The sequence below is a fragment of the Lepisma saccharinum genome, chromosome 12 (genome assembly GCF_977018435.1).
Source record: "Lepisma saccharinum chromosome 12, izLepSacc3.1, whole genome shotgun sequence".
In the NCBI taxonomy this organism is placed as follows: domain Eukaryota; kingdom Metazoa; phylum Arthropoda; class Insecta; order Zygentoma; family Lepismatidae; genus Lepisma; species Lepisma saccharinum.
In genome coordinates this window covers 66940450-67012538 of record NC_139240.1, presented here as the reverse complement: position 1 = coordinate 67012538, position 72089 = coordinate 66940450, and the positions used below count along the sequence as shown (strand labels likewise).

At 37.0% G+C, this 72089-nt stretch overlaps 1 protein-coding gene and 1 non-coding gene across 3 annotated transcripts; one reads left to right on the top strand and one right to left on the bottom strand.

Moving 5' to 3' along the window:
- Window positions 1–4005: 4005 nt before the first annotated feature.
- On the bottom strand, window positions 4006–4078 carry TRNAA-AGC (transfer RNA alanine (anticodon AGC)). Its single transcript has one exon. It is a non-coding gene; the product is annotated as a tRNA-Ala (tRNA).
- Window positions 4079–24645: 20567 nt separating this feature from the next.
- Window positions 24646–63270, top strand: eEF5 (eukaryotic translation elongation factor 5). 2 transcript variants are annotated; one of them, XM_083132556.1, is made up of 5 exons: window positions 24646–24741; window positions 52893–53026; window positions 54375–54542; window positions 57869–58003; window positions 59785–63270. In XM_083132556.1, the coding sequence occupies exons 2-5, from the start codon at window positions 52919–52921 to the stop codon at window positions 59854–59856; spliced, it is 483 nt and encodes a 160-aa protein (XP_082988682.1). In that variant the 5' UTR covers window positions 24646–24741; window positions 52893–52918; the 3' UTR covers window positions 59857–63270. The 2 variants fall into 2 exon arrangements, with proteins under 2 accessions (XP_082988682.1, XP_082988683.1); XM_083132557.1 differs by lacking the exon at window positions 24646–24741 and adding an exon at window positions 24767–24906.
- The last annotated feature ends 8819 nt before the right edge of the window (window positions 63271–72089 follow it).

The window sequence follows — 72089 nt, the reverse complement described above, 5'->3', positions numbered from 1 at the left end:
TTTCCTGCCCAAGCTTTGCAATACAGGTGAATTGCTTTATTTTCAAATCATTTCTGAGAGCCTGAGTTAGGCAGTTACAACTGAGGTGCAGTGCAGATGAAACAGCACTGCTTTGAAGAACCAGTGCGTATACTTTAGTTTGGTCTGCGTTTTCAGTGTTATTTTTATTATCATAATTAAATGCTTCGTTCTCAGCACAGCTTCACCTTCGTTATAGTTCCTAGAATTCACATCGCATTCGCAATATTTAAATATAACGCGTAATTTAAACGTTTCTTCCATACCAGCAATGACAACACGCTGCTATTACGTACTACTACTGAATCTAAACAAAGATCTATCCTACGTAGAGCGGCCATATTGGAAGCGACACTAGCGCTCAGGTGGTAATTTTAATCGCGAATTGCCCGTGAATACTCCTTACTTCTTCGACATTTCATTCTTTCATTCAGTTTTTCGTGTCTCCTGAAAACTTTTATAATTTGGAGCTGTCTGGTTCTTGCACCGCGGTCTTCAATTACAAAACTACCAACTTGACAACGCATGCTCAAACTGAAAAATATTTCCAAAAAAGGATACCACATTCCAACTCGCCAATGTGTTTTAGTTTCATTGATTGCTAGATTTAGTTTATTTTACTTCACTTTTCTGCCACTTTTGGCTAATTGCGAAGATGGGGATGAGTGATGATATGATGAAACTGATGAATGGACACTCATAAACACCCATGCCCAGGCTGGGATTCCAACCCGGGACCCTTGGCGTCGTAGCACAATGTGCTAACCACTCCGCCACGAGTACCGACCCGTGTGTTTTAATTCAGTGATGTTGAAAGATAATGTATGTGTAACATCACTAGATACATCAAGCCATGCAGTGTAATTTTTCATTTGTTAAATTTTTCACAGGCAACGAACAATCAAAAGGAACTTTAATACTCCTGCCTTCTTGTGTACTACATCCACTTGCAAATTTTCAGAACCCATCCTTTGATCAACACAGCCTTCACCGCCGCCACCACCAGATTTTAGCCAGATTCCTAAAATTGCAGTCTGAAACTCGTACCGGCAATGCTCACTTTTCCACTAACATTCCAGCTTCACAAATAAATCTAGTTCATTGTTCTAAAAAAGAGCACACTTGTTCTTTAAAAAATGACTTCGTAAAGGGCTATCGCGCTCACGTCAAAAATTCCATGTAGGCTATCTTCGTGCACTATTGCTACAAATACAGACGTTCTGTGGTGACGAGTTCGAGTCACGTGACAATTCATTTGTAACTTTCACATTGATTGCGGTGGCATTTTCTTGCCAAATTCCGTGGACAAAGAAAAGGGAAGAAGGGGGACACAAGTATCCAGAGGGGAGAATCCCCCCCATCCCCCTACAAATTGAAATGCGATCATACGTAGAAGGAAAAACTGAAAAGCATGTTCTTGTCTCTTACCCTTCTCTCCCTTCGTATGTGTGAGTGTGCGTGTCACAAACTTACCCTCCAAAGGGTTGAAAAGTTGCCTGCCTATTACATAGAGTGCTGCAGCGAGAGGATTTCGCTCGAGCCCCAATTAGTTCGCAAGGACGTCGCTAGATAGCGTACGGAATCAAGAGTTCCTTCGCTGGAGCGAATAACACTCGAACAGGTAAAACGAGCAGTATACACTCGAAGTGCAGTAGTACACAGTAATTTGTCTGTGAGATGAAAGTCTTAGGTAGATTAGTCTGTGGTGTATGAAAATGAAACAGATGATTGTGGGCTGAAACTGCCAAGGCGGATATTTTACATATACGTGCCTGCGATTACTGTCACAATAAAATGATAGTCCATTGTATACGCTCGCGCGTAACACGCACACATAATAAATTATCCAAATTTAGAGAAAATTGAATTCGACTTTTTATGACCTTTTTCTGGTATAAATCGGAATTTCCGTATCTATGGATATTGTTGAAACAATTCTCTATTTGGTTTCTCTCTTACCCGTTTCCATGGAAACTTATATGTAAATAAGTCCAACGAATATTCTCCCCGTGAAATTTTGCAGTGAACATTCTGTGCACAAGTATGCCTTTGCTGAAACAGAAATTATGAGTCAGCAAAGGAATATTTGTTCACTATCAATGAAATTAATTACTACAATACTGTAATCGGAGCTATAGAATACTTATTTTCTATGTTGTAACTTAGTAAGTATGAAGTCCTGTCTATTTTTCAAATTAACTTAATGCAGTAAATATTATTTATTTATTATAAGCTAGGTAAACCAAGAGGTGACCATTGGTAAGCCTTTAGGACAATTTACAAACCTCTAATGAGAAATAAATTTCTGAGACTTAAAAAAAAATTCATATAACTAACTAACATATATAATAATAATATATATAATATTAAAAAAATACAAAACCGTTGGGAACAGGGGTCCCAAATGTGGCCCACTGCTTATAGTTTCTTAGAAGTTGCTGCGTGTACTCAGGAAAACATATTTATTCACGTTTCTACAATTTATTAGAGAAACTGGTCTCAAAGTTATTGCCCTTACGCAGGGCAACCTTATTCATTTCTGCGGGGGGAGAGATGGGGAAACAAAACTGATATCGCTGCAACTGGTTTTGCTTGTGTGTATTAACGTTATTCGTTTATAAACATTATCGATCTGTAATCAAGATGTCTCGGATTCGGTTTTCATGTGTGGCAGATTTCAATGTAAAGTGGATCCAGTAGCGAGTGTTGAACTTTCTCTTTGTATTCTTTGCCAGTTTGGAAAGGATACCATTTAAGAATTTTATTTTATGTTGGACGAACCTTTCTTGTTCGTTTGTGTTTAACTATATCATCCTTTTCATAATGCTTAGTCATGGCTGGGGGGGGGGGGGCACGTGCCTCGGTGCCCCCCTCAAAATCCGCCAATGACCTCCAGCTTACGTAGGACTAAAGGCTAGAATTGTGAAGGTGGAGATTACATTAGCTGCGTTGCAGAGGGGTGGGCATGGACATCCGCAGGATTTTTTCCAGGGAGGGGCAAGGAAGGTATATTTTTTCCAGGGGGGGCAAACAAGCCACATTTTTTTCCCAATAATAGTGTTCTGCCCTCAAAAAACATTGCTTAAATTTGAATTTATCATATTCAAGCAATAATTAACACATATTATTATGGCTGTCCTCCTCCGTAGTCGAGCGGGTTAAGGCGTTCACTCGTCTTGAGATCGTTCGCTGCGGGACGGCGTAGGTTCGAATCCGGAATTTATTCGGCCTACGTATAGGGCCGGTGGCTACCCACCATCGTGAGGAAATTGGGAAGCTCCGAGTGAGTGAGCGTAATCCGGTCGAGACGACCTACTATAACGGCTGGGGATACTTCGGGCCGACCCCCCGACTATTCCAATACTGGTTGAAGATCTCCACGCTTAGAGGTGACGAAGGAAAGTGTGGGAGGGAGACCGGCAGTCGGTAGGTAAGCCAAGGCCCTTCATGGGCTGTCGCGCTAAGGATTATTATTGTGGCTGGAATGAAATTATATGTGAAAAATATATATTTTTTCGTTGACTTTCATTTTCCAGGTGGGTGGGGCACGACCCCTCCTTGTCCCCCCTTCCGGACGCCCATGAGGGTGGGATATACAATGGATTTTTTCGTAAATACCATTTTTTACTTTCGTTTTAAAAATTGTTCAGAGAACATATTGTCACCGGGGGTTATTTAAGGCAGTGTTGCATTTTTCACTTTGATTTTCCATAATTATTCACTGCCTTCATTTCAAGATTTTCTCAAGATTTCCGGGTTGTGTGTTGTGTAGCCTCATCAGCTCCCCCCTGCGTACGCCAGTGAAAATTAGTAAGAAAATACACATAATCAGCCATGGCCCATAAAGAGATGAAAGCACACGAGTCAAGTGTGTATGCTCCCACTTCTCAATTACGACCATGCCTTGCATAAGTAAGAACTAAGAAGTGAAGGTAAAATTAATGTATTTAAGAAATGAAATAAATCTGTAAAAGAAAAAAAAATATTTGGAGGTGCGGGGCATCGATCCCCGTACCTCTCGCATGCTAAGCGAGCGCTCTACCATCTGAGCTACACCCCCAAGGTTGCTACAGAAGCCTCTACATTGAGTATTTAAAGTACAATGTTAATGTAGGTCGCGAGCACGTGGTTGGGAGTTACCTTTGTGAACTATTTGCTGTGTGGCGAATACATCAACATTTTCATTCGTTCTAAAACTAAAGTACAGTAATCTTTTGTGTGTGTCATGTGACGCTGTTCCCACAAAATAGATCGCAATGGAAAGCTACTAAGGAAATAGGATGAAGCAATCTTACTCGTTTTATGCCTACGTGCTCAGAAAATAAACTGAACATGCGCGCCATCTGTTAGCAATGTTCAGAATTTCTTTCATTCTGACACGAGCAGCAACTTAGAAATACATGCTGCTAACAGCACTAAACCTGACCTGTCTAACCTATCCATGTATGTATATTTGGTGTTGCTTTTAAGTCCACAGGCTTTTTCGAAAACTGTTAGGAAGAGGCCCAATGTTCACGAAGAAATTTTACAGTTCATTGTTGGTGATAGTGCGGCAGAAGGGAATTTAACGAAAACGAAGTTGCTTGCACTTTGAGTTTTGCCCTGAAGTGGCAGATGGAAGGTACACATTATGTACTATGTAGAAGTACTGTGTATTTTGTAACTCCACTGGTTACATTGAAAAGGTTCAAAAATTGTGTTCTTAAAGGGAAGGATAATTTATTGTAATGTGCATCTGAATGTTTACACTGTATTGCCACTTTCTTGGAGTTTAACACCTAATGCATATCATCATGGACGTCCAGGAGGGGGAGGGCAAGGGGGGGGCACAGGCTCCCTGGAAATGAATGTCAGTCTAAAGTTATATATTTCACACGTATAACTTAATTTCTGTCAGTAATTTATGTTAATCAATCAGTGTCGGCGATTAGGGGTGTTGTTACCCCCCTCTATTTGCTATTTTGGCCCAGCACTATGGTAAACCTTATCTACCAAGGGAAAGTAAACTGTTCTCCCCCCCCCCAAGATTTGAAAGGTTGCATGCCTGTTTCATGTTTTCCTTATTTTCAGCATCGCACCCCCTAAATTTCTTTCCGCGCCCCCTCAGCACCCCTAGATAATTAATCCTGGCGCCGCCGCTGGCATTAAGTGGACTTAAAGAAAAACAATTTCAACAACTCAATTCATACACACCCTTCATCAAATCTGTTCTAGCTGGTATCTGAATTATACTCAGTGCCGGATCTACAAGCCGCAAAACCCCGCAGAGCCCGGGGGGGGGGGGGGGAGCGGGGGGCGGAGACAAGTAAGCCTTTCAGGGGCCCTCAGCCATTGGCATAGTAGAGGGTTCGTATATGTGTTTGTAAAAAATAAACGCAGTTACTCAGGGCAAGGACGTATTTAGGGAGGTAAAGGTGGTCCGGATCGCCCCCGAAAGACTTATCAAGTACTAAAATCAAATAATGAATAAATAATATTCGTTTAGTCTTTGTTGTATAATATCCTCTGAACTTATTGGAAGACAAGGATTATATTTGGATCATACGGCTTTGAATGAAATTACAAAGAAGATTTATTACACTACTACTCAAAATAATATGCATAAAATATTAATCAGAAATTTACTTTTCTCCAACTACAGGTCCCGAGTTCGAATCCTGGTCTGGGCATGGGTGTTTGAGAATGTCCATTCATCAATTTCATCATGTCATCACCCATCCCCATCTTCACAAATTAGTCAAAAGTGGCACAAAAAGCGAAGTAAAATAAACACAATCAATCAATCCTCCAACTACATGTAACATCATTTCTGTTAATCGATAAATATTCAAATATTCGTCTATCTGACATTAATTTCATTGCCAGGGCATTTGTTTTTATGCAAATTATTCCGATCTTAACTACAGGTAAGCTACGTAATGAAGATGCGCTGTTATATCTCCATTCTTATACAGTATTTTTAACTAATCGTGTAATAATAATATATTAATTTATGTATTGTAATTAGTATTAATTTGATTTAATTATTTTAAATTATACATTATTATTATTATTATTACTATTGAGACACTTGGTTCGCCCCCTACCGATACATATTTCTAGATACGTGTCTGACTCTGGGATACAGAAACTAATACAGTAAAACCTCGTTAATACGGAACCCAATAAGCCGGACAGGCAAAAGACAAGGGGGGGGGGCGGGGAAGGCAGAATGCAAGGTTTTAAATGTGGCTAGAAGTCAACAAGAGAACTTCCCAAAGAAAAGGCAGTTAACCACTGATGAAATTCTGTTTCCCGCAGACTTTGTACTGTAATGTATTATGCCTATGCCCTTTAAATACGCTATAATAAACGTGTTTTGTTGCTATAAACGTAGTTTTAATTCACTTTCTACTGTTCAGTTAATACGGACTTGCGTTAAACCGGTCAAATTAGTTCGGATTAACGAGATTTTACTGTAAAATATATACAGATAAAGGTAAAGTTAATGTTCACTCTGTATACAGCACCGTTCCATGAAGGCACATTTAGGTTATGTGAGGGCAGGGCCCCACATACTTTCGATGTCGGCCTTCTTGGAGGTGATGTGATAAGCACCACGCTGCGGCCACCTTTACCACCCACCCCGGGGTAACATTTTATTTGAGGCTGGGTGGGTCATAGAGCCGCTTTATGCAGGGACAAAGCCGGAAGAAATCCGGCCTTAGATCATCTACCCCCGGTTTCTAGCTTGGCAGTCAGACTAGAATCAAATCAGGCTAGAACTTCACGAGAAAGGTTTTTTCAACCTAACTTTAATCAGGAAAAAGTTACGACTCAAAGATTGTAACAAATGTGTAATTTTCCAAGTGTGAGAAAACAGTGTCATATACGTAAAAAAAACAGCCTATGGAAACAGCTGGAAAAGAATGGCTACGAGAAGGAGGATAGACTGGACATACACAGAAGAAGGAAGAAAAGTGACAGGGGAGAAGAGGAAGAGAAAGAAAGAGAGAGGTGGTTTGGAATAAGGAGTATGGCGAAGACCACAGAAAAGATATGCAAAGTGCTTAAAAAAACAGGCATTACAACTTACAGGAAGGGAGGGAGAAGCATCTTAGGAATAGCGAAGAATGCAAACAAGAAAAAGGAAACCAGAGAAGAAGAAGAGGAAGGGATTATCTACGAAGTGAAATATAAAGAATGTCAGAGTTGTCACGTACACAAACTGCATTGTTGTTCTTTGAAATAAAGGATCATAGATGGCAGCATGCAGAAGGAACAACGGTTATATGAGGTGATGCATAAAGCAGTTTAGAAAGTGGGTAAGAGATGGCACCACCCAGGAGAACTTATACGATTGTAAATAGAGACAACGGAAAGAGCAGATATAATGAAATAGTGATTGTATATATTAATACTAATTATGAGGAAGTAAATAAATAAATTCAACATAATAAAAGGATATAAATAAGGAGAAAAGGGGAATTATCATTCAGTAATGGCATAAGTGATTAATATACAAAAGTAAAGAAGTCGAATGGTAATTTCGATTTTGTTTGTGTCTTTTACGGTTCATACGAACTGAGAGCTTCGTGTGGCTTTTGGGTTATTTTCCCCAGGTGTAGCGCCATTTCACGGCAGCACCCAAGCACTTCCGTTGCGGCGCATATATTGCAGACCCGGATCAAGGTCGAGCGCGGGACTGGCGGCGCCCCTTGATTAACCCCTTTTTCTGCTTGTATTAGGCGGTGGCGCAGCAAGGCAGCGACCCGAAATATTATTATCTTACATTCGAAGCATAGTAGCCAAAAGAAAAAGAGGCTGGCAGTTCAATGAAGAAAGTTGGATAGATGAAGGAATTTGTATATAGAAATTTGTAAATAAGAAATATATCCATTAGAAGAATAAGTATTTATATATGAAAAAAGCCTATGAGTCCATAGAAGAAGAAGCCTGTGGAATCTCATGTACGAAAGAATAAATATATTATATATATACATATTTAGAAGAAGAAGTCTATTAGCCAATAGAAGAAAAAGTCTAATAGAAGCCCATTCGTACATAGAAGAGGAAGTTTATTAGCCAATAAAAGAAGAAGTCTAATAGAAGCCCATTAGTCCATAGAAGAAGAAGCCTGTGGATTTCCAATATGAAGAAATACATATATATTTAGCCTTCACATATCGATAACCAGATGTCAAGAAGAAGAAGAAGCCATTCACATCTTCATAGCGATTATAAGAAGAAGAAGCCTTATTAATTGCATGAAGAAGGCACTTTAATCATTATAAGAAGAAGATGCCAAATTAATTATAAGAAGAAGATGCCATAAGAAGAAGAGGCCATATTGATTACAAGAAGAAGAAGAAGCTCAAAGAAGATTAGCCACAATAGAAGAATAATATTGTATAAAAGGACTTACAAAGATATTAATATTTGTATATAATTATTCAAGAATATAGTACGAATTGTACCCTCAGTAGTGGGTTAAATCTGTTGTTTCTTTTCATATATTCTTAGCGTTAGTAACCTTGGTCTGTGCCCAGAGGTATCTCATTGTTTTTCCCCTGTGCTAAGCTGGCAGATGCTCACGTGAGAGGACGTGGCAGAGTGTGTACATAGGAAAACGAAAAAGAGGCTGAAGGACAGGTTGAAACAACAAAGTGATGATGTACGACTTAAGAGAGAGAGAGAGAAATGCGATATTTAAACACACGAGAGAAACAGGACATGACATAGAGTGTGATGAGGCTAAGCAGATAGGAAGGGAGAAGAGAATGCTAGTGAGAAAATGGAAGGAGGCCAAGGAAATAGAGAAGAAAGGTGAAGAAGACGCAATAAACTGGAATGGTGGACTGAAGATAAACAAGGAATGGAAAAATGCGTTAGAAAGAGGGGAAAGGACAAGAGCGAAGGAGGAGAAAAGAAGGAAGAGGAATGAAGAAAGAAAGGATAAGAGAAAAGAGCGTGAGATAAAGAGTCCAACCACTTTCCAGATGAAAGGAAAGGTTTATCCAAATCGCCTGTCAGGTGAAAGTACAGTTGACAAGGGAAGGCCACCTGCTTGAATGTTCCAGAAACAACTTTCTAATAATCTTGTGTCTGGAGGGGAGTGATTTTTGTGTACATATATCTTCCTGTTTTGTAGTCTGAAGACCTTGCTAGAAGGTTGAAACGTTATGTTCAGTTTATTTTTTAAAATAAAATAAATGTCTGCCTTAGTCAGCATTTTGAAGTTTTTCATATCATGGAAACAAGGCTTAATGGTGTTATAATGTCATATACTAGATCACATCACCCCTTCCCATTTAAAAATTTTGAGTTGAATTCAATATGGCGGACGTTAGCATGGAACACGCCAATGTGGTTCCCCTAAGCCTAACCTATTTCTGTCATGACTAATTGCACCCAGTCTAACTCCTTTACTTTTTATAGGGGGTGTTAAGGGAGTTTTGATCATCCTTGAGGTCCTTATATGTGACTTTTGTCTACATGAGATCAAGTATATGAACACACACCTACATCATGTGTGTGTGTGTGTGTGTGTGTGTGTGTGTGTATGGGTGTGGGTGGGTGGATTGGTGTGTGAAAAGTAGCTAGGTGGGAGGCCCAAGATTTGTAGATCCGGCTACTGATTATACTGGCTTTTCTTTCTGTTATCGGCGCTAAACGTTGCAGCACACCCTGTCGGAGAAAATCTAAACTACCGTTATGACGTTAGATAATCGTCCATCTGTGATTTTCACTCTGTTCCCCGTCTCTTCGCATTTTCCTGGTGATCATTGTGTGGAAATGAGACGGTGACTGACCGGAAAAGTTGGCGTGTCAGTCAATGCGTCAGCTCCACGAGCTATTTAGCAAGAAATGGTTGAGCAAGCGGCAGTGGTGGTTGCTGTTGCATATGTAAGATTGCCAGACTGTCACAGAATATAAACTTTGTGAGTAAAATTTACCACTAAATATAAAAACCTTTTTTGAGCGATTGTGTAAAAGTTAATAACACGATACAATAACTATGATTTTCAGTACAATAGCTACAAAATACAAGAAAAAATAAAGGACAACAACTGTGTTAGATATTTACTAATATCGAGTATGAAATTCTCTCCATTTATGTAATAACAATAATAAATTTGGATTGAAATTGAAATATTATTAATAACTTATAATAGTTATTATTGTAAAATAACAATAATTATTATTGTCATTATTATTATTACTAATCAAGTTTTATCAATGGCGACGCCCGTGCTGATAAAGGATGACCCCTCCTTCTGGCTACGGGCCTGTCATGAACCTATATTTGTGATTGAAATATTTCAACATGGATTTTATGTAGTGCTTGTGCAGAACATAATTCCAGTGATTTCAGGGAAAATGAAATTAGTTGCTTAAGGCGAAGAGTGACAGTTGATGTTGAATATTAAGCCAGATACGATGTTTGAAAAACATGATGAATAAGAATTTTCAGAATCCCATGTATTCCTTATGTAGAAAATAAACGCAACAACTTCAACTTAAAGTTACGGCTAATCAAATGGAGGTTTCGACATTTCCACCTTCCAAAAAAAATCTTTAACCTGTCCTCTTTCAGTTTATGTGATATCCTAGGCCATCCGAAGTTCTATATTCCCAAGATAAGAAGAAAAATAATAAGCCCACAAGTGTAATGCTAAGTTTTCTCCTTTTCCTACGACCATCCAGCGCTTCGACGGGAGCACTTTTGTCTTTATGACTAGTGCTACGCCCCTTGTGGGTACGTACTTAAATGTTATTTACCACGGCTACAGATATCTTAATCTCAGGGGGATAGGTTCCTTATTTGAGAATTCCAAATAAGAAAGCGTTTTATAGCCAAGAGGATATAGTTAAATGCGGATCTATATTCTGAGAACTATACAAAATACAGAGAAAATATATATATATATGTATAATCGAAAAGGCTTCTTCTTCTTTGATTATCGAAAAGGCTTCTTCTTTTTTGACTATCAACAAGGCTTCTTCTTCTTTTATTATCAAAAAGGCTTCTTCTTCTTTTAATATGGAAAAGGCTTCTTCTTCTTTTACTATCAAAGAGGCTTCTTCTTCTTTAAATATGGAAAAAGCTTCTTCTTCTTTTATTATCAGAAAGGCTTCTTCTTCTTTTAATATGGAAAAGGCTTCTTCTTCTTTTATTATCAAAGAGGCTTCTTCTTCTTTTAATATAGAAAAAGCTTCTTCTTCTTTTATTATCAAAAAGGTTTCTTCTTCTTTTCTTCTTTTAATTTATTATCTTTCTTTTTTAAAGCGTAATCTTATTTGTGCGCTCGCTTTCCCCGCTTCTTTGGCAAACAATACAAGCTATACTTGTAGAAAGAGTAGGGTGGACTAAACTGACAATAGCGCCACCTCCTATTTAACGACCAAAGGGGAATAACCAGGATCGCTAATAACAAGCGCTACCAATGGCCCAGTGCGACTAATAAAGAGCGCAACCGAAAAGTGCTTCGGGGCGTCTAATTTCACACAGCGCCACCGGGGACAAACAACCAAAACACTGACGATGTTCTCCTCGTCAGAGAAACCAAAAGAGATAGATTTCTTTTTTTTTTTTTTTTTTGCTAGTGTTAACCCGTTGAGAGGGTTATGCCCTCACTTCGGTAAGTGATTTCATTGTAAGTTATGTGTCTTTCATCATTTTGGATGGTCTAAGTGCTTTTTTATATTGCTGAATCTTTTTCTTATCAAGATTGATGATTCGTATGTGTTAACTTACTTTTGGGCGTGGTTGAGAAGATTGTAAATATGGATTTCGATATTTGGAGTCTGAGTATTGTTGGTACTGTTTAGGCTGTAGTGGTGGGATAAATATGGCGTGATAACTGCGATGGATGATATATATCGTATTCGTGTTTCTGTGGGTCTAGATCATCTAGATAACATGAATACATGGTGAGCAGGTGTTGTAATGGCGTATAAATATGTGTAGGTGCTGCATCATGTCGGATATCAAGATGAATGGTATTCCAGAATACCGGGTTTTCGGATATCATGGCTTTGTTTATGTATCGTTGGCGAAGGCTCTCGACGTGATACAAAATGGTCGGGAAGGAAATTCTGTCATACAGTAGTGCTGTGGGATAAGGTAATTTAATCCGGAAAGCCAATCTAAATGCGTGCCGTTCAAAGATTTCCAGTTGGTCGTAGAAGGAGGCAGAAGCGTCAATCCAAGCAATATGCCCGTGAGTGATGGCTGGGCGCAAGAACATTTTGTAGGTGGTTAGGACTGTTGTCGGGTGTAATCCCCAAGATGTACCCACCAGTTTCCATAATAGGTTTAGGCGGTTCTTTACCTTCTTCTTTATCCTTTCTAAGTGTGGGCGCCAGGTCAGTTTTTCATCTATGGTAACCCCAAGGTATGTTACGTGATTTGAAGGTAAGATGCGTCTCCCCTCTATTTTAATCTCCAAGAGTTTGGGGTTTCGGTGTACTTTGGAGCGACAGTGGGGAGGTAGGAAAATTACTGCCTGAGTTTTTGAAGAGTTTATTGATAGTTTCCATTGGTTGCACCAGCGAATAAAGGAGTCTACGGTCTTTTGGAGTGTTTTATTAATGGATTGAACTGTTTTCCCAAGAGTTAGGAAAGCAGTGTCATCTGCAAATTGGAATACGTGTGTGCTGGTATCCATGGTCGGCATATCTGTTACGTACATTAAATATAACAGCGGTGACAAAACAGACCCCTGTGGGACTCCTGTGTGCAAGAAGATGGGATAGGATGTTGCCGAGTTTAGAGAGATGTATGCCATGCGGCCTGCCAGGAACGAATGGATAAGGCGAATGTAGCATTGAGGAAGTTGGAATTTGTGGAGTTTATATATTAATCCCGAATGCCATACTTTGTCAAACGCCTTTTCGAGATCGAATAAAAGAAGACACGATGGCAAGGACTTGTTATAGTGGTTTGTTATAGTTGTTATCAATCTCAGAAGTTGGTCGTTGAGGCTGATGGATGGTCGGAAGCCTGCTTGATGTGCAGGTAGGAGCTTCTTGGATGAAAGGTGTTGGTGCAATCTGCGTACAAGTACTTTTTCAAAGATTTTGCTGAGGGTCGATGTGAGCTGTATTGGTCTGTAAGAGGATATTTCGTGAACAGGTTTCCCGGGTTTGGCGAACAGCAGCATTTTGGAAACTTTCCATTCTGTCGGGAAGTAGCCTGTTCGTAGTATATATGTATATATGGTGGCTAGGATTAGCAGAAAGGTTCGTGGAGCCTCTTTGACGAGTCGGTAGGTTACCGAGTCGAAGCCTGGAGCAGTGTTTCTTTTCCGAGATATGGCGCATGCGATGTCTTCTGGTGTTATAGGTGAGGTTAGAGGTTCATTTTCATCCATACTATGGTCATTGTTAGGTTTGAGAGTTCGGTTATGTGGGTTTGAGACACGTTGTACTGTACGTGATTGGGTTGTTTTGTGTAATGGTTCAGTTTGTGGTGTGAAGATACCTTGAAAGTGGTGTGCAAAGGCGTTTGCTTTCTCTTGGTCGTCGTCTACGGATTTCCCATCGACTATAATGGGATATGTAGTTCTTGACCTTTTCCCTGTGAGTTTGTTAAATTGCTGCCAATATTTGGATGGATGTGATGTATCAGCCAGTGTATTGCACGTTTTTATCCAATTCCTTCTTTTATATGCAATAATATAGTTTTGTACCGTGCGGAGGAGTTGTCTATGATGCCGTAACGCTTCAGGATTTCTTGTTACAACATACTCTCGAAAGGCACGCCTGGAGGCTGAAACCAGTTTTAGATAGTTCGGTGGTAATTTTGGTTTATATAGATTGATGGTTTGAAGTGGGATGGTACTTTTAGCAGCTTCAGTTAAGGCAGAAGTGAGTAATGGGACTACATCATCCAGATCCCGTAAAGTGCTTCGGGGCGTCTAATTTGACATAGCGCCACCGGGGACAAACAACCAAAACACTGACGATGTTCTCGTCAGAGAATAAAAAAGAGATAGATTTCTGAATTCGTTCGCTTACTTAATAACTTTCCTAAACGTTTCATATGCGGCCATTTTCTTAATTATTTTAATTTACTATATACAACATTCTATTTATTTCTTTTATAGTATTTGAACTCTTCTTTTATATATTTCTCAATTTACTATAATATATATAATCCCTCTTCTCCGCTCCAAGTTTTTTATACTTTCCTTTGCTCCTCTTTATATAGCGTGCTGCCATCTCTCGTCGATTCCGAGAAACCATTCCTCCTTGCAACCTTCATTGTGTCATCGAAACTGACACGTGACACTAGTAAGAAAGATTTTTTGTCAAATAACGTTTCCAAAATGTAGCTGCAAGTCTTCGAAATACTATGTGAAAAGATAAACACACAATGCCTGCATTCAGAAACTAGTCCAGAAGTTAATCACTTTTTAAGTGTGTTTCGTCACGGTATACTCTTTTGTGTAGATTTTAGCAAACACTGTTGCCGAGATTTCAATCCGTGTTTTCTAACGATATGATTAATGCTAATGCTTTATTGCCTGCAACTCAAACCAATGCTACCAGAGAATAACTAATCTAGTAGCCTACATATAGGAGAACAAGGGAACAAATATTCCATGTATACTAAATCGTGCACAACGAGTAGTCAAATTGAACCTTCGCAGGACGCAGAGAGCGATACCAAGGAATACCTATTACAGGATGGGACAGTGAGCATATTCTCTATTGACTTGAGCGAACACTTTTAGGCCTTATAAACCACAGACTATATATAACCAGTACAAGCAGAACCATCCGCCGGGGGAAGACAACGTGCTCGAACAGTGAGGAACCAGGCTTGTACCCAGGATTCTTTTGAGGGGGGCCAAGCCGAAACCGTGATATATATATATATATAATTGTCATGAAATATATGTCAATTATTAAATAAGTAATATAATTAATTAATTTATTTATTTATATATATTTAAATTTATAAACATATATTAACTTGTTATAAACTAGCAAATTAATTCCTTTAACGACTGGTTCAAAATGTCAAAAATTAGAAGATAGGTGAAATCTTTTTATTAAGTGTTATGTTATATAATTATTGATTTTTATTAAAAATGATAATTAAATTTTAATACTTGTATTGTGTTATGTTTTTATAATGGTGTAAATCTATTAATGGTCTCGGGAAAGGAAATAACTCCTTATCAGAGTTGTAACTATAGAGATTTCAGCGCCCAGGACAAGAATGATTTTCTCACCCCTTGCATCGAATTTGCACTCCCTACTAGATGTAGCTGGCATACTTAGACATTGTAGAAATTTTATGTATTTACTCTTTTCCGCTGAATCCGTTGAAAAGAAAACTTAGCATTCAAGAAATGTGGCTAATAAAAGGACAGTCGATTGTGCATCCGACACCATCTTCATTGAAGCAGTGTGTGCTATTGTTCACATCTGCAAAATCGATTGCAAATGAAATATAACTAGGTGGAGGGACAAAAAATGAGAAACTTTAAGAAGACATTAGTTTCCTATTAAATTAGCATGTAAATGCTATGTTTAATTCCCAACGAAAGAAGGTGAGAAATGGAGGGAAAATAACATGTCGGTCTAATTTCTATGTTCCTGGGGCCTAGGGTGACAATGACAACCACCTTCGCAGCTACGGCTCCATTTCTTACTACTTCAATTTGATATAATATTAAAATCTTATATATGACTGTAGAAGTACGTTTTTAACCCATGTTTTTACCAGCCCTAAAAAGAAAGAAAAAAGAAAGAGAGAGAGAGAGAGAGAGAGAGAGAGAGAGAGAGAGAGAGAAAACAAGAGATGTAGGCTATGGAACATACACACGCATGGCTGACATCATTCTTTGATATTCCTTCTTTGTATGTGTTTATGATGTTATTCTTAGTAAAGTAAGTTTGACGTTCAAACTAATTGCTTATCTTTGTTGTTATAACACAAACTCTTACCCTCGAAAAATTTTGATAGAACAAGATCGTTGGTGGGAAGATGGGAGATCCCCCTTCCAACATAGGAATTCGTACCCTGAATGTGACCACCAACATTATGGAATTATCCTTATAATTAAGAACATGTCTGAATGTGAATTAACCACAAAAAGAGGACATTTTCTCATCAAGACTGCAGTCCGAAAACAGTCAAAACAGGGAGTAAATATGGTGAACTGTCCCTACTAAATTGGAACATTTAGTATCTTCGCATAAATGGTTATAAAACTAAAATTACTAAATATACTACACTGCAGACTTCTGGAGTCTGCCTCTCTCCAGGCAAGAAGAAAATCTAAATTATTGCAAAATCTAAAAAATTATCCATGTTATTTTTGTAGGTTTGCATCAAAATATTTCTTGGCTCGAGGGGGGGCATGGTCCCCTTGGACCCCCTGGGTGGTTCCTGTGAGGAACTATCGATTAAAACGCATATCAATGCAATGTTTGAGCTCGATACTTGGAAAGAAAATCTACTTTTTTCATTGAAATGTAATATTAATAAATTGTACATTATTTTAGGGCTGTTAGTTTTCGTCCAAGCGGTTAGATGGCGCTAGGCACTTCCGTCTCCAACGGAAATGTTGTATAGCAACTTCCATATCCTCCGCGTTCGCCATGGCTTATGGAAGTTTCTTATCTTCCTATATATTATCCTTGGCGATACGCCTCACAAAGCGAGCATTGCAGAACAAGTTAGCAAGAATCATATTTCATTTGCCATGGTGCGTGAAGTAGCAGATTTTTTTTCCCAATTCAGACTTCGTTTTCATAATAATCAACCGGTTCAAGAATTCTTTATGAAGTCTTTTGTGGTTATAGTAGAATTGATAGAGTGCAAGGACGTATTTAGGGGGGTCCTGGGGGTTCGAAACCCCGAGGGACTTATTAAGTACTAAAATGGAACGATGAAAATATTGAAATAATAAAGTAACTAAAATAATGAAAATATGTATACTTCTTTTTTAATCGAGCTTACTAATTTCCGCCGAACTTATTAGAAGGCAAGGATTAGGCCTATATTGGGATCATGTGACAGTACCAAAGATGATTTATGCGAGATTTAATACTACTTATAATAATATGCATAATATATTACCAGGAACTTCACTTTTCGTCATCCGGATCTAACATCCATTTTTGATATTCAAAAATATTTAATTCTTTATCCATTTTACATTAATTTCCTTGCCAGGGCAGCTGCTGTTGTTGTTTTTACAAATCTTGCCGATTTCAACTATACATACCTCTTCATGTAATAAAAATACAATATCAATTAATTTGAATATTTTAATTAATACTATTTTAATTAATATAATTGTTATTATTATTATTATTATTATTATTATTTGTATTATTATTTTGAGGCACTTTGTTCGGACACCCCTCCCCCCACGAAATAAATTTCTAGATACGTGAAAACGGCATCCAAATGCGGTTAATGCGGTTTCCATTTTTTGGTTTTTTTTTCACAGATATCATATCATAGCCAGGATTCGAACCTAGGACCTTTGGCTTCGGAAGGCATTACGGTGTCCACCCCGCCGTGGACGCCAGGGGTATTAAGAGTGAGCTTCGATGAAGAAACTCAAATTTCAGCCTCTCTATAACGAGTACACGCAGGACTGCATTTTGCACACTAACGATCTGACGCCTGGGCACACAGGCAATATAATCATCTATGGTGGGAGTTTGTTTTGTATCGTCCATATATGTTTGTCTTTTATTTTTGTTGTTTAGCGTTAGAGGAGAAATTCTAAATATGGGCGAAGGTTTAAATATGGGTTTTGGAGTTATCAGCGTTCCCGGGTGCTGCAGCCTGGCGGAGGCTATTGGAACTGGTTATCTGTCAAGGACAAAGGTTGCGACGCCAATTCGCAAGCGAATGTGGTGGTTAGTTTCAGCCTTGGACGCTGTTATAGAATTGCGACCTCCGAAAACTTTTTGCAGGTATGTTTTAACTCAGCGTTTTCTGAATTCTCATTTGCTTTGTATAGGTTACGCTATTAGCGGTACATAAAACAAATGTGGGCTTTTATGTATAATGCCATGATTTGTTTGTGAAATATGTACCACAGAGAGCGAAAATAAATTGAAGAAGAAAAATAGCGTGATGGTCTAAATATGGGCTACGACATGAGGTCTAATGTTAGGATCAGATTTGCAACAAATATTTGGGTGTTTTTCTTAATTTCGATTTTTCCCATTCCGCGTGATTTTCAAAACAACAGATTATTCATAAATATGAATTGTATAATGTTTTAGTAATAAATGACTGTTTTTTAAAAGAATTTAATTGTTTTTTGTGATATTGCCACTAGGAATTTATTCGGCCTACGTATAGGGCCGGTGGCAACCCACCATCGTGAGGAAATTGGGGAGCTCCGAGTGAGTGAGCGTAATCCGGTCACGGAGACCTACTATAACGGCTGGGGATACGTCGGGCTGACCCTCCGACTATTCCACTACTGGTTGAAGATCTCCACGCTTAGAGGTGACGAAGGAAAGCGTGGGAGGGAGACCGGCAGTCGGTAGGTATGCCTAGGCCCTTCATGGGCTGTTGCGCGACGGATTATTATAGTATAGTATAGACCACAAATTTGAAATACATCATTTTACCATTTTTTGGAAATTGCTTTTCTTTTTTAAAAAAATTGAGACCTTCTATAGCCTACTTTAGCATGCTATTACATTTAAGTATATATTTCATAGATATGCATTTTAAAGGCAGGTGCTTGAAATATTAATTTTTTTTCCTCAGAAAATGACAACATAAAAAGGGATCCCATATTTAGACCTTTTCCTCTACTTTTCTGCAACTTTTGGCTAATCGCGACGATGAGGATACGTGATGATATGATGAAATTGATAAAGGAACACTCACAAAGAACACCCATTCCAAGGCTGGGGTTCGAAACCGGAAACTTGGCGTAGTAGAGCGATGTGCTAACCACTCCGCCACGAAGGCCGGCCATATATGTTTGTGAGAGTCCCTTCATTCATTTAATGTTATCTCCATTTATCCATGGACGTCCGCAGGATTTTTTCCAGGGAGGGGCAAGGAAGGTATTTTTTTCCAGGGGGGGCAAACAAGGCACATTTTCCCCAAAAATAGTGTTGTTCCCTAAAAAAACATTGCTTAAATTTGAATTTATGGTGTTCATGCAATAATTAACACATATTATTGTGGCTAAAATGAAATTATATGTGTGAAATACATAATTTTTGGTTAAATTTCATTTTCCAGGGGGGCCACGGCCCCCCCTTGCCCCCCCTTCCGGACGTCCATGCATTTATCCCATAGTCGCGATTAGCTAAAAGAGGCAGAAATGCGAAGTAAAATAGACCCATTCTTTCGGTGCTTCAACTAAACAAGATTTCTTTATTTTTTATCATTGCTTACTTGTTGTACCCCTGCTTTCAATGCAACACGATTTTACACGAGAATATTTAATTTTGAAAATAATTATTAAGGTTGAATTTTCATCTCCAGTGTTTGAGATTTTATACTCAATTTTTCATGATCTTATACGTAAATTTAGGTTTCCATACCCAGATTGTACAATCGATATGAGCAAGGACTGTAAGAAATAGACAGAAAGCTGATATCGTTGTCCTCCTGTTTGTGCGACACGGAGCAACCATGGAAGGATGGGGGTTGAACGGGTCCGTCGCCCCCAACCCCTCGGAAATTGACATCGTTCAATTCAAGTTTTGAGCAGAAAGTTTGTTATTTTTATGCCTAATAACAGAAATACAGTTAATTTAGTCAGCACTGGAACAGAATAACAGAATTAAAACTGCAATCCATCGAAAAATTTAGTGTAAAGATAAATGTACAACATATTTTCATGCCCTACCATTGAAAAGATGGTTTCATAATTTCGAAAATTAAAAAATATATATATATATAGTTTTATGTTAGTCACACAACATAAACTTTATGAGTAAAATTTCTCCATAACTTTTAAATCCTTTTCCAGAACTAAGGTGCTTAAAAATAAGTCAATAACAAAATACAATAAATAGTATAAAAATACACTAATTGTATGAAATGTAAAATAATAATGGAAATCAATTGGAGTTGGTATTCACTCATCTGATGGATCACGTAGAAAAGTCTCCCCATTTTAATAATAATAATAATAATTATTAATAATAATATTATTTTAATTTTGGAATAATTTTTAATTTTTATTAGCTTTTAAAATTTATAAATCGTAAAATAACAATTATGACCGTGGTAATAATTATTATTGTGTTTGTTATTTCTACTAATCAAGCTTCATCAGTGGCCTAACACCACCTACAAACATATCTTACGACGTCCATCCATGGGAGGCTGCCTCCATCCCCCTCTTCCTCTTGTGGTGACGCCACTGCTTCCAAAGTTTCACAGACTTAAATGTGTCGTCCTTGATCGCTCTCTCATATTTGGTACCCAGCATTCTTTTATCAAGTAGCGCAGTGTGCAAGATAAAAGGTTATTACGTAACACCGACAAGCTAAAAGTTTCAAAAACATCATTGGAATATCTAAGAGACATTTTTTCCCTTCCTGGATTGAGCATGAAAATGGTGAACGAGTTTTCACTAAATTATGTGTTATTAGGAGGTGATTGAATTTTAGGGTGATTAAAGGTAGTTTTCGAATTGAAAAAAGTACAGAATGGGGAGTCAGAAATCGCTCCCTTTTTAAAATATAATTATGTAGTATTCTTCAACATTATGAGACCTATCAAACAGTATACAATTCGAATAGTGCTATAATAAAAATAGTATTGTAATTTAATAAAGGTTGAAACATGGCTTATCAAAAGCAGCAAAATATTAATCTTGTATAGGGTTGCCAGATTTCTCAAATACAAATATACAAATTATATAGACATGGATACAGTTAAATTTATTTTTTATAACATTTTAAAACATTACTAATTGCTGTTTAAAGCATTGTTAATCCCTAATTTTTAACATTTTGACAAAATATATTAATATTTGAGCGAACTCTTGGAGTCATTTAAGAGGACCTTTTTTTCCAATGCATTACTAAAAAATTCAGAACATGAGTTATTCTCATTCACTAGAACTTGCAATATGCTTTCCACTGTCGTTACGTTCAGCCGATTTCGTTCTTTGGTGCATTGAACAGTCATCATAAGTAGAGATTTCAAGAAGACAATCCATACAATTTGAAATAATAGATATATATCAAGACTACATACAGTCAAAATTACAATGTGAATATCACATGCTATACAGATGCCTCAAAATCAACGTCTGGAAAAACAGGAGCAGCATTTTACTGTGATAATTCTGCAGAATTCAAGTTCTTTCCTTTGCCATCGTATCTGTCCATTTACACGAGCTTTCGCAATACGACAGGCATTGCTTTATGTACAAGAGAAGAAATTTACTTCAGTTATAATTGCAACCCATTCAGCCTCTGTGCTAAATTCTTTACAGTTTGCATCATGGTCATATCATACGGAATGGTACAATATATTGTTAACATAAGAATACTCACACTGAAATTAACGAGATTGGGATATGATATCAACTTTATTTGGATACCTGGACATTCTTTAATAGAAATTAATAATATGACAGATAGTTTGGCAAAATATGCAGCGAATCAAACAATCGAACGGCCGCTTTCAATAAAGTTTCCGTCCGTAGTTTTGGAATCACACACAAACAAAATACTATTTACTGACTGGCAAAGCTTGTGGACAAATACTGGCACTCAATGCTGTAAGGCGTACTATTCTCTACAACAAAGAATTCCAAAGGAATGTTGTTTTAAACAGATTCAACTCTTTATAAGAAGAATTTAGTGTCTTCACCAGTTTTTTGTGCAATGAATATACTGCAACTCCGAACCACATTATATTTCAATGCAAATTTTATGAAACTTACAGAGAACCATTTTTACAGGAATTGTACAGGAGTGGACATCAAGCGCCCCTGACACTACCTTGTTTACTGACTTCACCTTCATCCTCGGTAATCTATATTCTTACAAAATATCTTAATAAGTCGAACTATTTATTATGAAAGGAATAATTGTGAGTAAATATTATGTGCATACATGTATATAATACCAATTGATAAACTGTTAACTGTTGCATGGATTTTGTCCACAACCAATAAATATTTTATAAAAAAAACAACAAAAAAAAACAGTGATCATAGAAATGTCATGTCGAAAATCCACAATGAGCAGTTCGTCAATGTTAATATGAGGATTGAGTGGTAAATGGTAAGTTATAAATTTGTATTAATTTCTTGTTGTATGTAATATGGTAGTGTCTGCTGCCACGTTCTCTTTCTGCTGGAACCTCAAAAAAGATGCGCGTGGCAGCAGACTCGGTCTTTGTTTTATCGTGATTTCATCATGCTATGTAAGCAATTACGTCTGTAACACATACTGTTAAGTTTTAGCGATTACTTACACAAAAATGTTTTATGGTTAGGTCCCTTAGCATTCTTCTAATAATGAACCTAATTGCTCTCGAAGTTAGGTTAGGTTCTGTTAGCATTAAAATAATATCGCTAAATGCTTTCTAAAAAAAAGGTTCTAAATTACTTGTACATTCATTCCCACTAATTATAAGCTTGCATATCTCTCGTCTAAATCTGTTGTTAAGGCCGTCTCCCAAAGGTGCAAGACAATACTTGAAGTGAGCATCCTCCTAGTATGGTCTTGGAGTGCGGTCTTCAAGTCGTGGACTGGAAGTGAAAGTCTTTCGAATTGCACTTCGACTGCAGCGCCAAATACGATCAGTAGATAAAGTTGAGTACTCGTTGTTTTCCCCACGTTATAAAAAACTTGTTGACCCATAACGTATATTTAACCTGTTTGCTGACTTTCTACCTCCGCGATTTTAAACAAACGAACAACGAGTGTGGAAATCACGTGACCGAGTCAGCTTCCATCTGCACTGCGAGATATGCACTTGCGTACTCCTGTACTTGGCGCTATCGAACTGTACTAGGTGACGTCACTTCCGCCAAAACCATGCTTCAAGTACGTACTTCTTACCTTTCGGACAGAGCCTTAGCAGACGAATTACGTGGCAGGAGCAAATTTGACACTTATTCTTACTGCTGACACGCGCGTGGCAGCAGACTCGGCCAAATAATTTTGAAATTTGAATTCGTTATTTCTTTAGCTAAATGCGGGACAAAAGGGCGTCCCGAGAATATTTTCATTTGGACATTTCTTTTAAAAAGGGGACGTCTGGCAACCCTAATCTTGTATAACTTACATTTTCGGGACTTGTATTCTTTGAAAAAAATATAATATGCCAGAACTGGAATTAGTTTTCCATTTTAAAATCAAGTCTTAATACGGCAAAGTACTGATCAATAATAAAGAAACAAAACTATGGTAGTTTGAATTTCTTTAAGTCTACTTTACACACAGCCACTGGTGTGCGCAGGATTTTTTTCTGGAGGGGCTGGGATTCTAGCGGAGGAATAGTGCACAGTTGTTTTCTAGGGTGGCGGCATACACAATAATAAGATATTTCGTGTATTTAGAAAAGAACTTTCCAGTCTCAAAAATGGCAATCGGGGGTTATTTTAAGACTAGTTTGCATTTAACATTGATTTTTTCCCTCGAGTTCTTCACTGCTTTTGTTTGAAAATATTAATTTTCTGAAAATTTCGGAGTGACCTGTATTCCCTTCAGCCCCCTCTCTCTGCGTACGCCAATGTACACAGCTAGGCTGACCGGGACTGAGTTTTGAGTTTGATACCCTTTTTAAGTCCACTTTATGCACGTAAAGGCTAATCGGGACTGGACCTACAGTTTAAAGTGGGATCCAAACCAGTATCTGCCTCCACTGGGTATCGAACCTAGGACCTCTTCTTTATAAGGCACGACGTACCATTATACGCCATCGGTGATTCCGAAAAATACAGTACAAATCACGGTCGTACAGTGGGATCCTTGAGTATTACCGTGCAAATTGTCCATGACTATTTTCATTAATTTTTCTCTTACATGCGATACGTTTTTAAGCGATGGATTTTTATGCATGATGGTGCAGAAGTTGTCAACAGCTTGTTTTGAGTTTTCTTCTAATCCTTAAAGCTCTTACTGGGTCAAATAAAGTGCACGAACATGGTGATGGACAATTTGCACGGTAATACTCATGGATCCCACTGTACATAGAAAAAAATAGGGGTTTTGACAGGCTCATAGTTTACATAAATGGTGTATATGCGGTCGTGTGAATGCCTATTATATTTATTATTTCAGCACGGCAATTTTTCACACACACATCTATATAAGCTTAGGCTATATAGAAATCTCGCATTGTACAGTTTTTTTCTAGCTGAAGTGGTTGCTTTCGCATTTTTGGAATATGATATTTTCTAATTCAGAAGGGTATCCTCCCGCCCCCCCTGAATTCATTAGTGACACTTTGGAGGTATTTACCCAGAATACGCCACGATATATAACACTTGAAGTGAATGTTAACTGGGGGTACCATCCCCCTCTTCATTTCGAGAAATATGTGCACATAAAACATATATATGTGTAAAAAATATAAAGTGAAGCAAATTCTTATAATGCAGAATAACGTTAGTGCTTTCGGAAGTTGTTCGTCATCTATTTTAGAGCCTGTGGGAGTTTCTTGTTCATTCTGTAGACCCCTCTAAGGGAGAATTGAACCGGTAACGTGGTGCGCTTGCGCAAAGGATCTTCTGGTCTGTGTACCCATTTCGGTCACATGTAAGTACTGCAGAGAAGCTAAGTTTAAGAACATTTTTTTAAGTCAAAAGGTTGTTCCAGAAATTTCTTTAAAACATTTGTGCATTGACTTGTTCATTGTGTAACGTGGCATGCGTGAAATGATATATTAACATTTACAGTGTTGTTATAACAGAACGTCAACCGGTAGGTCTGACTGACATCACACGATATGGTGGAAAGTTGTTTCCCGCCATGTTGTTTCTGACTGTGGAATGCTATCTTTTTCTTCAACTCTGTATATTCTTTATGTAATAGAAATGTGCTGCTTACATGAATGTATGGTTTTATATGTTATATCTATATTATGTTGTTAAGGAGTGAATCAGAAGCGGTGCTAAAAGTCCAAAACGTGACTGCCCACGTTGTTCCTCACATTGTCCTAGTCCTCGATATAATGTTGAAAATTTTCTTTTTGCAACATACAGCATGGACATCATGTCTTACTCTCAAAATATAGTTTCGCTTAGTTTTATTGGTGTGCATTTATAATTATTCCTTCGTAAGCTACTCGTGTTTGTGAACATTTAACGTACGACAATAACATATTGGTCGTTAACTTTTTCTGCACTGCAGTGAAACTAGTCAACAAAATCATGAATGTTGACAAAAAATTACTAATTTAAGACTAACTGAAAGGAGGTTTATGAATCATTCGGTGCACTACATCGGTGCTGCATATTCATGGTGATCGAAACTTCTAAGATAACACGTGAGGCAATAGAATACTTGTGCTGTTTATCACTCGATTATGGGTCGCATGAAAATTTTATCTATTTCGTTAACTTACTTAATAAGTTTAGCCTCCCCCCTCCTGGAGTTTTCATGCTCAAAATAGCATTTCTAAGGGCTAAAATCATCATCTCTTAGTGGGGTTTGCTCATTATGTGTAGCTGCGAACAGGTTGCAACTTTTCTTTCTTGGTTCTTTTTTTAAAGTGACCATATCACTTTGCTGACAGTTGTTTACAAGGTTTCTATACCATACCAGTGAGCTATAATAGAATCATATCCTGATTTTCTCATAACATTTTTGCAACACTGCATTACAAGTGTCCATGAGAGTTACTTTAAGGTTGAAATGCACTTAATGTATGATTAAAGGATATATATTTTTTAACCTGCTGGTCATGAATTTGAATATCGTTACATTGACACCTGGGAAGGTGTGGGATGGGGAAAGAGTAGCTTTGATATTATTTCGGTAAGAGTCTAGTTTACGTCCTTTTCATAAGGAATATGTGTCATATATCATTGGAAAGGTTATTATATAGGGAAATCAACAAAGTAAATCCCAAGGCGAGGAAAAATTTCCTGGAGGAGAAAATGGAGAAAAACCGATGTTGTCCGGATATGCGTGATTGAACGTACAGAGATAATTTTTCGATGATCAAGCACATATTTAGGGGTGAAATGAGTGCTAATGGAACCTAACCTAACCTCATAGGCATACCTCGTTCCCGTGAATGGTTAGTGACAGAAAGTGTGAAAAGAAAAACTTACTTACCCTACGGATGCCGGAGCGCCGGCTGTCTGCTAGCATGGTTTTGTAAACGGGCAAGAAGGGCGTAAACTAGACTCTATCCTATTATTTCTATTAATGGTATGACTTAAGACACCCCTCAAATTTTCTTCATATGTGTCATACTTACTAATTGAGGCCTGCTAATGACGAATCTGAAGTTAAAATTTGTCTGAAACTTCTAGAAATTGCGAACCATTGACGTGTGGGTAGGTTAGTTTTGGTTAGGTTAGGCTAGGCAAACATAGTTAAAATTTCTTGTCGTAGTATCAGGATCTAGAAATTGCAAAATAATTGCAAACCGTTGGCGCTAGCCCCACGAACCATTGACTTGTGGTTAGGTTAGTCAAACATAGTTAAAATTTGGTGTTGTATCAGGAATATGTATATTTGCTTGTGATACAAAAAAAAATTGCGAAAATCGACGCTTTCCATTCCGAAAACTATCTCCTTATTTTCACTTTGTTTGCAATTTCTAGACGTTTCAGACAACTTTTAACTTTAGATTCGTGATTAGGAGGCCTCAGTGAGTATGCCAAATATGAATCAATCAGAGAGGGGTCCGGTCATCTTAAGTCGTTCCCTATTAATATTTGTATCTTAGAGGGCCTAACTAAACATTTCCTGGGTAATGTTCCCAAATGTTGAATGCTTTTTGGAAGTTTTATACCAGTATTATGAAGTGTTGTAGAATGATGGAGACTATTGTGGCTAAAACTAATTAGCTGAATTTTAAACTTCACTAAGTATTATTTATTGGAGAAGGTAGATTTACTTCCCAGCAAGCATCTGTTCTGGCTTATGGTTGTCTGATTTGAGTACTGCCACATTTCAAGTGAGTTTCGAAGGAGATTTTGTGCTGGCTCAAAGGGAGGTTTCGTGCTTGAGTCATATAGAAATACTTAGAGCCCTGAGCCTGGCCCACGTAATAGCGAAATCATTTTGCGACATAATACCCCTACCCTGACAAGACTTGTACACTCTGCATCCATGACATCATTGTACATTATGCACGGGTAGCTGACTGATAGCCCCACGAACCATTTCCGATAAGGATAGGTTAGGCAAGCATAGTAAAAAAGGGGTTGGAAACCCTGAAAGGGTTTACGTAATCAAACGTGCAGCATCTGGTTCACGTAGGGAAAGCAAATGAAAGTAATGGCAGTTCGGCGCCGGTGAGATATTTCTCTTAAAAAAATACATGATTTCCCGGTCAAATAGATTCCACGATAAAAGAAAATACCTCAACGAACGTTGGAAACCTTAGAGAAACTCATTTCCGTAAGTAGTTTCTTCTGTAAAAATGAAGAAATGTATCTGATATATGAAACGGTTAACAAAAAATATGCACATAGGAGTGTGCAGAAAGGAAAAATCAGTCATCACTAAGTATGTGTGAAGTCCTTGGCTCATTGTATCCCCTAGAGAATTAAGCCATTTTTTAAGAAAATCATAGATTTAAATTTTTTATGTATTGTGAAATTTCTTTCAGGATGCAGATACCTGGTTCCAAAGTATTGCCCACATTACGGAGCGATTTTACAATACCGGGAATTTCTCCATTTTGTTTGAAATTTGGAATACTCACTAAATTAGGGCTCCTAATCACGAATCTGAAGTTAAAATTTGGCGCTCACGTGTCAAACTTGGAAAAAAAGAGGGTCAGTCATCGCAACCGACAATGCACAATTGCTCATTATTTATCGCAAGATTTTCCGTTTCGAATACTTAAAGAACGAAATATATATATTCCTGATATTACTACGACCTTAAATTTTTTTTAACTATGTTTCCTAACCTAACCACGTGCCAATGGTTCGTGGGGTTAGCCATAATTCAGGAATTTCTATACGTGAGCGCCAAATTTTAAGTGCAGATTCGTGATTAGGAGACCCAAATTAGTAAGTATCCGAAATTTCAAACAAATTGGAGAAATTCCCTGTATTGTTAAATTATACCCACATTACTTTCACATTTTTTTATTCATAAAAAATCTGTTGTTTGCACACTGAAGTAATGATAAAACACCAGCAAAGTTAGCACACCTAATGATAGTTTTGCTTTTATTTTGGTTTCGTAAGTTTTCTGTTCTGTGCTTGCTTCACTTTATTAACACATTTTAATACAATATAATTGTTAAAAAGTTACATATACATTCTTAACAAATGGCAAGAAAATGTTAGTGCTTGGAGGGAGGTTTTATAAGCAGGAAAGCCTACAGTGATTGTAGGTATCGTACATTAGTGGGAATCAACGTAGAAGTAAATCTGAACCTTAGTAGAATGCATATAGTGACTTTTATTTTAATGCTAAAAGAACCAAACCTGACCTACCTGCCTAACCTAACCACGAAAGCACATATGGAACAAAATCTTAAGTAATCGCCAAAACTTCGCAGTATGTGTTAACAAAAGTAAATTGAAATCGAACCATGCTAAAATTTCATTCATGGCATGGTGAAATCGCAATAAAGCAAAAGAACTTGGGCCATGCCCTTATTAAAGTTGCAGCCGAATCAATAGAGTCTCAAGCTAGGTTTTGATCATATCTTGTTTGTGCTAATTGATTCGAAAATCAAGATTCTGTTCTTATGCCCTGATTGGTAATTATACCAATTGGTCACTCCACAGAAGACAGTTTTCTACATAATAATCAGTCTTTAATGTAATAACTCTAATTATAGACCTAGTTGATAGCACATTATGATTGATTCATTTTCAACTTCAAATCATATAATCATTCGCACAGTTTACCAGAGCATTTATATGCTGGCACCAGATGGTAGAAAATGCATCTGTTACTTCTTTTGTTTAGTTTCACATATAAAGATTCTTTGATCCACAATTTTCTGATAATGATTTATTACTCGATGTATTGGGATAAAAGACAACACAGGCTTGCGAAATTGAAGTTGTTGAAAAATACAAGAGACGTGTACGCTGAGTTTTATGTTATTGGGTGTGCTGATTTTGAAAATGACCTCCATTTTTTCCCATCACGTCAGGATTTTTTGTAAAATCGATATCGATATTTTTGCTAAAATCCTATGTAAAAAGGAATTTTTGCTAACAGTTTTGCATGCACTATCTGGCAAGAGTGTTTTGATCCATTTAAATCTATGTAAAATCGATGCTTCGTAATGCAAATTGATTTTATTTTGTATAGGTTTAAATGGAAGAAAACCACTGTTGCCAGATCGCACGAGCCGCCTCTGGTCGAGAGAAAAACAAAGTTCCCTTGCGTTTACACTTTTAACATCTCATTATGGTGAAGTTTCTAGAAAGAAAGCACCAACGTATTATGTTCATTTGTGTTTATTAAGGTAACGTACATAAAATAGACGATTGACCACGAGGAGCAATGTATGTGTACATGAACGTTTGACACAAATTGTAAACTGAAAAAACAACAAAACCAAACACAAACAAAGTTTATATTAAGTACGTACCCTTTTGCCTTTGAAACTTCTTTTTGACGTTCTTCTTTTATGTGCAATCTCAGGCCTCTCTCGTGTTAACATCCAACAGTAATCGGCTAACATGTTCTTGTCCCATCGTTCTTGATATTTGCACTCCATATCTTTAATATCTTGGTGGAACCTTTCACCCTGTTCTTCGCTGACTGCTCCTAAATTTTCGGGGAAATAGTCCACATGTGAGTGAAGGAAATGTAGTTTGACACTCATGGAGCAACCCAACGCTTGAAATTGTCCAGCATATTCATAACAGTTGCTTTATAGTCAGGATCCTTGTAATTTCCCAGAAATTTACTGACCACATCTTTGAAGGCAACCCAAGCTTCTTTCTCCGTTGTTGTCATGCTAGTCTCAAAGTCTTTATCCTTCATGAGCTTGCGGATATCTGGACCAACAAAGATTCCCTCTGTCAACTTGGTTGCAGATAAACCTGGAAACTTTTTGCACAGGTATTTGAAACAATCGCCATCTTTTGGAATAGCCTTGACAAATTGCTTCATTACACCTAATTTGATATGCAACGGGGGTAACAATACTTTTTTGGGTCAACTAAGCTGTTCCGAATCACGTTCTTGGTGCCTGGTTCAAGATTTTGTCTTTTAGCCCATTCTTTCTTGACCCAATGTTGAGTCTTTGCATGGCTGTCTCACTCACAAATGAAACATGGGAACTTTGTATATCCGTCCGTCCAACCGTGGTCAGCATATTTTATTTTGTTGAGGACGAGAGCCAGGTTTTCATAGCGTTCTTGTAAATGTACCGAGTGTGCAACTGGTACAGATGCATACTGGCTTCCGTGATGAAGAAGGGCAGCTTTCAGGCTCCTTGTCGATTAATCTATAAACAGCCTCCATTCATCTTTATCGTAGGTGATATTAAATTTGATCATCAATCCGGGGACATCAGAACAATGGACCAGGTTCTCCGCTTCCTCAAAGTACTGAACAAAGTCCTTTTCACGAATCCTGTACCAATAAAAAGTGGTTCCTTTGGCCAATAAATGTTTTTCTTTCAATCTGGAGCCCAGCAATTCAGCTGCCTCTTTCGAAAGGCCCAGATCTCTAATCAGATCATTAAGTTCAACCTGACAGAAGGGCTGAGGTGAATCGCCTCCAGAGGGCTTATATTCGCTATCGGAGCCTTGACCGTCTGGATGTTCCGAGTCGGAAGACTCTGAAAAGATGACTGGTAATTCAGTTGGAGGCAAAGGCACTGGCACATCAGGTCCATGAGGAACGGGACGTATGGCTGATAGAATGTTCTCAGATATGAGATTAGCTTGTGATTTTTTCGGTTATACCCACGGACATGGCAGGCACAAAAGTAACAATTATCACAGTGGTTTCTTGGCTACCTCCATGTCATAGGGATTCCAAAGCGTATAGCAGTCTTCTTTCCGTTGAGCCATAAGCGTAGATCATTGAGACACTGCACACACACACTTTATGAGGAGCCCACGATTTGTCCTGGTCTCAGAGTTTCATGCCAAAATACGCAAGATAAAGTTTTCTTACATAGTTTGTAATGGTCAGGCAGGGAGGAAAGATATTCCATGCCGAAACAACATATTTATGGTAAATGTTCATACAAATCCACTTACAATTAAATTTTTCAAGAAAACGTAACGTGATAGACATTTTTCTTTATTTTTTCGAACTCAGCACGACAAAATACATAAAGTTCACCTATCACTTCCCTTGTATTTTTTCTTCGCAAGCCTGTGCAATCAGTACTTTCGAAAAGCACAAAAGTAAAATGAAAATATTATTCAACTGTATGTTATGTATTGTCGCATGAGATATTTGAACTATTGAAAATATTTTATTTAATCCTGTTCACTAGACACATCATAATTTTATTCATCATGAATGAAAGTTTGCATTCAGTGATATGGTGGATATAAGTAGAGCCTGCAATTTTATGTAATTACCTAGGTACTTGTTTACTATCCTTTGGACACATTTATTTTTACAGAAGAAACTACTTACCGTAATAAGTTCCTGTAGCATTGTCGGACATCGGGAAGGTGTTTTGTGTGATGTGGGAATGTTTCATAGCTGAAATTCATGTTGTTTGTTGAAAATTAATTCTCCGACAGAGAGTAGCTAGCCCTACGAACCATTGGCGCATGGATAGGTTAGTTCTGTTAGGTTAGGAAACATAGTTAAAATTTGGTGTCGTGTTAGTATCAGGATCTAGAAATTGGAAATAATTGTGAACCATTGGCGCTAGCCCCACGAACCATTGGCACGTGGTTAGGTTAGTTCGTCTCAGGCAAGCGAAAAGGCCTATCAGAAAGACGTACTGGTAATGTGAAAAATTGCAATTAATTTCATCAAAACAACGTTGATACACCTTCAGGAATGTTCCGCGAAGCAGATACGTAAGTACGAATGTCAAAAATTGACGAAATGAAAAAATTAGAGGTGTCCGAAGGACAGTAAATTTTTACCATTACCTATATATAATTCTGTATGTCTGTGAATTACAATGTTAGGAACCATATGTGAATTACATGTTACATATTTTTACATGAAATGCCATATTTGGGCCGGTCTTGTGGTCATTCATTGAGAAAGGAGCTACAATTGGAGGGACACATTCAAATTTTGACTTATCCCAAAATTGTGCATTATATTAACGTGGTATATACTGAAACAGAAGCACTTTATTTATTTAAGAAATAATATATTGTTTCATTAAATGTAAGATTAATTTTTTGGCTGATATTTTGTTTATTCAATGAGAATATTCAACATTGTAGAAATTAGAATGCATATATTGCGGTGAAAAATATCTGGCCACACTGTACTCAAAACTGATGTCATTCGTGTTATCAGTTTATCAGATTACAAATTTTCCAATGTGATTTAACACATTCCAGTTCTATTATTTCAAGAAAACTTCTTATGTTATAATGAAAAATTAATTTAGTATAATTACATAATGTTTTACTGCTAACAACCTGAAGCACAGCACAAAAATTAGAAAGAATGTGCATATTAGATATTTTAATATATTTTTACACATTTAAGCATATTTACTTATTTTTTGCATATATCAGATTTTTTCTACATTTTTATAGTTATGCATGTTTTGCACACAAATATCCAGGCCTTAATTATGAGGTGTTGAATTTTTTATTTTTGAAAGATGCACTTGTAAAAGTTGGAATCGAATCAATATATATTCAGACAAGGTTTTAATCACACCTTGTTTGTGCAAATTGATTCGAAAAGCAATATTCTGTTTACTGTCCTAATTGGTGATTATACCAATTGGTCCCTCAACAGAAGACAGTTTTAATTCATTGTAAATTTATTATGATCCTTCTGACTATTAAGCAATTTGAACGAGCTCTTGCAATGGATGCATAATGTGTAAAGTGTTAGCTGTTCAAAGAATGAAGGGCTTACTTGATGTGTAGGTCTTTATATGTTGGTATCTATCTGGATATATAGGTCTAAGTACTTTCGAATGCTCTGATCTATGTAGTCTTTGGTCCCAGCACAGGAGATAACTACATATTGTTTCTGGTTGGATTTTCTAATCTACTATAATTTAGTTATCAACTTGTGTCCGGAGTAGTGTGGTCTGAAAGTCCTCAAAATGGCAATTATTATGCTCCAGACTGCTCAACGAGAGGAGCATAATGCAAAGTGTGTACATTTTAGCCACCTGTACCACTGTCACTTGTGTAACATCTCAGTGCCTTGTGCTGTGCATAATGTCTTAATATTCAAAACCGTAAGTAAGAGAATACTTGTTCTTAACATGTGATTTTAACAGTTTATCATCTTTTCTGTATCCTCTGCTGCACATTCTTTTGATGACATTTTATGTATTACCACACAAAAGTAATTTCCACCAAATGCAACATAAAAAATATCCAGACAGTATGGTGAAATGGGTGAGAGGCACTCTGGAATCGGAGTTTTATATCCCATATAGCCATGAGGTGCCCTACTCTTTCTCATAACTGCTTAATATTTTCGGACACACTGACGATTCGCTTCTTAACGGTATCAAAGAGCTTTGGCAGCTTTTTTACTGATCAATGCAGAAACCATGATTTTTGCAGCTGGTAATAAAAGTTCTTCAGCAATTGTGTGAAGTTTTCCAGTTTTTGCTATCAGGCAAGGAACTTCAAATGACGCCCTCACGGCATTCTCGTTGTTGCACCCATTTGTAGACATTTTCACAATTTTCTTGCTTTCGCGAAGCTCCTGCTGCTTCCAAAAGGATCAATGCTCTTTGTGATGTGTTCTTTGTGTTTAGTTTCAAGATGCTTTCGCAGTTTTGATGGTTTCGTGGCTTCATTGGACAATATGTCATAACATAGTACACACTGTGGAAGTTGCGTGTCTTATGGGCCTGAACATGTGAAACCCATGGACACTTTCTAAGAAGACTGGTAGGTTCACATTGCTTCAAACACTACGTACGCCCATCATTGGAATCTGCACTTTTTTGCTTTAAATTCAGCCAGCGGTCCATTTTAGGTCAGAAGTCTCAAGCATAAAATTCACTGCGGAAATATGCAAAGGCCCGAACAAACAACTCGCGATTACTGAGAAGTCTTCACCGACAATCGTAGACTGACTCAAATGCGAACGCTGCAGTCCTTTTATACGCGGCTTTCTTCGAGAACATACTCCAAAGGACGAGAAATTCTTAGAAGTAATACAAGACTTTCCGAGGATACAAACAGCACAAGATTCTGAACAGATGCAAGGGCAACTTTTGTTTGTTCGTGCTGTGGAGCAAAGTCACGCGCGGCGCAATCAAGAGCCAATCAAAGCATCCACCCACAAGTACCAGCCCTGGCAGTTCTCAGCCAAAACATGTGTGCTGTTGTTGTGGGAAGTGGCGATGCTTAGTCATGTCTAAGTTTTCGGCTTACCTACTTCAGTTTCTTTTACCTCAGTAAATAGACACCGTAAATTTGTATAATTTTTGTTCTCTCGTAATTCATTCTTAGCATGTAAGTAAATGCTCTTGTCTTAGTATTTTTCCGAACCTTTGTGGAACACTGGGAGGATTTTGCGGACCCCCTGAGAAGGTTCTGTGGACCACAGTTGGAGAACTACTGCTCTAAAACATAATTTACCAACACAATATATATGTTGACAACAGATTAAACATTCTAGACTCTCTTTGACGTCATTTGTTTAGTTTCTTGTATCAAGATGATTCTTCCATCCATAATTTTGAAATCTACATAGTGATATATTTTAATTTATTTATATAAAACCTTCCAAATATGATTTTAAGTGCACATAATCACCTGTTACAAAGTAACATGGAAAAATTAATGAACAATGTTGTTTGCGTTGTCTGAGCAGATATTGCAGCCACTGAGACTATTTTACACCTCATTAGATTTACCAGATTGTTCTCTTCCACATGATCATCATCATCATTCGCCGTTTCCTGCCTCTGGCTGGATCGTCATCCACATGATATTCCTCACAAATATTTCCATTCAGTGGGACGTTGGATATTGTAAGACAATATTTTTTTTTTTTGTCAACTTAAATGTTTTGCTTGAAATGTTGTCTTATCAAAGTTGCAGTCGAATCAATAGAGTCTCAAACTAGGTTTTAATCCCACCTTCTTTGTGCTAATTGATTCGAAAATCAATATTCTGTTCTTATGCCCTGATTGGTAATTATACCAATTGGTCACTCCACAGAAGACATATTAAATGTAGTAAGTCTACGTATATACCTAGCTGATAGATCATTGTTATTTATTAATTTTCAACTCCAAATCATATTCTGAAACCTACAATACATAAGTCGAATCAATAGAGTCTCAAATTAGGTTTTAACCCCACCTTCTTTGTGCTAATTGATTCGAAAATCAATATTCTGTTCTTATGCCCTGATTGGTAATTATACCAATTGGTCACTCCACAGAAGACATCTTTCTCCAGAATATTCTGTATCTTAAATTTAGTAACACTACTTATAGACCTAGTTGACAGAACACAGTGATTTGTTTTCTACCCAGGCTATCACAACAGATATGCTAGCATCAGATAATCAACTATAAATTTGTCATATTGGACTTCTTGAATTCCTATTAGCCTTGCCAGTATAGTTTTAAGTACACATTAAAGAGCAAAGTGGGATTATTTAAGCGCATCTTGCAGAGTCTGAGCAGATAATTACAATTTCTGAAACTATTTTACATTTTGTTTAATCCAATTCATTAGATGAACCATATTCTTTTCTTCCTCACAATATTCCTTATGAATGTTTGTCCTATGAGATAGTGGTTATCTTAATTTTCTCATAACTTCAATGTTTGCATTGAAATGGGCTATGCGATTTTTCAAAGTTTCATTCGAATCAATAGTGTCTCAAACTAGGTTTTAATCCCACCTTGTTTGTGCTACTTGATTCGAAAATCAATATTCTGGTCTTCAAGTCCTGATTGGTAATTATACCAGTTGGGCACACCACAGAAGACATCTTTCTACAAAATAGTCTCCATCTTGAATTTGGTAAATCTACTAAGTCTACTCATATACCTAGTTGATAGAAGATTGTGATTTTTTCATTTTCAACTCCAAATTGTATTCTAAAGCCCACAATACATAAGTCGAATCAATAGAGTCTCAAACTAGGTTTTAATCCCACCTTGTTTGTGCTAATTGATTCGAAAATCAATATTCTGTTCTTATGCCCTGATTGGTAATGATACCAATTGGTCACTCCACAGAAGACATCTTAAATTTAGTAAGTCTACTTATATACCTAGTTGATAGATCATTGTTATTTATTTTCAACTCAATCATATTCTGAAGCCCACAATTTACCACCACAATACATAAGTCGAATCAATAGAGTCTCAAACTAGGTTTTAATCCCACCTTGTTTGTGCTAATTGATTCGAAAATCAATATTCTGTTCTTATGCCCTGATTGGTAATTATACCAATTGGTCACTCCACAGAAGACATTTTTTTTTCTAGAAAATAACCTTTAACTTAAATTAATAATTTACTTACAGATTTAGTTGATAGAACACTGTAATTTATTGATTTTCAACTCCAAATCATGTACCCATTCACACAATTTACCACCACAATTTATATTGTGTCAGCTGAAAACATATAATATATTCTTCAAGTCCTTTGACTTCCTTAGTTTAGTAGGGCCTCCTGGATGGCACAGTGGTAGCATCGTCACCTTGTAACTAAAGTGTCCTGGGTTCAATACCTGTTGGAAGCACATAGTTTTTCGGATCCCACTTTAAACTGTAGATCCAGTTGTCATATCCTTACTGTGCATAATAAAGTGAACTTAAACCACCAACTCAATAAATTCCTTAGTTTAGTTTCTAATGTCTTGTATCCATACTTTTCTAATGATTTATTTGTAATATGTTGTGCCTTACCAGTATGGTTTGGCACATAATTATCTATGCAAGAGTAAGATGGAAAAGAATTTCGACTCTTGTGTATGAAGTTTGTTCAGATATTACAACTGTTGAAACTTTCATTTAATCTAGTTCATTTGGTACAACATTTTCGTTTTTCCCCTCATGAATGTTTCCATTCAATCGGATGGTGGATATTATAAGGCGTTGAAGTTTTTTTTCTTTAACTTACATAACTTACATTTCGGATTTCACATATACACTTACCAAAGTTGCAGTCGAATCAATACATATTAACACTATGGTTCAAATCAAAAACCCTGACACCTTCTGTAAACAAAACCACCTGTATGCAGAAAGCATTGCAAACTCATAGAAGTAAAATAATCCACACGAAAATCCAGCGTTCTTACAGGATTCATTACGTAAGGTAAAACAACAGCCAATTTGTAGTATGGGATACGCTGCCACAAATGACGTCTCACTTTAAACCCAATGCTCTTTCTTTTTTTACTTATTGCTTCACCTTTATGGTTAACTCTTTGCACCAGTAATCATTTCCCATAAATTTGGCTTCTTTCTTGCATGCGAATTGAATATATTTTACTTGCATTTTTTTAGACAAAATGATATAACATGGTAATGTATATTTCTAAGGTTTGATAAAGATAGGAGTGTATTTGAAATTTGTTTGTAGATTTTATGTAAATTGTAACTTATGTAAATAAAATATATAATGGGCATAAACAGCCATATGCATTGCTGTAAGTCCAATAAATATATTCATGATGATGATCAAAACAAGACAAAATGTTCGTAAATTTATTGTGGTTGGAAACTTTGACAAGCATCCTAATAACGATTTTTGTTCCGCCAAATATAGTGCACTTCGTAAAATAACTTGGTGACATGGCAAGGAAAGATAAGTGTGAACATTTTGTAGTAATATGCATTGTAACTTTCAATGAGCTTAGAGATTTGTGTACATAATGATATTTTATAACATTGGTTATTTTCTAAAAATAATCATGTGAACAGCAAGGAAGTAGTGCAACTTAGTAATATTGCCTGACTTATCGTTAGAAAAATAACATGCCGAGTTCTATGCGTGCGGGAAAGTCTCAGTGTTCTCCGAGCTTGTTTTCAAAACACCAGCAAGGACAGCCTTTGAAAAGGGGTGAGAAACAGATTCTACTCAATATTTATGTAACGTTCTGTCAGTAGTATCCTGAGAAACCAGTAAATGAAGTGGTTGAGTTGGTATCCCAGTGCAGTGGTGTGTCAGTGTCTGCAGTTTTAAGGGTTATGAAAGAGAGAATGACCGGGAGAGTAACAATGTATGCGGCTGCATATTCGTCTGATGTTTTGAGAACGGGTTCTCACATTCAGAGGCTCTTATATAAAATGAATAAGTGCGGCGAACTAAGTGTAACAGCAGATGATTGCGGTCATGAATCAGCTGACGCGGAGTGATACATCGAATCGGTGAGACCGTTTGTTTACAGAAGGTCTCAGGGTTTTTGATTTACACCATAGGTTTTAATCACACCTTGTTTGTGCTAAATGATTCGAAAAGTAATATTCTGTTTACTGTCCTAATTGGTGATTATACTAATTGGTCCCTCAACAGAAGACATTTTTTTGATACATTGTAATTTTTTAGGATACTCCTCACATAAAGAGGCCGCGGTGGCTCAGTCGGTAACGCGTCTGACTACCATGCTAAAGGTCCCGGGTTCGATCCCCGGCCGGTTCAAATCCGGGAACTTTTCTAACGATGGAAGCGGCCCCGGCGCCCACCCAGCGTCGAATAACATGGGTACCTGGGGGAAACCCTGGGGGGTAAAGGCGGTCAGGGGCGTGATGCTGATCACATCACCCCCACTCACGACCGGATCAAGAAAGTGTGGGGCGTTACCCCCACACCCCCTATACGCCTTCATGGCGTAGTGCTATGCACAGGGGAGCACTTTACCTTTTTTTACTCCTCACATAAAAAAAAATACTTAACTGGCTATATCAATGGATACATAATGTGTAAAGTGTTAGTTGTTCAAAGAGTGAAGATGTTCATATTTGTCCAGGATATATATATTTGTATGGGGGCTGTTGACCCACTGTACTTGCTCGAGAATTACATCCATTTTTTTTTTGATTGACAGATTTCAATGTGTTACGTAACACAAAAGTGGTTCCAGCATTAGGGACAAACAAATAACAGATATACGCATAAACATTGCCAAACAGCAGCAAAAGTAACACTCTACTCCTGGCGTAACGTTAAGTTACTATTGCCACCAAACCTGGCCCTCCTCTAACTTCCATTTCCAATATGAACTAGAATATATATATATTTTTCAAAGTACTAACAAAACAACACTTAACACACTAAAGTTGCATGCCCACCTCCCAAACAAGAACCATGTGACATGAACCCAGAACATTGTCTGCATTAAATCTCGCGCTCCCTGACGTAACACTAGGATTGCCAACCTTTAATCTCCAATATTTCTAATATGGCTCCAAGTCACGAGGGCAAATTGAAAAGTCTTTGCCTCAAATTTTTTTCAGCTGAAATAATAAACATGCAGCGAAATCCAAAATATGGGAATTGTTCTGTGTACCTTGCACTATTTTTCCACAGTGTCACCGCAGTGGTTCAGGCATTTGTCCCATCGCACCACTAGTTTGTAGATGCCACAGTTGTAGAATTCAGCTGGTTGAGCATGGAACCACCACCGGGCAGCGGTCTTCACTTCGTTGCAAATTAACCTTTGTCCTGCCTGTATACCCAAGGATTTGTTAACGATATCGTAAACACAACAGAAAACATTGGCCGTGTGGATGCAATGGTGAGAGCGAATCGGCGTGTGCATCTGAAAGACAGTTTCCGAGGCAGATGAGGATGTCTCAACCGCTTATGTAGAGAGGTCTTGTCTTGTCGGCCATTTTCAAACTCTCAACACCACCACACACTTCTCAAAGTGAGACACTTGTCCCCCTATGATCTCAATGAGCGTTTGTCCCTTGCTCCATAGAAAACTAATAACACTTCACTGCACATATGATGTGAACTTGTTCAGTACTACAGCCATCTTTGTAAACTAAGAGCAGCACTGTGCCATGGAGCACCTGAGAGTTAACGCTGGGCTGTTTCAATAATTACCTATTGCATTGAATGTACCAGGTATCCAAAAAAGTTCATGCCATATTTTGCAGTGAGAAATAAAGACTGTAATTTCTGGCAAATGTGTTTTATTCAGCAAAATAAGCTCCTTCAGCTTCAATTACATGTTCCCAATGAGATACAAGCTTATAAATCTCGCGTTTGTAAAAGTTTTGGTCCCTAGAAGCAAGAAATTGTCCTATGACCTGCGTAACATCTCGGTTTCAGAACTGTTGCTCACGCAAATGGTTATCCATGACCAAAAACAAGTTAAAGTCTGATGGGGCAATGTCTGTGGAATAAGGAGGATGAGGTAAAATTTCCCAACCTATACCGCGTTTGGTAGAACCTGTCCCTCTTCCCGCGCTAGGGAGCGCTCAACAGTTTCCGTGCTGGGGAAAGTCAAAGCCAGGCAGCCAATTAAAATACGCAACGTCGCAACAGCGTCTACGTAAGCGCCTCTCTTCTGGCTTTCATTCGCTCCTCGCTGCCCAGCAGACGATTTTTTCCTCGTTTCTCATCGGCACCGAAACTGTTGAGCGCTCCCTAGCGCGGGAAGAGGGACAGGTTCTACCAAACGCGGTATAGTGGGATTGATTACATCCTTGGTCGCTTTTGCCGTATGAGGTCTAGCGTTGTCTTGAAGGATCACTCCTTTCCTGTTGACTAGTGCTGGCTTTTTCGGACGCAGTACAGCTGCAACTCTTTGCAACTGGGACGAGTACACCTCGTATGTGATGGTTTTGCCATGCTCTAGCAATTCAAAGTGCACAACACCAGCGCTGGTACACCAAACACAGAGCAGTGCCTTCTGTTGATGAATGTTTTCTTTGGGGGTCAATGCAACAGAACCAGGGGACGACCAATGATGTTTTCTTTTGCGGTTACTGTATAAAACCAGTTTCTCGTCACATGTCAATATCTGGTCCAGGAATGGGGCTTTCTTGTGGTGTGACAGCAATGATGCGCAAATGGTGAGCCGCTGGCGTTTGTTTTCCGCTGACAAAACGTGAGGAACACACTTACTGAGCCTCAAAGTCTTCCCAAGGTTGTGCAGATGCAATCGAATGGTTTCCTCCGACACTCCAAACCCTTGTGCAAGTTCTCAGCACGTTTGCTGTGGATCACGCTCGATGGTCTCCTTCAGCAGGGCTTCATCGATAGTGGCGGGGCATCCAGCTCTAGGCTTGTCCTGGAGGCTCTCATCGCCCGATGCAAATTGACTGAACCAATTTCGCGGTGTGTGCTCGCTTACTCATTGATATGCCTCTCCAAACGTGGAGCATATCTTTCGAGCAGCGGCTGTAGCATTGCTGCCCAATTTGAACTCATACAGTAAAAATGGCTGTAAAACGTCCTTTGACACTGACATGTTCCCTTCAGGATTGTAATTCCTACAGACCTGCTGTCTATGCGAGCGACATGCCTCCAAACTCTGCACTGACTGATGGTTGCTGGGAATGTAAACTTTTGACATCATTCAGACAGGGTTGCCGACACATGCCGTTTGACTTTCACTTTTCGTTCCAGAGGCACGAACTTTTTTGAATACCTGCGATTTCTCAATCACACTAATATTTTGGCTGGAAAAAAAATAGGGGCAAAGACTTTTCGATTTGCCCTCGTTCAAAACCCAAACAACCTAACAACATGTCAAATTCCATTCAGATCCATGCCCCATTTTTCCGGCAAGTCGTAACTTTCAAAACCATTACTTTTCTGTACAAACACTACAAAAGTAATGCCTAACACACAATGCCAAAGATTTAGTACATACCACAGGGAGATGGCGAAGATGGAAATGATGTCATAAATAGTATCATCAAAAAACTCTTAATTACGCTATCATAATACATCTCCGTGAGCTAAAAACAACAGAAATCGTTCGTATGTAACATAATCTTCATAAGTGACGCAAAAATTATCATGTTCTCACGGGTACGTAGGGTTCACTGTACCTTTGTATGTACTTCAGTGTTGTTATTCTTCTTTGGTCTCTGTACCAGAGACAATGAAAGATACTCTGTCTGGTTGGGTTTTTAATCTGCTTACTTTAATTTATAGTTGTTAAATTGTAGCATTTTAGAGAAATATACCACTAGGTCAGATGAGTAATCTCTTGAATGCTGTGTGCTATACATAATGCCTTACTATTCAAAACAGTAGACTTTTCTAGTGTAAAAGAAAAATTGTTTTTGAAAATTGAACATATTTTCCTTATTCTCTACACATTCTTTTGTTGACATTTTATTTCCATTTCACCTCAAAATTGTAGACATTTTTCACCACATGCACAGAAATTAGTCAAAATATTGGAATGGGACAGAAACTCCTGTAATCTGACCTCAGGTCCGTGAGATACCCTGGTGGTTGTACTAATGTTATAAACTACATTATGAATAAATGCCAACCACAATATTATAATAAGTGTAATACACTATATAAATGTTCAGAATGTTGTGTGACTTTTCACAAGTCTTATAATAGTATTAAGAAGTGCTTTAGAATACTGGAAATGCGTGAAGAAAGTTCAAAGCTTTGAGAAACTAATTACCACAGTTAAAAACTTCACTCTTCCCCATCTAGCCAAAGAACCTACTTAATTCTATTTTTGTCTTCTCTGCCCAAAGGCAGGGAGGCTCATGTGGTCCCTTGCACCAATCAGCTTGGTGTCATTTACAAATGATCAAAGACCAGGCATTTCGTGAAAATGGCTTCGTGCAGTTTGATCCTTACTCATCTGGAGACAAAAGTTCTGGGTTTGTCCAAGTTTGATCTTCGGCTGGACAGCCTGTATTATTTACCGGGGAAATTATGATTTGAAAAGTAGCCAATGTGAACATCCGCCCTTTACATCGTGGAGCTGTTCTTCGTTTCTTCTCGTCTCAAGCACTGCGTTTTAGCAGATTTTCATGTCAGGCTCTGAGGGGTGTTTCATGTTTGATACCAGATGTTACCTGATCAGGTGTTTGAAGCTTTTAGGGATGATATTTTACTGTAAGCCTTAAACCTGACTTGCCTAACCTATCAATGACAGACTGTGGTCTTGAAACTATTCGTACCACATGCATGTGATGTATATGGCAGCAGCCTGTTTTAAAGATGACAGTAAACATATAGCTGGTTGCAAACAATCAGATTGAAGTGTACAAGAAGGAAAATGTAACTGAATGTTTTCCGTTCAGTCAGTGAGATGTTGAATATTGTAAGAAGAATTTTTTCATCCTTACTTAAATGTTTGATTTGAAATGTCCTCTTATCAAAGTTGGTCAAATCAGTAGTGTCTCAAACTAGGTTTTAATCACACTTTGTTTGTGCTAAATGATTTGAAATTCAATATAAGCCCACAATTTACTACCACAATACATAAGTCGAATCAATAGAGTCTCAAACTAGGTTTTAATCCTACCTTGTTTGTGCTAATTGATTCGAAAATCAATATTCTGTTCTTATGCCCTGATTGGTAATGATACCAATTGGTCACTCCACAGAAGACATCTTAAATTTAGTAAGTCTACTTATATACCTAGTTGATAGATCATTGTTATTTATTAATTTTAAACTCCAGATCGTATTCTAAAGCCCACAATTTACCACCACAAGACATTCAGTCGAATCAATGGAGTCTCAAACTAAGTTTTACTCCCACCTTGTTTGTGCTTTAGGCTAATTGATTCGAAATTCAATATGGCGGAGGGACGTTTTTCATTTGGGGGGTACAAAATTCAACTTCCCATATATATATGTATACAGTAAAAACTGCATATCCTCTATAAGAAGGAAACCTGTAAATGTGGGGGCAAAGGCCCCAGAACTGACAGATTTTTATACCTGAAAATGACCTCCTTAACACGGAAACGGAACACCATTTAAAGACCAACGAGATGTTTTTATTCTCAGTAAGACGGAAATTTCTTCCTTTATTTTTTTCAATGTAAATTACAATTTTACTTACTTTTTTTGTGAGTATGATAAGTTTTCTTCAATTACAACGTTTCGAGAGATAACTTTTCTCTTCTTCAGGTTTCGTTGTTATAAGCAGAGCTAGGAATTTTAGGTGCTGCACCTTAAATTTTTTGTGTGAAAATGGGTAAAAAAGTGACTCATCCCCAAAATAAACACGTATTGAACTCTACTCATGGTGTTTCGGTCGCACCTTTTTCACAATCTCAGAACCTTTTCCTCTCGGAACCTTTTGCACCTTTTCGCCCTTTTTGCATCTTTATCATTTTTTAATACAATTCGCGCGCTGTTTAACCTCACCCACATTGAGGCACGGCTTTTGGGCACGCGATTCTTGTTTACCGCACAACAATTTTCTTCAGTTCTTGGACGTTAATGTAGTAAGCGTGCAGACTTTAAACAGTGCCAACAATGACGCGTTACAATTGCTAGAAGTTGTGCTCTTTTTGTCCTATGCTGTATTGTTTACAAATTATTGTAGGAAAGCTGTTTTGTTTTCGTTTCCTTCTCCCGTCTCAGCGAGCAAGGTAACTGCAGTCTGTGATCGACTGATCGATGCATCGGATTTGCTTGTTCACCATGCCAAAACATAAAGTAAGTGTTGGGAAACTGCAGGACATTGTTAAACAGTTTAGCGGTGACGGCATTCCGAGTGATGGATCTGTTCTGAGGTGTGATGTGTGTGATATTTCTATTGCTGTTGATGACAAGCACCAACGCACTCGGTTTGTGCAGCATCTACAAAGTGGGAAGCACGTCAGGAATAAAGAACTACGAGATGTTAAAGGTGGGAAGCGACAGCAATGCATTGGTGAGGCGCTTGCATTTTCGAGTTCCAGAAATACAAATGAATTTTTCAGTGAGACAGCAAGGACATTTATAGTGTGTGGAATACCTCTTTCGAAACTTAACAATCCTGTCATGAAATCATATTTTCAAAAATATACTGAGAAGTCAGTTCCAGATGAGAGCACCTTAAGGAAATCTTACCTTCAACCTCTTTATGAAGCTAAAATCTCGCAGATCAGGCAAATAGTAGCTGACCATCCAGTGTATTTCATACTAGATGAAACAACGGATAGGCCAAACAAGTACGTTTTAAAGATTTTAGTAGCACCTCTCAATGGACATCAAGTGAGACCCATGCTTAAAACTTATTTTCTCGGCAAAACAGATACTGCAAGTGTAATGCAAAGTTTCAATTATGTATATTTTGTATTGTGGCCGGAGGGCGTAAAATATGATAATGTGTGGTTAGTTCTTACAGACCAAGCATCTTGCATGTTAGCTGTATCCTAACTTAAAACATGTGACGTGCATTGTTCATGCTTTGCATTGAGTTTGTGATTCTCTTAAAGATGAATATACATATGTGAACGAATATGTTTCTAGCATTAAGAAAATACTGAAAAAGGCTCCTTCTAGAATACAGAAGTACGTAGAAATTATGAAACTTCCACTACCACCCTCACTAGATGGGGTACATGGTTAAAAGCTGCAATGTTTATTTGCAATCATTTCCATACAATATCGACATTTTTAGATGCTTTGCCTAGTGATTCATCAGCTGTAGAAAAAGCCAAAAAAACTTGCACTTAAACAGGAATTGCAAGATGAACTCTATATTGTACATGGCTCCTCTTTCCTTACTACTGCAATCACAAAACTGGAGGAGCAGTGTCCTGAAAAGGAAGCACAGTAGGCTGTTTTGATGGATATGCAACGAGAGCTGCAAGGGGTAGGGAAAGAAGTTAGAACAAAGTTTAGCCAAAAACCCAGATATTCAAGAAGTCGCAACGAACAAGGATGTGGATTACCGGTTGAAAACAAAATACGCACCACTTGTGTCTGTTGACGTTGAATGTTCTTTTTCAACTTACAAGTATCTGCTTAGTGACCGCAGATGTAGCCTCACTCAGAAGAACATAGAAATTTTGAATGTAATCTATTTTAACAGTTTTCTAGATGACTAATTCTAAGCAAGTAAGAAGAAGCATGTTTTCCTTTATGTCGCTTTCTAATGTATCAGAGAATTTTCTTTGCTTAGTTATATTAAAATTTAAAACCAGAGAATACTCTGTGTTTATCCAGACAAGTTGAATCATATGTATGCACTGCTACAATAAATTTTACATCTGAAAATTAGCACCTTTTTTGTACAAAAATTGGCACCTTTTTTGCACCTTTATTGGCAAATTTTTGCACCTAAAATACCTATCTCTGGTTATAAGCAATTCATAAAGTCATAACTTCGTCAAGATATTTCTTTCATAGTCAACAGGATCAAGGGTTAGGTGAAATGTGAGCGGGGAAAAAGTATAGGAAAATCGATTGCACACTGACAATTTGTGTGCTTTAAAGCCATTGTTTACCTAAGTTAAAACGTATTATACAAACTTATTTGTCCTCCAAATAATTTTTAAAAAGCTGTAATAACCTTTAAAATTCTAAAAACCGTTCACTATTTCACAGTCAAGTTGTCAAGTCTCCCCCCCCCCCTTTTTCAATCTTTGTTGGACAATATGAAGAACCGGCCAAAGTTTCTTTTCGTATAGTGGTATTAAATGCAGATACATATGTCTGTCTTAGGGTGACATGCAAATTCCTCGTTTATGTGAAAAGGTGAACTATAATGTAAGCAAAAGCATGTGCGCATCACATGTAAAGGTTTTTCGCTTCTTCAAAAAAATCTAAAACATATTCCCACCTTACCGGCACTTTTGGCAGAGTGGCTAGAGCATTGCACGGTACGATGCCAGAGGTCCCGGGTTTGAATCTCGGCTTGGGGATGGGTGTTGTTTGTGAGTGTCTGTTCATCATATCATCACTCCTCCTCATCTTCGATATTAGCCAAAAGTGGCAGATGCGAAGTAAAATAAACCAAATCAATCAATCAAACAATTCCATCTCACTCCAGAGATCTTGTGAATCCAATCTAAAATCTACAGCTGAATGTGAAAGCAGGTTCAATGCCACAAACCTAACCTTAACTGATTAGAGCAATGCCCCCAGTACATTGCTTTCATGCAGAAAAATTTGCAAGAAATTAGATCTAGTCTAAGTATCACAGTGCCGGGTGATTAGCCACCTGGCAAACCTGCAGTGAGTCTAATTTACCTTGTGCATTCATCTGACTGTGATTTTCTTACAGTTTGACTTTAGAGTTAACTTAAAATGGCGTTTGTGTTACATTCCATATGAAAATTAGATTTTAAGCAATTAATGTCCAATTCTATGTACACCTAATGTATAGGAAAAATAAGTCCTCTCGCCTTTGATAAAATCACAAATTGATCCGTTTTAATGTATATGAAACATTTAGTTTCACGTACGAATGATATCACGAAGTGACGAGTCGAGAGTTGTCATAGTCTTGTCTCATCTCCTGTGTAGTGAGGTCTTTCTCATTCTCGTTTGTGCTTATTTTTCTTTCGGTTTCCAATCAGAAGTTACAAAAACTTATTCTAGATTCAGTTCACGCTCACGTAGGTTAATCGGGAATGGATCTACAGTTTCTAGTGCAATCCAAAGCACTGTGCATGAGAGACCCCTTTAATTACAAAGGAAGGTAACTCGTCCTGATCCACGAAATATTTAGGATAAGCAACACGTACAAACTTTCACAACGTACAATATATGTCATTAAAGCAAAAACTTCTCTTCAACATTTTTCTGCTTTACATCTTGTTTCGACGCTGTGAACTGTCGAAATATGGAATTTTATTCTGAGTAAATGAAACAGGTCAGCACAGGCTAGCAATTGTCAGTAATGGATTAACTTTACAATTACAGTAAACAAAATATACGACTTAGTTGAAAAAATCAATAAGATATAAGCTTGATATGTCTGGATAAGACAAATAGTAATTCAAATTTATTTTAAGCAATTTCTTCAAATATGATACCAGAATTTCGAACAAGATCGTTGCAGACTTCAAGGATCGTCTCGCTTTGATTTTGCAGAGATTTATTTCAGTCTCGTCTAGAAAATTGAGACTGAATGTTTATAAGAATCCCATTCAGGACCCTCAAACTAGCAGTTAACGGAACAAGATTTCTTTCATTAAGGCATTTACACACTCCATACATGTCATATTATTTGGCCAGAAATAAATTTTAATTATTGTTTTCTTTCTCCTTATCTTTTCTTTCATCCAAAGTACCACAAAAATCAGAATGTTCCTTCATTTTGTGACAAGGTTATTTCAACTGCATTCACATTAATGTCGCCATCTTGAATGAAATACTGTTGCCATATTCAGAAACTACAGAATTCAAGCTTTACAACTATATATAACATAAGGTTCCATAAACATGGAAAAATATTCCGTGCATAATACACACACAAAGTTTTTGGGTGCACTGGGATACCAACTTAACCACTTCATTTACTGGTTTCTCAGGATACTACTGACAGAACGTTACATAAATATTGAGTAGAATCTGTTTCTCACCCCTTTTGAAAGGCTGTCCTTGCTGGTGTTTTGAAAACAAGCTGGGAGAACACGGAGACCTTCCCACACGCATAGAACTCTGCATGTTATTTTTCTAAGGCTAAGTCAGGCAATATTACTAACTTGCACTACTTCCTTGCTGTTCACATGATTATTTTTAGAAAATAACCAATGTTATAAAATATCATTATGTACACAAATCTCTAAGCTCATTGAAAGTTATATTACTACAAAATGTTCACACTTATCTTGTCTTGCCATGTCACCAAGTTATTTCATGAAGTGCACTATATTTGGCGGAACAAAAATTGTTATTAGGATGCTTGTCAAAGTTTCCAACCGCAATAAAATTACGAACTTTTTGTCTTGTTTTGATCATCATCAATATATTTATTGGACTTACAGCAATGCATATGGCTGTTTATGTCCATTATATATTTTATTTGCATAAGATACAATTTACATAAAATGTACAAACAAATTTCAAATACACTCCTATCTATATCATCCTTAGAAATATACATTACCATGTTATATCATTTTGTCTAAAAACTGCAAGTAATATATATTCAAAGAAAGAAGCCAAATTTATGGGAAATGATTACTGGTGCAAAGAGTTAACCATAAAGGTGAAGCAATAAGTAAACAAAGAAAGAGCATTGGGTTTAAAGTGAGACGTCATTTGCGGCAGCGTATCCCATACTACAAATTTGCCATTGTTTTACTTTACGTAATGAATCCTGTAACATCGCTGGATTTTCGTGTGGATTATTTTACTTCTATGAGTTTGCAATGCTTTCTGCATGCAGGTGGTTTTGTTTACAGAAGGTGTCAGGGTTTGTGATTTGAACTATAGTTGATAGATCATTGTTATTTATTTTCAACTCAGTCATATTCTGAAGCCCACAATTTACCACCACAAGACATAAGTCGAATCAATAGAGTCTCAAACTAGGTTTTAATCCCACCTTGTTTGTGCTAATTGATACGAAAATCAATATTCTGTTCTTATGCCCTGATTGGTAATTATACCAATTGGTCACCCCACAGAAGACATCTTAAATTTATTAAGTCTACTTATATACCTAGCTGATAGATCATTGTTATTTATTAATTTTCAACTCCAAATTGTATTCTGAATTTTACAATTTACCACCACAAGACATAAGTCGAATCAATAGAGTCTCAAACTACGTTTTGTTCCCACCTTGTTTGTGCTAATTGATTTGAATATCAATATTCTGTTCTTATGCCCTGATTGGTAATTATACCAATCGGTCACTCCACAGAAGACATCTTAAATTTAGTAAGTTACATATATACCTAGTTGATAGATCATTGTTATTTATTTTCAACTCAGTCATATTCTGAAGCCCACAATTTACCACCACAAGACATAAGTCGAATCAATAGAGTCTCAAACTAGGTTTTAATCCCACCTTGTTTGTGCTAATTGATTCGAAAATCAATATTCTGTTCTTATGCCCTGATTGGTAATTATACCAATTGGTCACACCACAGAAGACATCTTAAATTTATTAAGTCTACTTATATACCTAGCTGATAGATCATTGTTATTTATTAATTTTCAACTCCAAATTGTATTCTGAAGCCTACAATTTACCACCACAAGACATAAGTCGAATCAATAGAGTCTCAAACTAGGTTTTATTCCCACCTTGTTTGTGCTAATTGATTCGAAAATCAATATTCTGTTCTTATGCCCTGATTGGTAATTATACCAATTGGTCACTCCACAGAAGACATCTTTCTAGAAAATAAACTATCTTAAATGTAGTAACTCTAGTTGATAGAATATTGTTTGTTCAGTTTTAGCTTCATATCATATACTCATACACAGAATTTACACCACATAATATATGTAACAGCAGATAAGAGTTTAAATAATGTTAATAGTTATTATTCAGTTCAATTTATTGTGTATATATTGGAGCTACTGAACATGTTATACACTTTCATTTATCCCATTGCTCTAAATACTACATGTCATTACTGAAACTTCTTATTGAAATAGGCTGTTAACACAGTTGCAATCGAATCAGTAGATATATTCAGACTAGGTTTTAATCTCACCTTGTTTGTGCTAAATGATTCGAAAAGCAATATTCTGTTTACTGTCCTAATTGGTTATTATACCAGTTTGTCCCTCAACAGAACACAGTTTCAATTATTTATTAGGATACTTTTCATGTTGTTTAATTATATTATATACGTGAAATGTTACGTATTGAAGGAGTGAGTAGCTCACTTGGTGTACTTGTCCAATTCATATTTATCCAAGGATGTATAGGTTTAGTTCTTGCTAATACTCCTGAGCAATATTGTTTGCTCCCAATGCAGGAGACAATAGATATTGTGTCTGGTTATTTTTTAAAATGTACTTTCTATAATTTAAAGTTACTTGTGCTCTGTCCTGTCCATGTGTGTTGGCCCTTGATCAATTTTATCACATTTCATCCTCATCTTTATGATTACAGGGTGGCTACTCACCGGGAATTCTGGGAATTATGCGTGAATTATTGGCTCTGGGAATTGTGCGTGAATTCTGCGTGATTTCCTTTTTGTAGACGTGGAATATTACTTTTAAATCCAAATCCCATTGAATTTACACATATTTATAAATACCCCAAGACAATTTTTATCAGTTTAGCTTCCATTTCTTCTCATCGAGAGATGAGAAGAAAGCTGCGTGGAAAATAAAACATAATTGTCTGAATCCATTTGCTGTGTTAGTGTCCTTTACAGAACAATCTGACAGACGGAAGATTATTGTTAGATATGTTTTAGTCGATTAGGTAAACTTGAGTTTGAAATTCTTATACAATTAAAAATTTTTCGTTGATTAGTATATACGCCGTAACATTTATGACACGTTTGTAGATGTATTTAGAGTCTTTAAGTATGGGAGATGGCAAATGTAAACCTAAAATTAAATATTTTAAATATACAGTTTAAATTGAATTAGAATTTTTTGATACATTTAAATCACACATACCTTTCATATTGTTAATATATTTGTGTATATGTCTGTGGGTGGTAAGAGGTTGTAATATGCATGTTTGAAACTGAGAAAACATCTGCTTGTTGCCTTGAATTTTTGGAAAGTTTGCCTTGAGATCCGGGAATTATACCTGAATTTGATCATGGTCCTAGTGTGGCCACTATGGATTAGCCAAATCGAAGTAAAATAAAACAACTCAGTCAGTCACCATCCTTATAGGAATACCCATCTTCACAGTAGGGGCTGGAGTACTGCATGGAAACACTTTTGCTCATCGCACCCTCAAGTGTTTACAATAACAACCCATAGTTCTACACCCCTGCAAGGACGTTGGCCTATCTCCCAACTGCTAGTCTCCCTCCCACAATCCTACCTAGAGGTGTGGAAATCTTCAACCAGTAATGGAGTGACTTGGGGTCAGCATGTCGAACACTCAGTTCTTACAGGAGAGTTCAGAGACCGGGTTACGCTTACAGGAGAGTTCAGAGACCGGGTTACGCTACTCACTTGTAGCTCCCCAATTTCCTCACGATGGTGGGTTGCTGCAGGTCCCATACACAGGCTGAAAACCCAGGCAGACTCGAACCCATTCTGTCCTGCAGTTGGAGCAGCTATTTCAACTTGGTAGGATAAACTAAACTACATTTTAACATGGAGATGATGACTATATTCACTTAGTTTCAATTTCACTTCACAATCCATATTTGAGGACACACTGCCACAGACAAATTATGTTTTTATGTGTACTACTGGGCTTCGAGCGTACACTGCTTGTTTTGCCTGTTCAAGAGTTATTCGCTTGAGTGAAATCCTCTCCCAGCAACACTCTAGTAGGGGCAGATCGCACTTTAAACTGTAGATCCAGTCGCTGTACATGAAAACCCCAGCGGGAAAACTATTGACTGATATTTGTGATTAAATTTGAACTAATTCTGATTTGTATACAGTTTAAAGTATTCACATGTATTAGTTAGGAAGTTATAAAGAGACTACAAACACAGTAGTCTTCGTGCTTCTTCCCATTCATGTGTGAGTATAATGCACAGGACTCTATTAAGTTTAGCACTGATTCTTTTGTTGTTGGTGCCGCTATAACTTTCACATCGTTGTTTACCAATTCCTGATTGAGTATTTTCTGTTTCAGTTGGCTTCTAAGGAAATTCTCTGGCAATGGCAGATATTGAAGACCATCATTTCGAAAGTGCAGATTCCGGTGCATCAACAACATATCCTCAGCAATGTTCCGCTCTGAGAAAGAATGGATTTGTAATGCTCAAGGTAAGGTGCAAATCAAATGTAATTTAATAGCAAAATTATTTTGTGCACTATATAATGTGATAGGAAAATGTAATGAAATGATTATAATTGTACCGTACGTATAGCTCTAATACCAAACAGGTGCAAGTCCACAGTTGCGCTATTTTTATTTTTACTAAATCTGGCAGACATTAAAAACCATTCATGCATTTGAATTTAAAAACTGCTTTCACTGTCTTGTACAAAATTAATAGGAACTACATGTTAACAATTTTTAAAATTTTTTGCAATTATTTTCCCAGTCTTTAGTCATAATTATCTATAGTGGAACCACAAGGAAAGAAACCTGCGCAGACCCGTGAGGGGAGGGGGAGAGTGGAAAAGGTGCATGGGGACTTTTCGTCCAAGGTTTTTTTCCTTGTGGTGTGTCTATTGGTTATTCTTAAAGGTTGCCATGACCACTTTTTAGAGATGCAAAATAATACACAACTATTTTAAGTGGTTTTTTTTTCATGGATCACATTATTACACTTTTAATCGTGTAAAGTTGTGTGCGATTATTTTGACTTCAGAATGTTCCGGGAAACCATAACAAAATGTTACATGAAGAATAAAATAAAAACAACCTAAAATAACTTGTGTTATTAGTCCTAATTGGCGTTCTGTAACCAGTTGGTCATTTCATGTAGAATAAGCAATTCACAACCTGCCTTTCAATTAATTTTGTTGTAATTGAAAAATTTGGCAATAATTCATGTTACTACAAAATTCTTAAAAATAGCCATTAGAGCAAGTTGTTTGCATTCTCACATTTGGTGCAAGTGGTCCCACGTTTGGGTGTGAGAACACAAAATTTTGGTGTTTATTCAGCATCAAGAGGATGAATGTGAAACTTCTTGAAAAAGAGTGGAAAGGATGAGAGAATGCAGTGTTATAGTGTAACCTTGTGTTAACAATATATTTCAATTCCAAGGAAATCCCAGATATGCATCTTCAAACGTTCAAGGTCAAAGTGGATGACCTTGAAAATATTTTATTCTAAATATAGTGATGTGATACTCCATTGGAAAGCTTATTTCATGTCCTTTCAAACAAGACTACAACCAGCTCTCTACGCCTATTAGGGTAAGAGCAATTATCCATGAAAGTCTCGGGGGCAGACTAAAAATCGACAATTTTTTGTATGTTCGAGCCCCCAAACCTCCATAACTACGCCACACAGGAAGCTACAATTTCTCAGGATTTCATATCTTCATGAAGACTACCAAATAGTAGAGTTTCAGAAAATTCTGAGATGGTCAGGTTGTGGACTTTGTTGATTTGGCATAGAATGACCCAGCTACTGATTTGATTTTTCATGTATTTTCAGGGACGTCCATGTAAGATAGTTGAAATGTCTACTTCCAAGACTGGAAAACATGGTCATGCTAAAGTACATCTTGTAGGACTGGATATATTCACTGGAAAGAAGTATGAAGATATATGCCCTTCAACTCATAATATGGACGTGCCTTTTGTGAAGCGTGAGGACTATCAGGTTAGAGAAATAATTGTAAAGTTTGGCTTAGTATTTTTTGAACGTTTGTATGTATTGAAGTGTTACTCAAATTCCCAAACACCATAAACTGCTGCATTTTTGACAAAATGGTTGAGACATTACTCTTAGAGGATATGAGCATATATAGAGCTCTAAGTAAGGATATATATGCTGCCTCAACATGTGACGTAACATTTACATCACATCTGAAGAAACTTGATATTTCATTATATACCCATGAATAATAATGACATTTTTATTACAAGAAGAGTCCATTGTATTGTTTTCTAAAAAAACATTGTTAATAATAACTACTGCTACTTCTGTTCTGGAATAGCTTGGCTTATCATTACGTACTGTGATGCCAGAGGGGACAGGTTTTGAGCCCTGTAAAAGGCATGGATGTATCATTTGTAGGTCCCATCACCAATTTAATTTGATCTTGATTATCCTCAGTACAAATAATTCAGAAGTAGAAAAACCAAGGAAAGTGACCAAAATGGAAATAGTAAACAATAATAACGTGTGTACTTTTAAAACCAGCAGGCTTATATAAAAATGAATATTACGAGGAGACCTGGAGGTTTTGTTTTTATGTCCTCCATCCTATGTAGTGCAGTTGTAAAGATAACAATGAAAATGGGAACAAAAACTTCTCGTTCAGTCAGAATGGCCATATAATGAACCAACACAAATAGAAAAATTGTAAGATATAATTTTTTGATGTACACTCCTGTTCAGATATTGACACATACTTCAATTGTCCAACCTTACATAATTTTTAGCATGCCACAAGATTCTAGACACACAAAGGGTACTACTACATCTTAATTTTTCTATCATGTCTTTGTGTAATTCATATATTTGTGCTGTGCTAATCACGTTTCAGGAGGTAATTTTGTTTAGTCTCGGAGATAAATTCTTATTGTTACGCAGTAGCATACTATTGTGTGATAAGTAGTGCCACATATTTATTTATTGGGAATAAATATTTTTGTACAAAAATTGGGCACATGTTGGGATTAGAAGTGGTATATAAAATTGTAATTTTGGTGTTAAAGTAATGAATGCTGTACAAATTATATCTTACTTCCGTGGCGCTACAGCCCAGGATGGGCCTTTGCCATATTCAAGAGAGTCTGCCATTCATCTCGTCTGGCGGCAACAGATTTCCAGCTCTTCAACTTGCTCCTTTCATCTCAACTTCGGTCTTCCTTTAGGTCGCCTACCTCCAGGTTCTGACACAAGCACTTTCCTTGCTGGATCGTTTTCATTGAGATGCATAACATGACCTGCCCACCTTACCCTCTTAGTTTTATTAATTTAACAATGTCATCATCTTGGTATAACTGATACAGCTGTTGATTTGTTCGTCATTCACCTCTGATATAAGAGTATGTAGATTAGATGAAGGATTTTTCTCTCAAAACAACTAGCTGTGCGAGGACCCATGCTTCAGCTCCATATGTGAGCACCTGTCTGATAATTTTTTTGTAAAGTGTCAACTTCATGTGTTTAGATTTCATATGCTTTATGAGTTCGTAGTAGCTTCTGTTGGCAGAGGTTAAGCATTTTTTATCCTTACACACTTCTGTCATTCCCTTTATGAACATTGGAACCCAGATACTTAAAATTATCAACTCTTGGTCAAAGTTTCGGGGAGGTTATCCTTCCTTCCACTATACATAGATACTGTTTTGTCCCGGTTTAATTTCAAATACCATTTATTGTGCTGCCTTTTCGAATGTGGAGAAGGTTTTCTTGAGCCCAGCCATAGCACGTGACAGATGTCAATGTCATCTGCATATGCCAGTACACAAAATAAAAATCTGAAAATTTTACAGCAGAATTAATCTATTTTCTGCGATTTTGCTTAACACTCAAAATAATTCAGACTTCAGGAAGTGTTTTCTCGGTGAATACTCTAAATTGATTTTGCATCATTTCATGGGAAAATGCACCTCCTGCATGTCTCTAGTGATAGTGCGTTTTGTCACGGGAATTATGCGTGAATTCTCCCCATAGAAGTGAAAAAGGGCAACTATTTAGAATCCCAATTCCATTGAATTTATACATATTTATTAATGCCATGAGGCAATATTTCCACAGTTTATTTTTATCGAGGAAGGAAAAGAAAAGAAAGCTGTGTGGAAAATAAAACAAAACTCTCACTCTGTTTCCTTTGTTAGTATCTTTTGCAGAACAATCTATCTGAATGACGGAAGATTATTGCAAGATAAAATTTCTTGAAGTTGATTAGTTAAATGTGAGTTTGAAATTCTTATACAGTTAACAATTTTCGTAGATTACTATATCAAGTAACATTTGTGACTTGTGTTTGTAGATATATTTCTAGTCGTGAGTATGTGAAATGGAAAATGTAATCTTCAGATCTTGAATTAAATATATATATACCGTTCAATTGAATTGAATTATAATTTTTGGATACATTGGAATCGCACAGACCCCTAATATTGTTAATATATTTGTGTGTGTGTATGTGTGGTTGGTGATAGACGGTAGTACGTGAGTTTGAAATAGAGCAAACGCCTGCTCGTACCATTGAATTTTTGAAAAGTTTGCCTTGAAAACCGAGAATTATACTTGAATTTTATCAGGGTCTTAGAGTGGCCACCCGGAATTAGTAAATTTGGCAGAAACTACATTTGCTTGAAGTCCATCTCTTCACATGTACATACTGCTATTATGTAAACTGTTAGTACTGCTACAAGTTGCTCATCTATATACAATGGAGCCTTGATTTTACGTTCCTCGGATTTACATTTTCCCACATTATATATTCAATATTCACGGCCCCAATAGAGCAAAATGCTATAAAATTTTCCTCCATATTAAGTTTTTTTCAGCGTGGTCCCTTGAAAAACGTAAAATCGAGAATCCACTGTAAATTTAAGGTGTGTGTACAATTGACTTATTTTGAGACTGCTAGTAAAATGCATAAAGTTACACCATTCAGTACGAAAACTGAAGGTGGGTCGAAAGTGGTGCCATGTCAGTGGAATTCATTAATTTCACTTTTAAAAGGATTTAGTGACATTGGATAGATTTTGTAATTATATGAAAATTTTGTAGAAAGCATATCTTGGTGCGGGCAGCTGTATTCAAATGTTTCTTCATCCAGTAATGCTCATTGTGTAAGACATGTTCCATTTTAAAGTGTATAACTTTTTTAACAAGTGTACAAAAGTGGCTCGTTATTGCAGATCCTATTGGACAGGGTTACATAAAAATTATATTGTGAACTTCATTTATTTTCTTAATTTCATTGAAAATAATGTTTTCTAATGATCTATATGTTGATTTAGTTAGCAGATATTTCCGATGATGGCTTCCTCTCCCTAATGGCAGACAATGGTGATATACGTGAGGACTTAAAGGTGCCAGAAGGAGAACTTGGAACTCAGATGAAAACAGAATTTGAATCTGGCAAGGAACTGCTGGTAAGTTAAGTTCAATACGTGCGGAATATGTTGGCTTAATTATAAAACTGTAGGGATGGGACATATTTATTGGTACTGGCCGCATATCAGTAAAGTGATCAATAATTTAACAGATCCGATATATCTATAAATATCATATTTAGTCAATATTGTCATTTTGTAAGAATTTTATGGATATTATAAACATACAATTTTCATCCCCTACTTTTTAAAAGTAAATGTCTAAATATGGAGCTTCTTTTGCCTTGCAGTCATCTGGTAATGTAATTTTTTTTAAGAATGTCAATGATGCGTTCACGTTCTTAAAGGACCTTTTGGAATTTTATATCGGGTCAGTAGAATATAGATTATTGTTTTTTTTTTTTTTTTTTTTTTTTTTTGTTTGCATCGGCCAAAATTTCGCATCAGCCCATCCCTATAAAATTGATTTTGCTTTCATTGATATTTTAATGATTTTTTTTGTTATTTTTCGTGGTTCTTGGTTTAACTTTCCCCCCATATTAGTATGTTATTTGCACCATGATTTTTAGAATGCCTGCTGCAGAGTGGTGCAAATCATGTATTACTTGCAAAATAACTGTCAGATGACCAATAGTTGTACTATGTGCTTTGGTTTACAAGCCTTGGTGCTTATTTAAGGTCTACGGATTGTTAATGACTTGTGGGTTGTCTTTGATGTGTGATGCATGTTTCTGTGTCTAGTACAAGTGGATTATCAGGTTTTTTGTTCACAAATATATCAGAAATTTTCATAATATTGGATCAAAATTTATACCACTGTGGTGCTGTATTGGTCACAGTGGTTGTATTGTTCGGTTATCATTTTGTTGTCGAAAATACGAAAGGTTAGTTTTACTTAATTTTTTTTATTGGATTATGGCATGCACAGAATATTCTTAAGAAGGTGGAGGGATGCCCATATGGCTTCCTTTTTTAATAGTCAATCCTCAGGGCTGCATATTTTTGCTGGATAAATGATCAAAATTTTGTTACAAAACTGAGGACACATTTTGATATCAAAAACCATATATAAAAAGCATTTTGGTGTAAAGTGGTGAATAAAATCCCAAATTTGATTCGTAAATTATATGTATCACACACACACGCATGCACGCGTACGTATATAAAGGAGTCCATTTTTGTCCCAAATTTTTAGTGACATTAACCATAGAAATCTAGCTAACGTATCGTAAAACATGTACAAAGCTGTAACACTATCCTCGCGTGGTTGCAGAACTTCAGATTGACAGCATCAGCTATGAAGGTCACCACCTTGCCGTGTTCGAACCCATGGCGTGCCACATGAAAATGACGTTGAAAAAGATGCTGCGTTTTCAATAATTCTCCAGTCTTGAAGAATCCCTCCACAACAAACGCTCGATATTGCACATTCTAGGCCTCCATGCTTACTGGGCTGACAAACAGTTAAGCAGGCCACCAACTTCTCACCGGATCGCCGATTGGTGATTTGAATTTCTTTCAATTGTTGAAACGGACAAAGCGCCATCTCAAGATCTTACGTAGGTCATTTAAAAAGAAAGGGAAAAGACCTTCGAATGTGTATAGAAGTAAATTGAAGGCATAATTTATTTATTTTTTTACACGAACTGTCGTGGTAAATAAAAATGGCATACAATAACCTATATTTCTGTACCTTTGAAAATTAGGTGTGTTATTCACATTTCAAAACCATCTAACTCCTCTGCCGGTCCCTGTATAACAACTGCGTTACTCTGGACTAATTAAGTGTTACTCACAACATATTTTTTTTTCTTTTCCAGTGCACCGTTTTAAAGTCATGCAGTGAAGAGTGCGTCATCGCCATAAAGACCAACACAGCCCTTGACAAATAAATAATTGGAAGGAAAATGAAAGTCGAGTTTGATAAAAGCAATGGCTGATGATGCTCTGTATAAACCATGGCACCGTTGGGTGAGGTCTTTGTTCATGTTCCATTGCTAGCTTATAAATTAAATTTTTGTAAAAAGAAATAATACTTGTATCGGGAGTTTAATCTAGCAATGGTATTTGGAACACCCGTTTTCTATAATTTAAAAAAAAAAAGTGAAAATTAGTTGTAAGATTAAAAAATTGCTCTCTTCCATACATTAATGGTTGAAGATGATTACTAGGCTTGTACTGTATGCACATGTTTAGTTGCTGGCAGGAGATGTGATTTTTTTTTTATTTAAAAAAAAATTGGGGAACATGTTCTCAGTACCATCAACTGAACTCCACACCGACCCCGTTTTGTCACATGTGCCTTCAGTGCTCGCCATGGGGACATTGTGTTGCTGCGGCCCAGGGACTTTGGAAAACTTTGACCCCACCCTGCCTCTTTCTTTGGTGTCTAGAGCAAAACGATTTCTGACCAAGTATGATGGAAAAAAATAATTCTTTATCGCTGTTTGTGTATTTGTTGGAAAAAGAAAACTTGGAGCCAATAATGGAGGAAAAATTGAATATATGTAATAGCAAATTTTCATGTACATAGCACAATGAAATTTCCTCAGATTGTCTTTCATAGCTTGGATTGGACATGCGTGTGATCATTACACTAGCAAAATTGAACGATTGCGTCGGTCATCAGTTGTAATGCTGTATTTTCAGGCGGACAGTGGGAGGAAATTTCATACATATATGTATGTGATCAGCATTGTACATTTCAAATTGTCATGATCTGCCATCAGCCATTTTTTGTGTTGTGCTGCAATTTGTAAAATGTTAAAACGGTAATATTTTGTGTAAAGTTGAATCAAGTGGATATGCTTGGTAATCTACATGGAGATATATTTGAGTTGTTTTCGTGAGGCCTACAGACAGAAGGAACAAGAATAAAATACCATTCCCAAGGAAGACAGTTGTTTCTTTTAATGTTCTGCCTATATTACAACTTTTTTTTTAATTTTGAAAAATAAAAATATACATTGCAGCCAGGAATGATGCTTATACATACAGCTTGCAATATCTTCGCTGTTGTATAAAATTTCATATGGGTATTTTTTTGTCATGGTTGGACCTTGATTTTTTTTTGCCTAAATGTTGAATTTACTCAATTTTTGTGCTTTTATATAGTTTCCAGAATAAAACTTGAAGGACAATTTTTATAATTTCTTATTGGAAATACGGTAACAGTTGTTTAAGTTTGTTTATACAGCTTCAAGATTCTTTTTTTTAAATGCAAGTGATGCTATTTTTTTCTCTGAATTTGACTCTCCCGTGCAAGCTATTTACACTAACATATACTGAATTTTATAACATTGTATAAAACACAACACCTAAATTTTTTGGGCAATAATAGCTCGTTTAGTACTGCAAAATGTGTACTAAGAAAAAAGAAAGAGTGGATGTTATTTTCCAATGTGTTTATTGGTGTCTGTATATGAACATGTTTTGTTAAGAGGGGAAAAAATATGTTTTGGGGGTTATTTTAAATTGTGCTCATAGAATGAAGCTTTCCACAGTTTGATGTCATCATATATGAGATATATCTCATAAAATATTGCTAGACAATATCAGTGAGATAGGGTAGTACTTCATGTGGTATGTATGTATTTTTTTTTTTTAAAAGAAAAATGAATTTCTGGATTTATCTTCAACATTCTCGATCTATAAATCCTTTCTCTGACAAATGTTGCTGGATTTTAATTAAGCATACATGAAAACTCTCCAATAACTTGCAAGGAAAGAAAACATTTTGATCATACTGTTGGACATAATCAATTACAAATACAGTGTAGGTATTGGAAGAATGCGTTTTCTGGATTATGTACATGAAGTTTGATTTTGTTAACTATTTTAAAATGTTTAAAATTATATAATAGTATTAAAATATTTACTCGGATTAAAGAACTTTGTGGAATCCAAAATATATATATATATTTAACCAAATGTTGATTCTAAGAATAGAATATTAGTGTGGAAATTTTGGTTCTTTAATATTGAGAGTTTTTGGGGGTTGTATTTTACAAGAAAATTCATCGTATACCGTTGTTGAGCATTGTTTTCAGCCATATTTGGATCAGTAAAATATGATTCATCTGGCGCTTAGTGTTCATAGTTTTCATTTTTCTCAAAATACATTGAGTACTGAAAGTATGCAGCATGTATTTTGTGATATTACAAAGTATTCATTGTAGCAGTGATTATTTGTTGAAAAGTGGAAAATAAAACCACTGAATCCGCTGCAGTTTAGTCAGCTGTTTCTAAAGAAAGGCTCAACTATCTTCCAATAAAAAGTACACATTCAGTTTTCATCTTGCAGTGTTGCCAGTGAACAGTAACATGTATATAGGTGCTTTTCTTGCTATTGAGTGGCATGTGGTGTGAATGTTTTGGGCAGTGGTAGTCTGTTAGGTAAAACAAAGACTGAATAGTACAGGCAGTTCAAAATTCAGCCTTTAGGATTGTTGAGAAGATAATAGTTTTCCTCCTAACACTCATTCAATAAAAAATATTTGCATATCAATGCATGAAAAAGCTTCAATTGCATATTTTTTAGTAATATGTAACACGTACCCTCCAAATAAATTATGTAATAAATTAATTCCTGATCAGTAACAGCATCACTTAGTTATTATATGAGAATAGTTTTTTGGGTGATGCATATATTAATGAGTTAACTGTTAGATTGCACTGGTGGATATTCTAACAATTGAGGGTGTGTATACTGAAAATTTTCATAGCACTGCAGGTATAAATATTTCTTTCCTTATCTCCTCTTCTATCTTTTTTAAATGAAAAAGCTAATGGCTGTGTGCATGTGTGTGCGTGTGCGTCTGATGTTGCAAATGAATGAGTGGCAGACGTTTTCTTGGTGTATTAGGAAAAAAATAATTACAAGAGTTTCAGTTAATAAAAGTTTAACAATGTTTTTTCTGCTTAAGTTGGTTTGGGATTGTCAATTTTTTTTTAAAAGAGATTAAAATGTGATACTTTAGTTGTATGTATTTTAAACACATCTTGCAAGTACTTTAATGTTATATACAAAGGTAAGGTTCCGATAACAATAATATTGAAAAAGAAGAGAGAAATTGGGCGTTTCTTGTGTGCATTGCATTCTTGTATTTATTCCACTGTAATCATGTACTTGCAGGAAAGGAACAAGACTACACCGGTAATTTCACAAAATTATTAGTTATTGCAGTCATTTGGTTTTGCAGGGTAAAAACTTTGTTAGTGAACATGGGTGTGTGGATTATGGCATTGAGCCACAATACTTTTTGTAATGTGAACCAGAAGAAATAAAGGATGGTTTCAAATAGTTGCATTTTCTGCTCTTAATCCTAATATGGGAATATGCAAAATTTGCAATTTACCTGCTGTTAAGAACTTGCATCGTTACAGTAAAGTTCTCTAGGAATGGCAGTTAAAGGGTCTCAGGTACATTTAGTTATCATATATTTCGGTTTTGTAACTATTGGTTTACAAGCACAGAGAAAACAGTCTTCCTCGTTACATTTCAAGTTTCACCCTCCTATCATCAGATCTTTGTTTCAAAAGTAGAAATATTGAAACTTAAAATCCCATTTGAATTGCACATCATTTCTAGTCAGTTTTAACAAAATACGTTCACCTTCCTCCTGACAAAAATGAACACTAGAGTCATTGCTAGTTGGAATGCAGTGATAAGAATGTTTGCGTTAGCTTCCATGATTGATTGCACATATTACGACCAGTTCATAAGAAAAGGAAGTTTGAGTAAAATTTTTGAAGACACTCCAGAAGTTTCGAACCTCATAGAGGTCTGTGTATCATACTATCCAGCATTTCATTGACACGAATCAGTGAATGACAAGTCCAGTCACGAACGACCATGCACTTTTAACCTTTTCAGTCCCAAGGCCATTTTCACAAGTAAGCCTCTCTGTCCCGAGCAGATTTTGAGCAAAATGCAGAGTTTCAATTAAATGAGTGTAGATCGGAGACTAATTGCCCTAGAGAGATGAGTGATATAAGGTTGTACGCGGAATGAACCCGAGATTCAGACTATATGAAATTTATGCAAATTCGGCATATATGTGGTGGGGGGAGGGGGCTAACTCAAAATTCCAAAATTTCGGGGAAAAAAAATTTGGTTCCCCCACACTTCCCCCAAGAAAAAAGTACATGACAAGTGTTGACATGCACATGGAAATGATCGCTGATATGTAAGGAACACAAAAATATTTGCATTATTATCATATGACCAATGTAATTTGAGTTGTACCCCCAAAAGGAATGGTCAGCAAGCCACTGATTCAAGCTTCAAAACGCATCGGTACCTTGAAATGACTATAGCTCAGAAACTAAATGCCCTAGAGAGATGAAAGATATACCGTTGTACGCAGAATGAATCACAGATTCAGACAATATATAATTTATGCACATTCGGCATGCATATGAAGGGGGAAACGGGGCAAATCCCCTCAAAAATACTTTCCTTAAAAAAATGGTGTTTCCCCCTGCCCCCCCCCTGAAAAAATGTCAAAATGCAAAATTTATGCAAATTTGGTGTATATATGGAGGGGGAAGGGAGAAAACCCCCAAAAATTATTTTAAAAAATTGTCACCACCCAAAAAATGTCCTTGCACTTGGGCACAAAACGACACCTACGCACAACATTTACGGACGAAAAGCTAGAAAGCAGTGAAAAATGAGTGTGGATTCTTGCAGTTGCTTGAAATTCTATTTTTAGACAATGCAGGGTAACCCCTTTCGCAACTTGTGCTAAAAAAACAAAGGTTTCCTTCAGCGCGCTTCGGAATTCCATTCTCGCAAAGCAGATTCAACAACCAGTCTTCCTGCTCTCCCCCCCACCCCCTGCTTGCGCCCTCATGGAAAACTTTCATTTTGACATCGGATACTGATAAACAAGCTTCCTTCGAATGGAGTGAAAAGCATTGCTTTAGAACGACAAAGCCGGTCTGTCTTCCTTTGTCAGCAAAAATTTTCCCTTGAAAAGAGACGCAAAAGAGAAGTCCCTTTTCCCACATTTCCCCTCCATTTTCATGAAGACAAAAAAATGCTAAAAAAACATTTCCGTTAAATACATGTGTTAGGAACAATATATATATAAAAAAATCGAAATTCTAGCCAAAAATAGAAACGTTATAATGTAAAAACTACGACCTTGACACAGCGTCTCGATCGAGATGCTTGGGACTGTGAGGCTTACTTTTGGGTATCACGATCGAGATGCTTGGGACTGAAAAGGTTAAGACGTGTGCAACTGGTGAAATCTGTGGCAGCCATTATGTGCAGAAATCCTGTTCGGAAGCAACCGAACATTTTCAAAATGTCCATGCCTTCTGTGGTATAAGCAGGGATGTTTAAGGTCCAGGAGAGAAAATCATCTAACGTAAATGGGTTCTGGACCATAAAGAACCTTTCATCTGTAAAGTATTACAAATCGGTCCAGGATTTTTTACTGGATCAATTTAAAAGAATCGAAGAAAAAAGGTCCCATTAGAATTTTTTGGTTCCTGGACCTTGAACAACCCTGGTTATAACTGACCCAGGCCTGAAATCTTGACCTGTGGGAAGGCCAAGATGAAAACTGAGCGATGACGTTGAGATTGACCTAAAGGAAATCTCTGGATGGAAAAGGTTGGTTTGATCTTTCCTAGGATAGGGACAGATGGAAGGCTTGTATTGCTGCAGCCATAAACCTTCGGGTTTAAGAAGGCTAGAGAGTTAGACTTGGATGTGCAGCCCATGTAGCACGAATGAGAGAGGCAAGAAGAGGTTAGAGGATTCTTGTTACAAAGCCTGATGGTAAGAGAACTGTAGGAAGGCCGAGATGAAGATGGAGTGATAACACTGAGATGGACCTAAAGGAAATCAGTAAGGATGGAAAAGATTGGTTTGATCTTGCCCAGGATAGGAACAGATGGAAGGCTTGTTGCTGCAGCCATAAACCTTCGTGTTTAAGAAGGTTAGAGTAACATCAAAGTTCAATGAAAGTAAACTGTCCACAGGAGCATAACAGAAAATGGCCGCATAAGATTTCTGTTCACAGATGAAAGATGTTTACTGGTCAGGAGGCTTTCAACTCTCAAAATGATAGTGTATGACCCAGAAGTTTAACGGGAAACTAATGTGTAGGCTTCAGAGGGGGAATACTCTGGCTTCCTTTGTGGTAGGAGGGTGAGTTAAGATTGCACCACTGAGTCCCATTTCTGCAAAAGAGGGGTTAAAAACATGAGCCCAATTGTAACTGAAGACAATGGTCAGACATGGTTCTTTCATGGTCAGGAGTGGAACCATCAGCAGGATAATGCACCAGCTCATAAAGCTCAAACACCCAGCATCCTACCTCCATAGAGTAGTTAGCACACCATGCTGCTAAGATGCCAGTGCTCCTAGGTTTGAATCCCAGCCTGGACTCTGGTGTTCTTTCTGAGTGTCCCATCAATTTCATCATATCACTAATCCTCATCTTCGCGATTAGCCAAAATTGAAATAAGATTGAAGTAAAATCAGATCAAAGAACCCAGCAGTGGCTCTAGATGAATGTATCTGACTTCATTTCCCCCACAGATTGACCTCTGCTCTGTGAACTACAAATTGTCTGTGCCTGCACTGGTATTGCCATTTTGAAGTGCTCTCGCATGAAGGCAGTGTAATAAAATTTATGAGCAGCCGACCTCTATGGTGGAGTGCTTAACACCATGCTATTACACCAGATGTTCCAGATATGAAGCAGCATGGGCATGGGTCTTCTTAGTGAGTGTCCCTTCATCATAGCATCACTCATCATCATCGCATTAGCCAAAAAGTGGCAGAAAAAATTAGTAAATGAGGAGTGACCACAAAAGCATGTGTGTGGGCCAAAGGTGATCAGTGCTTTGTGTACACAATATATATCCACGTAACGCACATCCATAGGATATTAAATATCTGAAAACGTATTTCATTCAAAACCTTGACAATATTTAGAATAAGACTGGGTAGAACGAAAATGATGGAAAAAGTGTTATCATTTCCAAGGATAGCTCAGGACACCTGTGCAGGTGGAATCCTAATGTAAATTTGGAAAAAATGCACAAAATAGCATGTGGTAGTGTTCCTCTCTATTAATGCATATTTCCTATTAAGTATTCTGCAGGGGAAACATGCCAATTTTGTATACATTTTCTGCATGTTAATTTTTTTTTCATATGATCGTTTGAATTTGGGTATCAACACAAGTTACTAAAAGTGGTTGGGCCAACCGTACTGAAAACGTAAGAACATACTGAAAACTAAAAAATGGATAGGTTTGTGTTCTGATATGTACATAATTTGAGATGCGAAATGTAAACAATAGTACAAATCATTTATGAAAAAAAAGATACAGCACTTTCTCAATCGCATGGTATCATTGTTTTCAAGGCACTGTACCTTCAAGTGGTAGCACAAAAATTTTCTAGAATTTACTTAGTTTTCCACCTTTCATGGAATTTAGTCTGCACATAACATTGTTTAACCACTTTTGCAAGAATACCTGTAAGAATGATCTTGTTCTGCTGCAGCTAAACAGACAGACAATAATCAATTCCCAACACATCTCTCATCCATGGCAGATGGTAAATGATTAGTGACTGCAAGTTAAAAATAGCTTCTACTTTCATTAAAAATATATATTTCCAGTATGTCCTGTGACTGAAATATTCAAACAAAAACGTCATTTATTTTACACTAGAATTTACAGAATTCTCTTGAAAGTTGTCTTAGCATTAGAAAGTTGTTCTTTAAAACTGATTTTCACTCACTTTTCCATGGTTGGGCAAATGTTGGCCCAACGTCAATTTGCCAACCTGCCCACGTAAAAACTTATGTTGGCCCAACGGTTGTGGTTGGTTACTTGGGAAGAGTGCATGCTAAATCTTCATATTGATTACATAGCATGATCAGGCACATACAAACTAATCCCAAGATACTGTTTCTAGCTCCATCCTTGACATTTCATTGTATTCAATGAATGAAAAAAAAATGGCGATAAACAATTTGCAGCAGAATCTTGACTATACCTTCTCCATGCACGGCCACAAAATCCGGGTAATGGATATCTGAATTTCAAATTATGCAATATCCATTTTGGATGCAGTGCATAATTCAGATATCCAGATAAAACAATTTGATGATGAATAAAAGCATATGTGGGCAACCTGTAAAAAGATAAAACCATCCAGATAATGCACTCATTCAGATATTTGGATAATATCCGATAATTCGAATCTTGAAGAGATCTAAATGTGGGAAAATGTAAAATCTAGGAAAGTTAAATTGTGGTTCCACTGTAATGTAACTCCATTTCAAATGCATTTATTTGGTGCAAATAAGGCATATCTTTCTTTCTGTGAATGTAGTGGCTTCACATTTGTGATCATGGTTGCATGACTGTATACACTGGAACGTCAATTTTTACGTTACCAAATAACAAAAATACAATATATCAACGATTTGTAAACTTTGGTTCATCTCCCACCCATGCATCTTACATTGCCTGCCCATTGAAGTTTTCTTCATTAAACCAGTAGTAACATCAGAGAATGAATGCAGATTGTGCAGCTCAGTTTTGAGTAACATATTCCATTCTCCAGTGTTTTTCTATCTATTAGGACCAAATCAGGTCAAAAATATCAATACAAAATTACTCGATAATCTATTTCACAAGCCAAGGAGCACAAGAACCAGTAACATTAATGACATTCTGTCAATGCTTTAAGAAACATGAAGTTGTTTAATGGTCTTCCAACAAACAGATGTATGATAAACAAGCATGTGTCTTGCACTGCTCATATTCCTACAATTTTCAGATGGAACTGTTTCCAAAACACTACTTATATTAAGGGAGATATGAGACCAAAGTGACAAGCTGTACATGTCGCTTGGAATCGAACCATCAGTACTCAATGCAACCTTTCAAATCGAAGAGAAAAAATATACTGCATGTATCACGTGTTGCTCGGACTGGGCTGTTATCTCAATACTGTGCATGATGTTGCCTCGGTCTGTAGTTTGCGCATACATGGTGAATGTTTTGCTATAGACTGAAGGGGCTTGTGCAGCTTGCCGATTCGGTGTGAATTCTGTGTCGCTTGTAGCTTTGGTGTGAAATGTTCCAAAAGCAATACATGATTTTCGAGTCCACCTAGTGTGATAAAGGCATATAAAGGATGTAAAATAAATGTAAATCAACTCTTTTTTGCCTTTGGCAAGGTAAATACAATAAGCTTCTAAGAAATGCTGAAGTATAACACAACAGGGGCGGCGCCAGAACTTTTCGACCGGGTGGGCAGAAGCTCCATATTGATAGATTAGGGCAGTATAAATTTAAGATTGGTTGATTTGTTGTTTTAAGTCCACTTTATGCACAGTAAAGCTAATTGGGACTGGACCTACAGTTTAAAGTGGGATCCGAACCACTTGTACCTCCACCGGGTATCGAACCCGGGACCCCTTGATTACAAGGCGACAATGCTACCGCTGCGCCATCGGGGAGGCAAATTTAAGACCATATACGTATATGTGCATGTAAGACGTATATGTATCCCCTCTCTCTTACACTCCCGATTTTCTTCTTGCTTCTTTTCCCTTTCCATTTCAGGTTTTCCTCTTCGTTATTTTCTAATCTATTGTCGCAACTTGTTCAATTTCCTTTCGCGTTGTCTCTGATGGACACAATTATTTGAACGAAGTGTTTATCCATGCGCAGCCATACATTCACAGTCACATTCTTTCATGCATATTAATACACTCCTCACAAAAAGTTTGGAATATTGTAACGTTAGACAATAGGTGATAGTCACGGGCATGGAATGCAACAATATATGATACCTGTCTGGTGGACGTTCTCGTCTTTAAGCCGACATATGCCACCGTGCCTATCACCTAATATATTAATATTCCAAACTTGTGCCTAATATAACAATATTGCAAAATTTTTGTGAGGAGTGTATAATGAAACAAATGTAAATTAGTTATAAGCTTGTGTTGCATCACATTTTGCTCTTCGTGAACAAAAAAAAAAGGCACATACTTGATTTTATGTATTCGGCAACAGCGATATAAAGTGCAATGGTAGACAATGTGACGTTTCTCGTAATTTAAATGCATGTTAATGAGCATAGTAGTTTCATCGTATGAGTTTTTGACTGAAGAGTTATCTCACTCCTTGGGGGTCATTTTTCTTAGCTTCCAAGGTTTGTACAATTGACAAATCTATCTGAATGTTTGCAGTAGGGGCGATTGGGTGTCAACATTTGAGGAGCAAGGGCAATATACTTTATTTTGGTAGAAAAGGCTTAGCATAAAGAGGTCAAAAAAATGGGCAAAAATGCCAAAAAGTGGCAAAATGTGTCGGGGGAACTGCATCCCCCACCTCCCGCTCCCCCTAATCGCCTCCACTGAATGTTTGGATTAAAATAAACGTCTTATTAGGAATAGTTTAAAACACACGTGAAACCAATTCTTTGTTCGTTGTCCATGAGGTATTCCTAGGCTAATGAAAGGCTATTTTGACAAAATGTCACTCATAAGTAAAAAACAAGTAAGATTGAGAAATCTGTTCAGAATTGAAGATATTATTAGCTAAGTTGGTATTCGTTTTCTGAACTAAGTCATGTTACTCATGCGGGATAGGCAATACACGTATGGTTACATGAACATATTTTTTGAGGTAACAAAAATATTTAGGACACAAGGAATTCATCGAAGTTGATCACCGTGCCAGGAATAATACATCTATTTTTTCATAGATGACTTACTTGGGTTGCACGGCATGACCATTTCGAACGCACTAGAATGTCAACCTCTGTGCTGTACAGCATACCCTGCTAACTTTATTCTTGCAGGGCAACGAGTTCCTGGCGCCTGGAACCACAATCGAAATAATAATTTATGGGGAGTTGTATTTTGAGTGTCCGTGTGTGTTTGTTTTCGGCCCTTCGTCGTTTTCATATAATCACCATTGAACCTTATCGTCGTCATTATCAAAATTAGCACAGAAATGACTTAAAATACAAGTAAAACAAATTATCCACAACTTACTCTTCCAAAAATGGAGTTTCGTTAGTACATACCACTTCGAGAGTTGAGGTGGTAGTTTCTACTAATGAAACACATTGCATAGTGTTCATTAGTGGATCAAAGCATGTAATTCCGTGAACAATGACATTGTTTTCTAAAAGTCCCAAATATTTGTCTCAGGCAATACACCCTCTTAAAATGGACGCATCTTCTGTAGAGGTAAAATGACACGTTTGTTGAGAGTTCTTTCTGTATATTTTTTCTCCAATGGCATAACACTGTCGCATTATAATGAACAGGTCCTGTTCGACTCCCCCCTACTCTGGTGGAAGCACAATGCACACTGGTTCGAACTACACATTAAACTGTAGGTTTTGTCCCGATTAGCCTATCAGAGCATAATATTGGGCTTAAAAAAAGTCTTCTGGATACTTCGTGACATAACTTTTTTTTCTTTACTTCAGCTGCATCTACAGATTCTGTCGACATTTTCACCTGATTCATAAGGCAAAATTTATGTGTCGAACGAGGATTTCTAAATATGATAAGTCATTATAACACCATTAAGCCTTGTTTCCATGATATGAAAAATTCAATATGCTCCAGAAGAACTTTCTAATAGTCTGTAGGGGAGCAATGTTTGTGTATATACAGTATATCGTCCTGCTTTTGTACCTTGTTACATTTGTACTTTGTGAAGAGTCTGAAGAAGACCTTGCTAGAAGGTTGAAACGTTACGTTTAGTTTATGTTTTATAATAAAATAAATTACTGCCTTGGTCAGCATATTGAATTTTTCATATAATAAGCCACTTATTAGCAATTGAGTAATTCTGTAGCTTTTTCCATACATAACTGGTTTATCAAAATTTATTGAGTTCGGTATTGTACTGATTATTGTGATTCCTTCTTATTACTAGAACGAATATAAAGTTGATATTTCACATGCCATATTGGTATTTGAAGATGCCAGGTATATAAAAATTGCAATTAAATAAAGAAAGGGACACTTCGGGAATGCAGAGCTAATTAAAACTATACTACAATCTCTAGCATACTTAAACCCGAAGGTTTATAGCGGCAGCAACACAAG

Bases quoted from the DNA above. Each gene is read 5' to 3' on its own strand.
- eEF5 (XM_083132556.1), top strand. From the start codon at position 52,919: ATGGCAGATATTGAAGACCATCATTTCGAAAGTGCAGATTCCGGTGCA. The intron at 53,027-54,374 runs GTAAGGTGCAAA...ATGTATTTTCAG, and splicing joins ATGGATTTGTAATGCTCAAG to GGACGTCCATGTAAGATAGT. The intron at 54,543-57,868 runs GTTAGAGAAATA...ATGTTGATTTAG, and splicing joins TGAAGCGTGAGGACTATCAG to TTAGCAGATATTTCCGATGA.